General features: G+C 40.9%; 1 protein-coding gene and 1 long non-coding RNA gene across 3 annotated transcripts in view; one reads left to right on the top strand and one right to left on the bottom strand.

The window, feature by feature from the left end:
* The window catches only part of LOC115485266 (uncharacterized), a 6,513-nt gene extending 2,542 nt beyond the window's left edge, over positions 1-3,971 (bottom strand). Inside the window, exons 1-2 of the long non-coding RNA XR_003946026.2 lie at positions 3,870-3,971; positions 1,104-1,209 (exon numbers count right to left, since the gene is read on the bottom strand). This is a non-coding gene — a long non-coding RNA (uncharacterized LOC115485266). The remainder of the gene's footprint in view (positions 1-1,103; positions 1,210-3,869) is intronic.
* An 11,740-nt stretch (positions 3,972-15,711) lies between these two features.
* On the top strand, positions 15,712-36,577 carry SLC38A4 (solute carrier family 38 member 4). 2 transcript variants are annotated; one of them, XM_009095041.4, is made up of 16 exons: positions 15,712-15,828; positions 19,646-19,871; positions 20,699-20,789; positions 22,113-22,228; positions 25,166-25,239; positions 25,368-25,460; positions 27,047-27,128; positions 27,221-27,303; positions 27,408-27,466; positions 27,836-28,114; positions 28,233-28,312; positions 29,404-29,504; positions 30,471-30,595; positions 33,174-33,318; positions 33,775-33,872; positions 35,287-36,577. In XM_009095041.4, exons 2-16 carry the CDS (start codon positions 19,753-19,755, stop codon positions 35,386-35,388), a joined length of 1,647 nt encoding a protein of 548 aa, XP_009093289.1. In that variant the 5' UTR covers positions 15,712-15,828; positions 19,646-19,752; the 3' UTR covers positions 35,389-36,577. The 2 variants fall into 2 exon arrangements, with proteins under 2 accessions (XP_009093289.1, XP_030094016.1); XM_030238156.2 differs by lacking the exon at positions 15,712-15,828 and having other exon boundaries at positions 19,641-19,871.
* The last annotated feature ends 35,512 nt before the right edge of the window (positions 36,578-72,089 follow it).

The following is a 72,089-nucleotide window of genomic DNA, read 5'->3' as shown; positions in this document are numbered from 1 at the left end:
AAAACTGCAGAAACGCAGGGCAGCAGGAGTATTTCTCTGCTCTGGGGTGTCCTGACCCCCAGGGGAGCACTGACTTTGACCCTCATTCATGGAGAACGTTTCCTAGACTTCAAGGTAGACTAGAATCCACAAAAGTGTGAAATAGATTATAGAGAGTAGTGTAGGTGTATCACTTGGTGAGAAATTTAGGTTTTGGGATTTTTAGTATGTTGTGGATGGAGGCAAGATGGAGGGCACAGGGTGTTGTCCTGGGTTTATTCTTCATGCTTCTTCTTCATGGGTTTGGGTGGCACTCTGTAACTGGGCAGGAAGGTCCACACTGGGGGCTCTCTGGGATCAGTTATTGGGTTAAAAGGGAAAATAATCTAGGTGTCAGTTCTTAATTGAATAGTTTAGTCTAAAAAGACCTTCTAACAAGAGACTGTTGGCCATTTTGTACCTTTTAATGAAAAGCTCCAGAACTCATGGTTGTGAGACTGTTCCGCTGATAAGAAATAATAAACACCTGAGTCCAAACATGAACTACTGTCTCAAGTAGTTCCTTCAATCCGGACCCAGAGAAACCGACAACTGGGACCCCCACAAAAACCAAATAGTACAGCACTAAAAGATGAGAAATGTCCTTTCACTCTTCTGCTGTGAGGCCCTCATTGCAAAAACAAGCTAATATCTGACATTGCAGTATTAGAATCAAAAGCGGCAACACTAAACATTTTTGAAAATACTCTCCAATAACATAAACAAAGGAATAGCAAAACATAGTGAATTTTACTTTTCTTGTGGTATGTGCCTGTGAGTAGAACATGACTAAGGTACAAGCCAACCCACATTTCAAAAGAATTATAACTAAGAAGACTAGTAATCTTTAATTCCTTTATTGGGATGCTGTATTCATATTTTCCATACCAATTATCTTAAATTGTATTAATGTACAAAGAAACCATTCTAAGACAATAAATCAGCATGTAGTTTATTTCTTTTTCTCTTTCCTTCACTTGTGCATAAAAGAACACGGGCAAAGCAAGAGTGGAATGAATGAAATAAGTTCTACCATTTAAGGATCTTTATTGGAAAGTTTTCACAGCTCAAAGGTGAATACTCACGTGATATCAGCAGGGTAAAACGTGGTAGCTCTGTCCATCTCATGTATGATGAGGCACAAATGAGTTTTCCAGATAAACAGATCCCAGGAAACAGCATCTCAGCTCTCTGGAGAAAACCAAGGGAAAACAGCATGGTTCACCAGAGCAATGTGCTAAGAGCCACCTCCCACCAACCCTTAGCTGACACCTCTGGCTTCCTTATGGCCATTACCTTTAGAATACATTCAAAGTATAACCTTGAGATGATAGAAGTATAGAACAGAATACATGGAAGACATTTTAAAAAATCTTGTCCATGGTTAAAAAATTTGTACCAGCACAATAGCATTTGTTGTATGTATCACTTTTCTGAGTCACAATAAATTGTTTCAAGGTTATCAGTACATATTCATTACTTTTCCTTAGTGGTAAATCCATAACTTCTTAGTGACAGTCATTGGTGGCTAAAATTATTTGACGTTACCTTTTTTATTCTTATGACAGAAAATTCCGGGTAAAATTAGAAACACAAATTCCAGGCCTTGGAAGTTGTGGAACAGACACCCTTGGTGCATAATTTCACATGATTTTCATCTACTAGGTGAACTACTAGAACCAGAAAGCAAATAAAACCACCACAGTATGATGATTTTTATCATTATCCACATGTGTAAAGTATAGAGAAGGGAAAAATTCATCATCTTGTCAATATTTTGAATTTCACTTTCCTATCATGGAAAACACAACCTTGTGTAAAATAACAGATGCTATATCATATCATGCTAAAGAGTTCAGAGTTTGAAGGAGGAAATAAAAAAATATATGAGTTACGTAATTAAGAAACTTATAAAGAATGTTTAAGAATATTGCGTTAAGTTCAGCTATCTAATTAAAAGATGAAATTTCATTAAGCATGTTATTCAATCAAAAAATTCTACAAACACTAACTGATTTTCATAAAATCATTGTGAAGTATAGAAAAATATTGTCACACTTTCCTTCTCATCAAAACTGAAGATTAGGTCTTAAAACATTACTACCTCTGATGGGTCTTGAAAATAGTGGTAATAAGAGTCAAGATTACCATCTGGTCTTGATGATTCAGTTTGGATTTCATAGCCACCATGGACAGTTTCTCTATTCATGATTAAACCATCATTTTGCTTCAAGGCAAAGTTTTCTTCAAAGTAAATAGAAAATTTCAAAACATTGCAACAAAAGCTATAGCATCTTGTTTTCCTAGAAATCAAAAAATTATCTTAATTTACCAGGTACCTGTGATTCCTAATACAGCCCATTTTATCTTTTTTTTTTTTTTTTTTTAATTTAATTTAGTCAGAAATCAGATCTGAAAATTTAAAAGTAATTTTTCAGAAATTATTGTTAAAGTCATTGCAGGGGATGAGAAGAGATGAGGTAAGTTAGCCAGAACCAGAAAATTCCACTATGAAACCAGAGGATATTTAAGGAATAAACCTGTGCTCCTCAAGCTCACCACAAGTCTTGTTAGAAAGCATAGTTATACCTTTCTTCTTTTAAAGCAAATTAGTGGGTAATGTGATTATTGAAACTGAGAGAAGAAAAATTGCTGGATGCTGCAGGAATACGATTTTTTAGTATATTTCCTCTTTACAGAAAAAATTAGGGGATGACAAGGTCACTCATACAGACCTTTGCCACGCATAAGACTTTAGTCTGAATAAATATCTCAGGATTCAGCCCATGTTTCTAGTTTCTGATTTATTGCCTACAAACTCCAAAGCAAGTGAAAACACAGAGCAAATAGAAGACTAAGTGGCTGATGGACATTTTTGGTTTTGTTTGAAACAAGTATCACAGGACTTCACACACCTTAAAAGCATGACTCATCTTGTACCTTTTGGTTTCTATTTTGCTATGGAAAATATCATTCCTACTCTGAAAAAGTTTATTTTTTGTGTCACTCTGTATACCCTCAGATCAGATCTTTCTCCATGCCAGAATGAAGTTTGTCACATGCATAAATGCTGCCCATATTTATGTGGAGTAGGAGGGACATTGGGTCAAGTCCTTTCTGACAATTTACACCATTGGCCAGTGGTGGAGGAGAAGATGAGTGACACCACCTCAGCTATGGTCATTCCCAATTCCTTTGATTTTGGAGATAGAATGGTTGCAAAAACCAAGGAGAGTAGGAGCACTTTAGAAATTTCTTCTGCCAATTAAAGTTGTTCACTGGGTGAAGGGATTCTTATCCAGAAAATGGCAGAGGAAAGGCTAAAACAGAGTTCATGAAGAAAGTGTAAAGCATGACTGGCTTAGGAGGCACAAATTTTCCCCTCTAAGTGAAAGCATCAAACTTAGCACAGAACTGGGACATTTGAAAAAGTCTCTGTTATCACTGTTCCTATTCAGGATGCTGCAGGAAACTTGGTGATAGCTAGTCCAGCTGCACACACCATAAAACCCATGTTAAAAATCTCAGCTGTTTACAGCTTGACATAAATCAGAACCATATTGAAACACATTCTATAGCTTGGAGTTACAGTCTCAATACAAGAAATACGTGTTTCCTCTTGCCAAAGTGGTAAAGCTAGAGTAGCATATCTTAAACATCAAGCCAAATATGGACAAGAAGGAGCTCTATACACAAACACTTCTAGAAATAGAAGTATATTCATTTTCAAATAGAAATATCACTGAGCAGTACACACAGACATTGCATACAGAAAATGGACATTTCCCACCTTCATAATTACATAGGACTATAGAAAGTAAATTTCTCACTTACCACATAGCACTACTTACAATAACAAAACAAATTTGATCTTCTGTGTCTCCTTATTTTGCTGGAATGGAGGTGGGGAAAAATCCAGCTCAGTTCATCAGCATGTTTAAATAGTGTCTTTGAGAAAGGATTCAGAAGCAAATATGTACTGTTGCACTGGGCAGCTGCTCTTGTGGATTTCCAGCTAAACAAACATCTATTGCAAGGTATGTCTCGTAAAGAGGTTGTTTTCTCTAGGCTTTTTCTAGGGTCACGGTCATCACTTGGGAATTGTGGTTTTCAGATTTATGAAATTACTAGTTGATATTTGTGCACACTGGCAAAATAGTATAATGAACAATAGTGGTGTATGAATATGCAGCACATATAAGCAGAATATTAATTTCCTGTGAGAATTGTTGTTTTCCAGATTTTACCTCAAACTCTACTAAAGAGAGTCAAGCAGAGTAAGCAACTAAACTTATACCATGTTAAACAATTTTTAACATTTGAGGAGGGAAAAAAGAAATGGAAACCAATGATGACAAAATAAATATATAATACAGCTCTGTTTAAGCAATACCTGTATTTTAATTTCTGATTATTTTCAACAGGCAAGAGCAGAGTAAAGAGACCTTTGCAGGAATGGTGTCTGCTCATTGCACTGGGCTCACAATCTTCCCTGCCATGTTCATTCAATCTGTTGAGCCAGAAAAAAAGCTTTACTAATAGGATTTGACGAAAAGAAATATTAATTGTGTACTGGAAGTCAAGAGCCACTTTTAGTACTTTGGGGATTTAAAAAAAAAAGCTAATACACTAACAGATTTTTTCCTCATTAAGTACCATTTTAACCAGCATGGTAAATACATTTGTTTTCAATGTCAGAAAGACAAAACTCCCCAATTTAGAGAATTTTTTCTGAGTGCTTCTACAACTGCACAGAATTACAAGGTCTCAGCTGCTGCCAAGCCTCTGAACTCACGTCAGAGTTAGTGCTCAAAGTGGAGTGAAGTGTCTGGCTTCTTTTCTCTGATTTTTAGCAGCTGTGCTTGAATTGAAAGTTTGATTGACAATTATCTCACTTTGACAGAAGCTTGATTACTTGGGCTATGAAAAGATTCTTTATGCTGTTTTGTAATAAAGAGGGGTTTTTTTATCACAGTTTTTTAGCATTAGCACTTACTTGTTATTAGGTGCCTGTGCCTTAGTGTCTAGTTACTTCTTGGATTTTCTTATTTTGATGAAGTTTTAGCCCAGGTCAAATACAAAATCAAATTTTCTCCAAGAGTTCTACTGAGCAAGGACTTTGACAAATTCTGTTAATTTAGGTTTAAAGACAGAACTCAAAGCCCAGAGTAAAGGCCCTTTGATAGCAGTGGGGGATGAGTAATGGAAAATGTTCTTGCTGTGGACTAATCAGAGTATAATTGCTAAAGGAACCAATCTTTCATTAATTGCAAAGGCAGTAAACTCAATCAGTCATAATGTCAAAATACTGCAGTTCAGTTGAAGAATTTTATTGAACTAATTGATTTAATTGTTTTAAGTAATGCCATTATAAGAATCATTATTAAGAAACATTATTCTCAATATAATTTTATGAAACATAAAAACTTTTTATGACTCATGTTATTTTCATTTCAAAAAAAGGATGAGACAATGGTTTTGATTTAAAAGAGCATCTTGACTAGGCTATGTTTTGTTAGAAACTACCAGTACTTGATTTTGGATGTCATCATAGCCAGTGTGAAGCACTTTGTAAATAAGGGGTTCTTTAGGTATGTTTAGCCTAGTTTAAACAGGTCTGATGGCATTATTTGAGTGAGAAAATGTGTTTAATCTAATCCAGAGATAATGGACCAGGGATGTCTGCCTTGTGCTTTTGCACACCCTCCCTTCACTCCTGCTTAGCCATGAGGGCACATTGTGCAAGTGTTGTAATTTTCTTTCAGGTTCCAGAATTAGCAAATTCATCTAAACTGTAATAAGCAGTCCTGGCTTACCTTCCAGTACTCTGCCTGCATATTTCCATTTGCATCTCTCTCTCCCATCTGTCAGATGTTCATGCAGCCACACAGTGAAAGGGAACAGGACAACACTTCTTTTTTTTTTCCCCTCCCATATGTATATATGACTATTTACAGTCACTGGGACAGCAAAGAGAGTGAAAACACTGATTGGATCAGCGGGAAGTTGGCACTGCCTCTTTTAGCATCAGCATTTGCTTTTGTTGACTTAAGGGAGTTGTGGGACTACAGAATTAGCATTACTCCTATGAGGCTCAAACCCAGCTGGGATCTGTGGAGCAAGAAACAGGAACACAAAGACGTCAGCCACAGTTCCCTTCCTCTCCCAACAGTGCTCAGACTGAATGAAAAATCCATCTCATTGACACCAGTTCTGATGCAGCATCTCTTAAATTCAAAGCCAGAGGAAGAGTGCTGCATGGAACCCACTACAAACCGCAAGTGCAGTATTCTGGACGTATCCGTGCAATCTTCTTGGTCTGTGACAGTGACAATAAATATTGACATCATTGCAAAGCCAAGCAAAGTGTTTGGGAGGTTTTCATGCAGCCATGAACCTTTCATGTATTTCTAGCAATATCCCTCTGGTTATTGAGTCACAGCAAACCTGATGACTTAAGTTTTTGAGGGGAAGGTAATGTAACTTATTAGATCCCATGGCAGAAGGCAGGAGGAAACAATCACATATCTAGATGTCCAAAGGTAGAACTAGTTAGCCTTTCAGAAGTAGTACAAAATCAAGGAGGGAGCAACAGTGACTGAGTTCTCATAAGATGACTTTCTTTGACTGTTATTTGTGCTCAGAATGTCACTCGACAGACTTCCTGCCATCACGCTGTGGAGTCAGTGTAGCTGAGGGGTTCAAAAGCCTTAGGCCAAAATGCCTTAAAAGCCTCTTGGTCAAAATTATGTAGAAACTCACTGCAGCTGCAACATGAAAATTGGGTTGTCATTACTGTTGCTTTGTCACTGTTATTTTTAGTATTACATATATGTCTCCTGTGGCTTTACCTCTCAATCAAACACTATTATACCATAACAATATACAGGCAAGTGGTACTTTTTCTAATTCACTTTTTTTGAGGAATGAACAGAGCTTAAAACTCGGGAAATCTTAGGATTGGAAGTCATGAAGGCTCATCCCATGAAAGGCCTCTCAGGATTAGGTGTGGTACTGAGAGGGAGAGGACACTGCTGGGTCAGATACAGGCTGCCACCACACGAGGCTGCTAAACTCAGTGCATCAGTGGCTTGATCAGAGAGAGCAAAGCCTTGCAGAATTTTCACAATTTGGTCACTGCAAAAGTATGCTTTGCACAAGGTAGCAGGAGGGATATAAAAACATGACAGTGTAATAAACATGTTTCAGCTAGTATAATAAACAGAATTTGGAGCCTTCAGAGCTGAGCCAGATTTCTCTTACAAAAGAGAAAAAATGCATAGCCAGGCATTGTCTCATATGACAAATGATAATAATGAGCAATAACAATAACATGAATCACAGTTATAAGTCATCTGGTGATTTAATTATTTTTTTTTTTTACAAACTATAAAGCATTATAGAAAGCCACTAGCATGGGGTGTGGTATACTATCAAAAGAAATAAATGGAACTGATAGAGACAAAGTTTTTCTAGCTATGAAGTTTCAAAAGAAAAAATTATAGGAATAAGAATGTGTCACATAAAGTATCTTTTTAATTTATATTTTAATCTTTTTTGCATTGTCTTTTGTTTCATGTGGCTTTTTTACATCATTAAATAGCTGATAAATGGCAGACAGTTTTCCTGAGGACTTTGCATGCTCCTCTGCTGCTCAGCAGAGTGCACTTATCCCTATGATGTCCAAATGAAACAGAGAGGTACTACATTCCCAGTTTTGTAGTCTGAGGGCTGTGGAGTAGAGAGCAGATTAAATTCACCAAGGACATTGCAACACCTGATCCTGGGCTGTTGTGAGTTTATGTGAAAGGTATGTTTTGGAAAACATGCACCAGCACTGCCCATGCTCAAAGTCAGTCCAGCCCATGGAACTCTTAGTGCAACAGAGGAGAACTGAAACTTTGTCAGGCTGTCACGTGCCACACCAGCAGGTGTGTGCTTGGTGTCCTTTGAACAGATTGGATAGACTGAACAATGAAGAAGCTTTGACTTTACAGAGCCTGAGTGGCCCAGGTGCTGAGCTGCTCAGCCCTGCCCAGGTAGTGGCCATGCCAGATGAGACTCTCTCTCCTGGGGAAAATGTCAGTGCCTAGCACACTTGAGAGTGAGCACTGGCTGCCACTCTGGTGCCTAAGCCCTCCATAAATGCTGCCTTAGAAGTGTGCTCAATAAGGAAGAAAAGTCTGCAGCAGAACCAAGAATTAAGACTTTTTTCCCTGGAGGAACTGCAGAACCCCTGGGGAGTACTCTGGGAGTGCAGCACATCGCTCTCACTGCCAGAAGAGTGTAATGGGCTCAGACTCTGCTGGGCCAGAAATGTAATGGCTTCACCTCTCTGCCATTGATTTTAATAAATGAGAAATTTTTTGTATGGTGACAACACCCATATATCTCCAAAGGGGTGCTTTCACCCTTGAGTGAAGATAAAACTTTTTAAGAATCATATCTCATTGTGACTGCTTCTAAGGAGCTGACTGTTTTCGAGGTCTGAGAAATGTTGTTAAGTGGTGCAAAATGATACACTGTTCAGACAGCACAAGTAGCAATACTGGTCTCCCACAAAGTCTGCTAATGAAAGAGCAATCTGATTGTTTTTTCAGGCTGGTTTTAAATGCATCTAGTTTACATTAACATCTTGTTACTTTTATCAACAAAACCGTAGTACTACTGGTGAAACTTAGCTATCAGTAGCTTTCTTAATGTGTTTTATAAAACTTGTGCCTCTCTGCTTCCAAGGAGAACCTGTCTCTCTCTTCTCATATTCCCATTAAGTTGCTGTAGACAGCAGTAATATCCCTGCTTATCCTTTTTTCTGCAGGCTAACTCCTTCAACCTTACCTTGTATGCCTTGCACTCCCACCACCATCTTGTTGTACTCCTTCCTGGGGGAGCAAAACTCAAAATTGCCTGATGGAGGAGAATAATGTCTTCCACACCTCTGACCTGCTGGCTCTGCTCCAGCTAATAGAATCCAGATGGTTCCATGAGGTGTCTTCCAGGCCTCCACTCTGTGACCGTGGGGTTGGGAGCCATGAGGGCCGGGCCTTCCACCCCAGCCATCATTCTGGCACATGCAGAGGCATTTGAGGCCTGTAACCACTAGGTAAATATAGGCTCCTCTAGCTCACTAAACATGAACCAAAATGAATGTATATATTCCATGTGTTCCCTATTAAAAAATGGACAGTGAGCTCTTTCCAGCCTGTGTGACTGGCAGTGTGCTCATCCCACAGTGGATACCTGCAGATACGAGCTATAGTGCACACCTCTGGTTATGCACAGGGACAGGCACTGGGCCCCAGCCAGGAAGGATCCATGGCATGGAATCCTGATGGAAACCTTTCCTTACAGCTGAAGGGCCTCAGTGAGAGGTGGCAGCAGAGGTAGAAACCACCCAGATGAAATGTTCTGGCAGGTTGGATCTGAGCTGGGCCAGTTCTGATGAATCGTTCGGGATTTAGCGAGTCATTGCAGCTGCTGCAAAAATTAGCCTCCTAAAATAAGGATAGAGATCAAAATATTAAACCAAGTTTAATTCCTTTTCTTGCTGGTTCTGCATGTTCTCCAGATCTTAAATAAGCAGAGGTTCCAAAGCCATGCCTGATGTGATGTTCCTAGAGCTCCAGAGTCTCAGCAGCTCTCACTGCCCAAATCATAGGTGTCAAAGCAGTTGTGTGTTTGAGAGCCTAAATCACTTGCTCACGTTTGGGCAGAACATGGAAGCAGCTGTGAGAAAGCCCAGGCACTCTGTAGCCAGCTGAAAATGCAGTTCTCTACCCCTGGCAAAAGGCAGAGTGAAAAGAGACTGAATAAATTGCAATAAGACATCTCATGTATATCAGTACAGAAAGGGATATAATAGCTCAATATTACTCAACTATTATATTTGAAAAAACATAAAATCATAGTTTTATACTCCTTAATATGCAGAGTGCCAATTTACTGCTTTAGTGAATTCATCATTCTTTTGCCATGCAGCTTTGTTTGCTCAGCTTCATTCCATGTAGAGCATGGACAATATGCTCTTTCTAGCACACATGGACATTTTTGGAGCAAACAATAGACACAGGCTCATGGTGAAAATATTTAGGTAGCCCCTGCCTTTGCTCGTGCAATGCTTGAAGCCAGAAATAATTGCCCTGACAGTGCAAGATATTCCCAGATGTATTCTGAAAGTAATGGAGGGGGGAAACCACTGAAGTAATATTTTTAGGTGAAGATGTAGAACAACAGAAGGCATGGGGTAAAAATCTAGAGGATGTTTTTCCTCTGTCCTGACATCATTAAAATAGAAAGCAGACAAAGCAATTGTGTGGCAAATTCCTCTTTGAAATACTATGAGTAATACCTTATACCCTTCCCAAAGCCTAGACTCATACTGCAAGCCTTTAAGCAGCAATCTGAAGTGCATTAAAGAAGCTAGCTAGTGACCATAAGCCCCTTCTAGGAGGTTTGATCATTTTCAGAGATGTTCCTCTCTCCTTCTATTGCGATTATACAGACACTGAGGTAAATTGCTTCCATTCTTAGTCATTGCAGTGAATTGCTTATTGTTAGGTGTCATGAACCTCCAGTCTTCCTTTTTACTTAAAAATATTGAGCAGCAATAAATACACTCTGCAGTGGCAAGAATCATTTCAACAGGGAGAGGTACTAATGTCACAAAGGAAAAATCCTGTGTTGTCTGTAGTCAATATTATAAGCACACTAAGTCGAAAAGCACAGTAGAAAAGCAGTTAATATATAGTAAATTACAGTCAGGACTCTGTAACTTGTGTTTATTATTAGGAATCCTATTTCATAAAATTAATCACATGAACGTTATTTAATATTCTTCTTTAGCTCTTCCTCTTAGTTCACTGTAGCCAATTGCAAATGCAGCTTTTCATACTCTCCCTGTGAAGGTCATTATTGCCAGAGAGACTGAAATAAACTTGGGGATAAGAAGAAATTCTGGTTTTGGAAAGGAAACACAGGATGTTGCAATCTTTTTCAGAACATGCCAGTTATTCTGCTACACATAACTTAATACATTTACCAACTATCCTCAGTTTTGTTTTGTAAAATTTGTGAATATTAATATTTTAAAAGAGCACCTTGAGTTCTTTTGTGGGTAGTTATGTATTTACATATGTAAGTGTGAAGACAAAAAGACTCCTAAGCCAAATCTGCCCACTTTCTTCAGCAAACCTCTTCAAGAATCAGTGGACTATTGAATTCCTTAGTAAGTCCTTTTTATAACTTGTTTCTGGCACATGGAGTGTTGTTTGCCTAATGTCTGGCCATGTCTCACCTGATTGCATTCCTGCCATCAGTATTTTTGAGAGCACCTTTAATATCTTTGTGTCCTTACTATGGCACTAAGTAGTTTCACAGGCTCATCAAAACACTGCTTGTAAGAGACTTGTGGAGAGCAGCTGCTGCAGGCTCCTCCACAAGGAGCAGCTGACATGAGCACCAGGTCATCTTGGACACCACTTTGCCTAGTAAAGCCTCAAAACCTTCAAGGACAGTGGCTCAGCAGCCTCTGTTCCCACACCAACCTGTCCCAAATTTGCACTACCACTCTCCTTGTGGCCAATCTGAACCTCCCACACTCTGGTGGCTTCTGCCCCATGTCTGGGCTTCCTGGCCCAACTGAGAAGAGTCTGCCCCTCTAATCTTTGTAACTACCCTTCAAGTAGCTGTAGCTTGCCTCGTGCCTCCCTTTATCTTACCCCAGCTTAAGCAAGCATCCCTTTCCAAACTTTTCTATTTTGAAAAATTCAAATGTTTCTGTCCAGCTGAAATCATGCAGCACATTGAATTTTCAGGATCTGAGTGAGAATTCAGGTTGCTTGAGGTGTAGGAGATATCACTGTCCCTCTAGGCCTTACACTTTAAAAAACTGATAAGAAAACCCTAATCTTTAATGGCTACTTAAAAGGGTAAAACATAGCAAGAGTCAAATAATTCTGAAAAGATCCCTGCAAAAAGCTTCCTGACCTTTTTTAAGGTGGGGTTTGGACCTCTGTACACATGGGTGTGTAGGGTCAGGTGCTTTGAGTGCAGCTGGTTTATCATCACCAGGATTACTTTTACTTGTAGTGTATTAGCATAGAGCAGACAGCCACAACAAAATTGCAACATAAACTTTGGTTTGGCCTGCACACTGTCTCAGTGCCAATGACAATGAATACAGAGTGAAAACCAAACACAGAGCTGCAGCAAAATCTCCTTCAACTTCAGAAGATAGTATTTGAGCAAGAAGCAAATGCAGACAGATAAAGGCTCTTGTGTCAAGAGGAAAGTAGCATGAGTCAGAGAGCAATTACTGCAAAACAGGAAAATGTGTTAAATGAAACATTTAACATGACCTCAAGCTCCATGAAAACAAGGCCAAAATACAAGGGTGTTTATTATTTTGGTAAAAACATCTCCAGCATGTTTAGTGAATCTCATGTCATGCCGTAAAGCCTTTTTGTCAACGTGGGCTCCAGACACAGCAATGTTGTCAGCCACAAGGGCAGCACCACAGCCCTGACCTGTGTTGCCCAAGCCCAGATCCTGGAGGATGACCACCAGCTGCATGGGGGGCAAAAGCTGGGGCAGAGGCAGGCAGCAGAACATGCTGGACTTCCCCCAGCAGTGATCCTCATGTTTGGGGGGTCCCAAGTACCAAACTCTGGGCTAGCACCGCCAATTCACACAACCAGACCATCTCTGATTCCTCTTGGGCTCAAACAAGGGCTCTAAGCAATGGGATGAGAGGCTTTGTGCTCTAAAGAGCCTTATAGTCTTTAGAAAATAGAACCTATTGAGTGGCACATGTGGGAGGCTGTACCTGGGGGGCAAAGGATCACTGAGCCTTTTTTAATGGCACTGCCACCCTGCCAGCTCTAGTTTCTGCCAGAAACCTCTGCTCTGGAAACACCCTTCTAACTCTAGTAGATTCTGGAAATACACACTTATAGCTACAGAAGATTGTTTCTGCTTCCTCTGTTCAGGAAATATGGCCTCAGTCCTCAGATCTGCTGTGCCTGGACATTTCTCCTGTCAGCAGTGCCAGGTATTACTGCAGCATTTTGCTCTATAAGACATAAAATAGCCAATAGACACCAGAAGAGAAAAATATAACATCTACCAAATATCATAATTTTAACTGCAGTAAATCTGGCTTCCTCAGAGAAAGGGTAAACAAGGGGCTGGGCTGGGCAAACACTCCCTGGTGAGTTTCAGGGTGCTCCATAAGCACTGAGGTGACTATCAGAGCTTGTAGTATGATCCCACAAATTAACAAAGAAGAGCTTTATTTAGTAGCTTTTGGTGGAAAAGTAACAAAGAGTACAATTGGCCCTTTTTTTGAATGTAAGTGGAGCTACTCTGACTGCATGACTCTGTGGCAGAGACATCTCACACATGTTAGTGTGTGACAAAGCTAGGTCTACCAGAGGCAAGGGTGGACATCACAATGTTGTCCTTTATTTTGTTCACTGTTTCCAACATTTTAATGAAGAATTTAATCCTGTTCTTTGTCAGAAAACAAAAAGAAAATGTTTTGGTTTTTTTTCTTTGAACTCTTGCATGACCTCAAGCAATACTAGCAAATACAAAGTTTTCTTTACAAATAGTGAAAGCAGCCAAGCTGAAGACAAAATAGAAAGGGTCTTGAGTTAGCATGTTCCTCCCTTCAGTGGGAAGATTGGACACTGACATTTGTGCTCTGGTGAAAGAAGACTTTTCTGATTAAAATTAAACAGTGCTTTTCTAGTTGGGGATAGGCAGAAAGAACTGGCGTAGTAAAAAAACCTGTGTTAAGAAACAGTGTTATCCGGCTCTTCTCTGCAGAAAAAAAATTGCCTACAGGCATGTGAATGGTTTCTGCCAGCTCCAGCTGCCTGCACACCTTGCCTGGCATTTTTGAGGCATCAGGTGCTGGGACAGGGGCACTGCTGAGCACCATCAACCCTGACAACTCCATCCCCCCATGCACTGAGGAAAGATCCACCCAACTACCATGATGTGCCTGCAGAGAGAATTGTGCCACACTGCTTAGACTCAGTGGGAATCAGAGATAGACATGGATATTTGTGGTATTTGAAAAGGAAATTGCCTCTAATCTTGATTATTATTTATTTAATCAGGTTCAAAAAAATGCATCAGAAGTAATTTTCACAGCTGTTGCTGATTTGTTAGTACATCTATCCCCAAATCTCCCTGCTGTTTTCTTTATGGTTTGCAGTCTTATTTTTCTTTGTTTAAAGAAATGTTTTTCTCTCCCCTATTGTTACATGAAAAAACCATATGAGCAACAGAGCACCAAGGAGGCTGTCCATAGCCGCAGCCCTGTCAAGTGTGCAAAGCAAACAGGCTCAAGCAGAGCACAGCTGCCTGCCCCAGCTCCCCTGGCAGCTCTGCTCCCTTACCCTAGCAATGGCATAGGACAACCTGGTGCCAAACTTCTGCTGAGAACTGCCTTAATACGTTAAGGACACCTATTCTTGGTCATACGCCTTAGAGGGAAAGCCTGTTTCCCTCATTAGATCAACTGATGAAATTGAAAACACAGGGAGCTTTCAGACTCAAAGTCCATTCAACCAATCTAGGCCCAAAAAATTTGTTCATTTTTCCAGCTATGTTTAAATCACGATAGAACCTCTGGCTCCAAACCATGCACCTCTTAATCTTTGGATTGCACTGCTTTTGGCATCATATGGCATGACTGGACTTACAATCAGTTCTCTTTTCATGGGAATGCAGAACTGAGGGGGACAGAGCTTATTTTTGTTAAACCATTTGTCTGAGTCTATATTGGAGCTCAGATTTGGTTTTGGGAGGGAACTCTGAAACCAGCACAGCATAGCTGGTGCTGGCAGCAAGCAAGCAGAAGGCCTGGTCACACTGGAGCAGGTTGGGTTCCCACAGGTTGTCACCCAGCCTGAGCTAAAGCAGTCTGAGTGCTCCACAGGAAACTCTAAGAATTAAAAATTACATCCCCTCACTTGCCCTCCTGCCTTCACAATCAGGCCAGCCTGAGGGCTTTAATCACAAAGCCTACATGGGTGGGAAGGCTGGAGGGTTAGTTGTGGGGGTTAATCACGGTCATTATGTAATTGGATAAAATTCTACAGTAAATTCTGTAGTATTAGAGGCAAATCACAGATAATTAAATACTTATCCACAGGCCTATATTGCCATTAAGTGAATAACATTTGTCACTGGATATGTATCTCCTCAGATGACATTATACCAAATATTTCAACTGGGAAACTAAAGCACATGTCAAAGAGCCCCTTTGAAAGCACACTCTTCAGACCAAGTCCAGACAGGCAGTGCAAGATGTAGCTCTGTTGTCACAGAGATAAGAACAGTGTGGGAGCAAACAGGTATTTCTCCTAGAACTTACTTTCCAGGCCCTTTATTATTGTGCAAGATTAATGCATGCACATTATTCAAAAATCCAGACTGTCAAATGAAAGTGTGATCAAGCTTGGGTGGTGTGTTCTGGGGAGGAGCATTTTGAAATAGGGCTCAGCTCAGAGAGCAAATAGCTCCGGTAACTGAGATGTTTGCCCTCAGTGTGCTCCAATAAACTGATTTACCTTTCTTCTTTTTTTTCCCCTTTTTTTTTTAAGAGCTGACGCAAGTTTGTCAAAGGGAGTTGTTGGGTGTAGCAGCTGTTGATTGGTTCATCCCATACACTCCCATTTGTCTTTAAATCACTGTTCAACTGCTCTAGGTTGCATATGAGTAAACTTTTTCTTACAGGTGCGATTCCTAAAAGATATAACCTGTGTAGCAAGTGAGGAAAGGAACCTGCTTAACTCAGAGGTAAACTTTTCTTCTTTATAAAATTTTATCAATGTATTTTAGACACTGGCCATAACTTCAGGAATTGGGAATTATAAATTTAATTAATCTGTAAATATAAGTACAATATGAAGGATGGGCTCCTTAAGATTTACTGACATGGTAATTTGTACTGGCAAATATCTTTGGTATTTCTTAGGAATGAAATTTAGCCTTCTCTTTTGTACAGAAAATCAAAACCTAAGCAACCACAGATTGGCAAAAGTATTCAAAATTTCCCAGTCAATTAAGAAATGAATGATTGCTTTCCTCTGCAGCCCTTGGCTATCTTCTGAGAAATTTTTTCCAGGCTCTTGAGTTACTTGGCTAATATTTCTTTGAACAAATTAATTTGGGAAAGTGGGCTTTACATTTTAAATATTTATTTCACTGCTGCAACCCTCATTTCATTTTGAAACATAGATAATAACCTTATAAAGTCACTGTCATGAAGACAAAGAATCTGGCAAAATCTGCTACGTTGGATACCGTGACAGAGATTACAAATGTTGATATTGCAAAACCCATGAAAGTGTTAGTCATGTCTGTGACCCAGCATTATTTGTCCAGTGGTTGTCCATTCGCCTAATGTTCTAACTACAGACTGGACAGAAATCAATAACCTTGTGAAATCAGGGGCCAAAAATTTCATAATTTTCCAAATCATTGCTGAAAACAATTTCTTCATAAATGATGCAGAACAGTACCCTATACTTGAAGAGGAAAATTTGTTTTATAGAGATAAATAATTGCCCTCTAATAATAGGTGAATTTCTTTTGCAATGAGTATTTCCATTTTAATACTATACTTTGGGAAAAATCTTTTCTGTTCAGCCAAATGCTACAAGAGGCAGCAAAAACATCATTGTAGGGAAGGCAAGTTTGAGGAACACTAGGAATCTAAGAGATTTCTCTTGTATGTTTTGGCACCAAAATCACATCTCTGAAACAGAAAGCATTAAAACCCAGAGAAGTTAAAGCAGATGAACTTTGGTGGTTTTACTCCAATATTGCAGGCAAAGCTTCTGGCAAGGCCCAGGCCTGACAAACTTTGGTGGTTCTGCTTTCACGCCATCCCTGCCCTGGTTCCTGGCTGTCCCCCCAGGAGCAGAAATCCAGCCAGAATAAATACCTGAAAGGGTGCAACTTTGAGCCCAATGTCAGTGCATCCCCTTTATCTAAATATCTTGCAGGCTGAATAACAGCTCCAGAGGTACAAGGTCACCCCATGTCCCCCTCAGGTGAAGAAGTGACAGCTCTGCCTCTTCTCTTCTACTTGTGAGGAGAACATGCCACCAGTGCCTGTACATCTTCAAACCCCTCCATATCCACAGTGCTAGGAACATGAAGATATGGATTGCTACCAACTAAGGACCAGCCCTGCCAAGTTCTACTGAAGTTCAAAGGCACCATTGGTCATACCCACAGTTATTAGTGTGGTGTTTTCAGGATTCAATCTAACAGCAAGCCTGTTTTATGGGTCTCACTCTCCCCACATTTATGCCAGTGGCTTTCTGCTCATGGTTTGCAAACCTCTGGAGTTCTACCAACCTCTCCCTAAAAACTTACGACTGCAAGAAAGCAGATTCTCCCTAGACCTAATTTTGCCTCCTGAATCTTTGTACTTTCACCAGAAGAATTTTAGGAATTCAAGACTAAAAACAATAAAATAAATTAGAAAATCATTGCTTTATGCAGTGATTACACAGCCTCTTGTGATGACGCCCATAAATCAGACGACTTGTGTAAATGTTTGACAGGGCAATGTCCAGATGATTCTTATGCTGTAACATGTATTTTCAGTCAATTTTTCCATATTGTTTGCTGTGCTGCACAAGCTTTCATCCTCAGCCTAATCTTTGTGCAGCTTAACTCCTGGCAACTTTTTTGCTTACTTTTCCTTCATTTACCATCTCTTTGAAGATCTGTATTTTTTGGACTGCCACTTCTGGAAAAGACATTTTTCCAACAGCAGTTAGGCAGTGCACACAGATGAGGTTTTACCCTTTACCAGAACAGGGATAAGCCCAGTTAGATTTGTTTGCCTGACTTCTACACCACAGATTAAAAATAAGCATCAAGAATTGGAAAAACTCTCTTTCTCAGACAGGGCAGTGTCTGTGTTTGAAGACAGGTCTGTGAATGAAACCACAGTTGTCAGGGCTCTGTTGGGGGTGGAGGGGTGAGGAGGGTGTTACTGGTTTTTTATCTCATGGGGTTATTCATATCCTAAGCGAGTAGAATCCCCCAGGCGCTGGAATGTGAGTGCCAGCAACTCTGCCCTGATGCCTGAGTCACTCATCCCCTCACACATACAAACACTCTGTGAGGCAGCAGAAAGAATTAAAGCCAGCCACTCTCTCTGGTAGGAAATTTCCTAATTCTCTGTGATATGGCTTCTCCTTTCCAGTTGTCTGGTCTGGCTGAATGCTTTTAGCAAGAAGCAAGGAATTTGACATTAATTTCTGCCCTGGAGTCAGTTTTAACCGCCAGGATTGGTATTTAAAGTTTATATTTGCATTTTAACCACATGTCCTCCAACATCTTGCCACTACAGATATGCTTGTAGATGTTCTTAAGAACAGCATATGATCAGTATCAGAGGATAGCAAAGGTCTGGTCATTGAGTTGGACCTACACACCCATAAATGTAAACCCAGGAGAAAGGATATTAAGTAATTACAGATTTAGTGTTGCAAAGAGCCAGATTTAAAAATTATTTGTTGCAGTGTTTTCTGATATTGTTATTATGGAATGCTGAGCTGCATTTGGCATGTCGTATTTATGAAAATTGTCATGAATCTGGCCAGCCTGATTGCAAGGCAGCAGGTAAATGCCCAGGAAACTGCAGCTGTGGCCCCAAGTGTGTGCTCTCTGATCTCTGCTCACTCCCTTCACTGGTGTCCCTTCAGCTGTGGAATGGAAATACAGAGTGCATCAAAGAGTATATTTGGGAAGAGAGAAGGATTGCAGAACTGCAGCATCTCTTGAACACAGTTTTCCTCTTGAATCTGACAATAAACAAATGAATTCCCATGTGTATCTACACAAGTCTGTAGCACACAGCTGCTGAAATCCCAGAGGTGAAGTTCTCTTTGTAAATCTGGGCCATACAGATTCATTTGGCCCATACAAGAAATAAAGAGCTAAGCATTTATTCCTATGACTTTTAAAAGGCAAGAATTTTTCTTGTGGGGTAAAGATAATAAGTCTAATATCCATGTAACAATCCTGTGTGAGACAGAGTTTCCAGTGATGGGTCAAGTAAGAATTAAACACCAGTCCCCTTAAAAACAGAAACTGGCCTATCAGAATTGCACCTCCTAATTATCAAAAAATGATCATACAGATATGCTCACCTCTGTCAGATCTCAGTGGAAGGGACAAATATACAAAACATTTAAACCTGTGACAACATTAATCTTCCAACAAATGGGAAAGCCTATATACTGCTATATTCCTGTTTTTATCAGAAAACATTTCTGCATCACCCTCCTCTAGAAACTCCAAAGCAGCAGTTCAGGAAATTATTTTCTGCTGGCTTTGTTTTTTTTCCAGATGCTGGATATCCTTTCTGCATTTGTTGGCCTCTGCACCCTTTACCATTTGAAGGGAGACAGGAGAACCAAGTGCTGGCATATAAAGAGACTTTTATGTTTGCCCAGAATTTTCCCAGTCTGCAACAGTTTCCCCTCTTAATGCTATTACAAAGATCAAACACAAACCAAACAATTCACACTGGTTTATCTAATTTGAAGAAAACTCTAATGAATTCTATTGTGTTTTGTTTGCGGAACAGAGTGTTCTGGCAGACCCTGCATGACAGAGAGGACCTGCAAGCAGACGGCACAGTGCTGTTTACCCTGAAGAAGCGAGTGTGTGTGCCGGAAAGCGCTGACCGCTCTAATGGATCGCATGGAGCTGCAAAAAGTCAACATCGAACCTGATGATCAGAGCAACAGTGGGGAAAGCCTCGAAGACAACTACAGAGAGCCAGCTGATTCAGAAAAGGCTGCAATTAACAGGTAGGCATTAATCTGTTCTGTTAAGGCTAGAAAGCCTGAACAGTAATTAATTAGTAATTAATAAATAATCTTCACTAATGGCATCTGAGAAGTTTCCCCACAGCACTGAGGCTCCCTGCTCTGTGCTCTGGCAGACGGTGTGCCCAGAACAGCCCAGGCAAGGCAGCCCAGGTCCCCCCTTGCCTGCCACCACCTGGGCTGATATTTTCAGGCTCCCAACACAGACTAAGGCTTGGCAATTTCCAACTGCTCCAGTCAGATAGTACATGTGTAATTAATGCACTCTCAGAGCATTAATTAACTCTCAGTTCAGCCTGAGCACACTGAGAGGGAATGTTCCCCAGGGCAAGGTATGGAGGGTAGAAGGGACAGCCCACCCTCAGACATTCCAGCAGAACCCCTACAGCACTAGCACCTGTGTGGCTGGAAGAAGACATCTCAAAACCAGCCATCAGTCTGTTGCTCTCAGCTTGCTGCTCCCTCCAGCACATATCTCAAACAGGGCCCTTTGTTCCCCAGACATGAAGCACGTGCTCAGCTTGTATGTTACTGGCAGTACAGATCTGCTTTCCAATATCTGCAATCAAGTGAAATTCAAAGATTACTGAATCTAAAACTAAATTCCAAATCAAAGCAAAGATGTACTAAACATGCCATTGGACATGAGAACTTTACAGGAGAACCAAGTTTCTTTTTGATGGATGTTTAAATATTCAGAGCAATGTCAATGTCAGAGGAAAGTTTCCACTGATGACAAAGGGCACCACTCAAATAAAATGTGTGTCATAAGCTTTATGTAATGTTTTCTTATTTTTCTTTGTGCTCAGTCCCTTTGCTAGTGATGATGCAGAAAGTCAGAAGTTCCTTACAAATGGATATCTGGATAAAAAGAAATTGGAAGACTATAATGAAGAATGTGTAAGTTTTATTCTTTATGAATGAATGAATGAATGAATGAATGAATGAATGAATGAATGAATGAATGGTTACAAAGTAGTTCTTATTGACCTGATTTTTTTCATAAAGTATCAGTAAGTAAAATTACTCTGGAGCCTGGCCAGCATAATCTTGGCTTTCAAAGAATAAATATATTTTCTAAGAGGAAATACAGCAAACATTTTCTGTTGTTGTATAAGTAAAATGAGTCTTTCCTTCACAAGTAATCAGAAAAATTCCTTAGATCACACTTGAGCTTCAGTAACACCTCCATGTAATCTCAGCTGAGATGTGCAGCCAGGGGGTTTGCACCCATTTTGCTAACAGGACATGGGGCTCAGAAGGACTTTGTTGTTCCTACAGCCAGGTCAATCTGTGCTACAGTGCATACATGCTTGTATTTCTAGTTTCCAGCACCAGTGTAATTGAATCTACATTCAGCTGCACTGCTTTAAAGAAAGAACCTTAATGTTTTGGCTTTATGATGCTGAGCTCTACATGGTCAGCACACGTCCAACTCACTAGACAGCTCCACATGCAAGTAAAAACACAGCACCAGCTCCTGGGGTGGGCATGTAGGTACCTCTCTGCTCAGGATTTAATGTTACTCAATTTTTAGTGAATTTGATTAAATGAAAGGCATTGTTTTATCAGTGGTGTTACAGATTTTATTAATGAATGATCACATAAAATCAAAAATATTATTTGGGATTGTAAACTAAAATTAAGACCCATGTTCCCTTTTTCTTTTCCATTTGGTGTCAGTTGTAACTCATTCATGCACCATCCCCTCTCTCCTAGGTTTTGTCCTCTTCCATTCTTTTGTTTCCAGCCCTAAGCATGCAGCACTCCTTTTGTTTCCTTGCCCCTGACAACTTTTTAGTTTCCCAAAGAAAAAAGTGCATTCTACTTGGAGACAAATTCAGTATTCTGTTGTACTCAATTTTTTAGTCTGAATATTTAAAAATCAGCAATTGAGAAATCTGTTTGAAATCAGCATGTATTTCCATGGAGGCTGGCCAGCATAGCCAGTGTAACTGTGTCACCTAAGTCATCTGTCAGGAATGCAAGCCTCCTCCTGACTGAGACAATGAAAAAGTGGGAAGAGACAAACATTACCAGCACAGCTGTCTTTGGGGTAGACTCCTTATGGTGGCAAGTGCCTCTGGGCTTGGGAACCTTGAAAAAGCTCCACCTCTGGGGATCAAGGGAGCAGTACAGGGAACACCAGCAATGAGGATAATTAGCCAATCATGCTCAGTAAAATGCAAATGAATTGCCATTTTCTGTTCTTGCACCCAACAGCACAGGGGTAGAACTTCCTTTGGAATGTCCTCGTTCAATCTCAGCAATGCCATTATGGGCAGTGGCATCTTAGGGCTCTCCTATGCCATGGCCAACACAGGAATTATCCTTTTCATGTAAGTACGTAGAAAAAGAAGTATATAGAATATAAACAGGGAACTGGAACTGAAGTTTTTATGATTAGAGAGGTATGTTAAGCTTGGTTTGTTAGCTGAAGATTCTTGCAAGATCCTCTGTAATGAAAGCATTTCAGCTTCACCACAAAGAACCATCCACTGCTGAAAATCCTTTTATTTTTTTAATATTTAGACCTCCTTTGTGTTAGAAATATGACTGTGAATTGATATTGTGCAGTCAAAAATCAGAAGGAAAGAACAGCATGATGGTCCCAAAATAACAAGGCTGCTCTTGCCAGTTCAGTACAGGAATCCAACAAGGGAATTAAATCACCCATAAATATGTTTGCATCACCCCAATTATCTAATGACTATGTAGAAATGGAAGAAGAGCATTTGATATATTCTGAAATGGCAACAGGCTTTGAGTGCAAAGGCATTCACAGATCACATGTTGCCACTTCAAGTCTGTCTGTCCCTAATGTGCACAAAGGACATCATTGGTCTGTGACTGACAAACAGCATCTACACAGAATGGCTTTTGACAGACAGTAACATATAGCCATGGGAAGCTTTTTAATCAATGGCTACCATCTGGCTCCTTTTAATGAGATGAACTCCATCAAAAATAAATTTGAGGGGTTTTTTAAATAACTGATTTTAATTTTAGCTTGAAGCCTTAATTTTAGCCTTTCATGAGACTGGAATAAACCATGTTATTACTGTGTGACAATTAGCCATTTTTGACATTACTGAAATCTAGCATGTTTTTATAGAGCTCCTTGCTTGTGGGGACTGGGTAACTATGATAACAACAGCATTTAAAATGTTACATGTAGCTTACAGTTGCTAAGAAACATCTCCTGTTTTGCCAATATAATTTTTAACTGAAAATTAGTTGTAGATTCAAATGCTTTTCTGTATAAGCACTTCATAACACCTGCACTCAGCTGGTTTGGATACAGTGTTTGCAGAGCAAAAATTGGAAGCCAGTTCTAAAACTGACATTTTATCAGAGTCAGAAAAATGTAGGATTTTTTTCTCCTCCAACTTTCCCTGAGCACTAACTGTACTAACTGATGTGTTCATAAATGATCACTGGAAAGAAAACTCTGATATGTTATGTCTCACTAACAGGGAAAAAATATTACCTTTATAGTATCTGTATTTTGAAACTCTCTTCATACTGACTGGTGGCTAAAAATTATGATGCAAGCCTAATGATATCAGCTCTGTTGGCAGTGCTAAAGTAGGGAGTAATGCTAAAGCCAAAAAGAAAGGTATCTCCCCCCACAATTCACTTTCTTTACTATGCTATTTCCTGCATGAGAACATTCTCCCTTTTGGTAAAGGAAGGAATTTTATTTAAAAGTATGGACTTGTGTGTAGATACAGTTACCCACACAGCAGTTATCCACTTGCTTGAAGCTGCTCTCTTTTTACAGCACTTGATGTTAGTGTTTGTGGGACACAAAAATCCCATCTGCTAAATGGAAACTACTGGACATGAATTCTAATTGATATGATGCTGGCAGCATCATCTAAATTTTTTGTAATTTAGTCTTCTCATGTTGCCCAAGTGCTTTCATGTTGGAAGGTTTTCTACAGGGTGAAGGAAAATAGAAGGCTCTCAAAATTCCAAAAGCAATATTTCTGCTTCCCAGCATGATTTAGCAAGGGCAACCAGGAGGACTTTGGTTTATGTGCCATGTGTCAGAACAAGGAGATCATGTCTCTGAACAGCAGCTGTATGGGTGCCCCTGATCAAGGAGGATGCCACCTTAGCAGGATGCAGTGTCACCTGAGACATGACCCCCCCCTTATCATATTGCACGAGCCCACAGCAGGAGACAGCCCTGGCCACACCAAGGTGGCAGCACTGTCTGCCTCTCTTGAAGAGGGAAACTTCAGAGGAAATTGTGATGGTCTGGTGGTCATCACCCAGGCCCAGGGCCTGAGTCTGCTCCTAGATTGTAACTGATTTATGAACCTGGCTGTCAGTGTCTACACCAAACCACGTGTTCAGGGGAGTGGAAGCTGGGCACAACCTCCTGTTCAGCCATGGGATAAAGCGCATCCATATTTTCTATCTCTGTCATGTTATTCCCTTCCTCACTACCACTTGCCAGGCTGATAACAAGATGGTTAAGGTAATAAGATATGCTGTGCACAGTGCTGTGCCCTGAAAATGTCATACAAAGCTACATTTTTTACAAGCAGTTTACAAGAAGCAGATAGCTGAAATCACATAGGATGCACCTGTTGTGTGGCAAGAACATGGCAGTAATCAGAATTATTGAACTTAGGTACCAGTATCTTCAAGCAGACTAAGACTACAAGCTAAGCTACCAGTGCTCCAAGAGCAGGTTTTCCAGTGTTGTGCCATGCTTTAACATGATGGAAGATTTCTAATGTACTCACACAGCAGGCAACTATCCTCCACTGCACAGTAATATGGCAGAAGTCAAAAGCAGTGACCAACTAAGAGGTAGCATTGAAGTTGTCCCAGTCACAATTTGGTTTTGGGTTTCATTTTTGTGGGTTTTCTTGACAGCTCTGATCAAGGAGAGATTTGAAAATGAGAAGTCAGAGGACAGGTGAGAGTGCAAAGACCAGATTCTTGCATGGAAATCTGCTTACTTTAGTGTGATCTTGTTAAGATATGAGATTTGTCCTTGTGGGTTAGCACAGAACTAGCACTTACTGGACTTCACCAAGACTTCAGGGGCAATTAGAGTGTGTAAGGTGCAACTGTACTCACACATAAACTATGGCTGACACTTATCTCTGCATTTAGCACTGGGAGACCAAAGAACAAACTTGCTGAAAGCTATTTAGGGCATGTTGAACTTCATTAGAATGAGCAAGTGTATGTTCAAATCAACTGAGTGTATCTGATGTCCTGTTTAGGATTCTGATTTCTGCTTTGCCTTGCAGAGTTTTGCTGCTCAGCGTAGCAATATTGTCACTCTACTCAGTCCACCTTTTACTGAAGATATCAAAAGAAGGAGGTAGGAGGCTGTGATTGACAGAGAGTCTCTATTGCATGCATGTATTTTACATTGGAATGCAATTCATCAACTATGTCCAATGTAGTGGCCCACTTTTTTGTTTTGGTTTTTTTTGGGTTTTTTTTCAGGATCATTAATATATGAAAAACTGGGAGAAAAGGCATTTGGCTGGCCTGGGAAGTGTGGTGTCTTCATTTCAGTCACAATGCAGAATATTGGAGGTAAGAGACAAAAGTATTCTAGCCTCCAATGCTCTTCCTACAGAACAGAAGTGATTTTATTCTCTCCTTTGTCTGGCTAGATGGCATCAGAGATGAGTCAGATACAGCATACATTGTATTGTGAAAATGGAGGACACGAGGAATTCATCTCACTTTTTTCAGCTGCCTGACACTTCAGTGTATGATGAAAGACAGTTACCTGAGATCTCTCCATGGCCAGTGAAAAGGCTTCAGTGATGGCTAAAGTGGCCTGACTGACTGTCCACAAGGAACTGGCCATTCTCTTTATTGAGTATGGCTCAGTCTGACCTTAGCATCTAGTTGAAGCATCTGCTTCAACTTGGAAAAGATTAGTCTGACCGAAAAGGAACAGCACAGGGTTCTGACTTCTCCACAAAAGACTTTTCAGTGGTTCATTTTTCAGCTGAATGAATATATTTGAATTATTCCTTCAGCTAACAGTTGGGTTGTGTTATTCCTAAAATGCATGTTTAAAGTAATTTTTGAATGTACTCACCCACAGAGATACTTCCTGTCAAATATCTATCAAATAACTTCCATCCTCTCAGAACAGGAGACATACCAATATAAACAGTGGAAATAGAGTGTACATTCATTCAACGAAGCTTTTTTTCCTTTACTATCCTGGGAGAAGCCTTTTAGAAGGCTGAAGAGCACCTGGTCTGAAAGAAAAAGGGAGTTTGTAATTTTTTACAGATTCCTTAAGGAGAGATAATTGAAACTTAAATGAAATGTGCCATTAGTCAATTAAATTTATGCAGATTTTTTGGTGATTTCTCTATTGGAACTTGCTATGTTTGCAAATCTCCATCAATAGATCAATACTGTCCTGTTATAGCAACTTTGCTACACAGACAGAGGTAGTTAACATCTCTGTACTGCAAAAGACTTTTTGATTTTGTTCATGAAAGGTGTTATTCTACGGTATTCCTTTCCTTCCTCAAGCCTGGATATCAAATTTGTGGAATTCAGAAATTAAGTATGCTTCCCTATTAAAGAGGAATGGCTGTTCCTCTAGTTTTTGTCTAGATTGATCCATAGGTCTTTAGAGACCTCTCTGTGACAAACATAAAACAAATGAAAAAAACAAATGAAAAAAAGCTTTATTTCTGGCAGTACATTTTAAATGAGATGTATAGAAGTCCACTCTTACATCAGGAATCTTGACAACGAGTTGATTTGTTTATATATAGAGAAGACACTGGAAGAAAGAAGGATAAAGCAGCTGAAAAGGTCTAGAGGAAATAAATCTAAAGTTACTACGGAAGGGGGACGGACAGCATCCATTGGAGAAAAACATGTATACAAAAAAGCAAAAGGAAAAATTAATAGTGATTTAAGTATGCTACAAATTCAGTAGTAACTGCATTGTATTCTAACACAGTATGTTAGATGTCATTCAGAACAGGTTCATAAGAATATAAAGGATTTATATATTTATTTAGTCACACTGTTATTTAAACAAAATTTCTCTACTTTAGCAAAAGCTTTTGCCTTTTTTTGGAACTACAGTTTTGGAAACTCAGTTTTCTGAAGGTGTTTTTTTTGTTTGGGTTTTTTTCCAGCAATGTCAAGCTACCTCTTTATTATTAAATATGAACTTCCTGAAGTCATCAGAGCATTTATGAAACTTGAGGAGAACTCTGGGTAGGTGCCTTTTCCCAGCCTGAACCTGAGATAAAAGTTTTTTCACTTTGATGTCAGTGATGATTATTTTTATTTTTATTCTTCCTCTTTAGAGAATGGTACCTTAATGGGAACTACCTCGTCATACTTGTAACAGTTGTGATTATTCTTCCCCTCTCCCTCCTAAAAAGCTTAGGTAAGCTTAATGCCCTGCTTAAAGTCATTTCTTAGTCCTATAAGGATTGTGAATTTCAATGTAACTGAACTATTTTGTTCTGTTTTGTTTTTCTTGCTGCACAGGTTATCTTGGTTATACGAGTGGGTTTTCGCTGACCTGTATGGTTTTCTTTGTCAGTGTGGTAGGTGACTGTTTGGGTATTGCCGCCAGACAAATACAGACTCTGTAAACCTTAAACACTTTTATACTTCATACCGTGGCAATTTTATGTTAGGATAGCCACTGCAAGTTAATCAAATCAACAACCTATTGCTGAATGAAGTCAGAATAAAAAAAAATCGGTTTAAAAACCACTTGAGAATTAAAAATAAAACAGGAAAACAGCAGAGGCAGAGTAACAACAAATATTTGCAGAAGAGGCAGAATTGGTAGCACTTGGTTTCTTGTTGCCTCTCTTTCTCGGTATCTGTTTATACTTCTGTTGGAATACCACAGATGTGTAATCTCCTGTTGTGACATTCTTCTGATAACATTGCTTACTTTTTTGTAGGTGATCTTCAAGAAATCCCAAATACCCTGTCCTCTTCCCATCATGGACCACGGGGTTGAAAACTGGACCGCCACCAATAGCACAGTGCCAATGCACCTGGTCATGTTATCAAATGAGTCACTTGGTTCTGGTGTGAATTTCATGATGGACAACACAGCTGGGCACTTCCCAAGCCTTGAGGAGCCAAAAGATATCTCCCCGAAAAGCGGTGTGGAATACGAAGCACACAGCGACAACAGTGACAAGTGCCATCCCAAATACTTTGTGTTCAACTCACGGGTAAGGGAGATTCTGTAGAACTTGTCTTCCACCACTCGTGCCACAGCTAAACTGCTGCCTGCCAAAAGTCAGAGGTACAGGCGTGACCATTCTTACTAATGGGAGCTTTATTTTACAGACTGCCTATGCAATACCCATCCTGGCATTTGCATTCGTATGCCACCCTGAGGTGCTACCAATATACAGTGAACTCAAAGAGTAAGGTTCTTAAATTTTGTCCAATACTTCCAGTTAACCATAGATAGAGATAAATTTCTACATGTTGTCCATTGATTGTTGGGATATGAACACCCACGTGAGAGTGAATGATTGCTTTCCACTGTCAGCAGATTTTGGCTTTGCTTTGGTCTTGTAGTCAGATATTTGTGACAGAACCACTGCATTGATCAATATTACTTAGTAAAGGAAGAATCTGGAAAGTCCTTCAAATGATCTGAAACAAACTGGGAAACTTGGTTGCACTGAAACAGATAATTCTGGTTTCTAATAATACCTAAATGTGTTCTCTGTCTGTGTCAGTTGCTGCTTACTCTTAAAGTTTCTTGGGATGCCATTGATTTGGGTGTCGTAAATAGCTTCTTCACTCAGCCTGCTTTGCTTAACAAATATCAAAAAACAAATATACTTGCTTAAAACAGCACAGAGTTAATGGCTGGGAAGGGCTAATGAAGTCATTTGCTGAACAGCAAAAATTGCATTACAGGAGGGTGTGCTGCAAAATTCAAGAAGGCTAAGAGCCATTACCACCTATTTCAGTAGGTTTAACCTCAGAAGCCATAAAAATTCTAATATATCTTGGGAAAATGCTTGCAGGTCCTATAAGATGAAGATTTTCTTTAACCAAAGGATTTATGAGGGAAGGATATGATCTGCAAGGGGTTCTTAAGCCTGCAGAGCAGCCCTATGTAGATATAAGAGTATGTTCATATAGAGTTGGCTGAAAACTCTTGTCTATTATTGCCAACAGACCTGTAATTCTTTTCCCTCCATTTTTTTAGTCTAAAATATACCATTTGAGATTGACATTTAGTAAATTGTGATATACAAAATAATGTGGCACATTTTTATGTTGCCACAGTAAAAGCACTAGAAAGGCAGTTTTAACACATTTCATAAATCTGTGCTGCTCTGCACAGAGTTGTAAAGCATCAAGAGCTCTATGTAACTAATATATTTGCTATGAACTTTCTATCTGGTGAGGATGTGTCAGAGAGCTAAGACCCTTCAGAGCACTTCTTGTACAAATAGAGTCTTTATAGGACTGGTGTTCTCTTTCTTTTGTACTTCAGTCGCTCCCGAAAGCGGATGCAGAACGTCTCAAACATCTCCATCACTGGCATGCTTATCATGTATCTTCTGGCTGCCCTCTTTGGCTATCTTACCTTCTATGGTAGGTCAAAACACTGTTCTCTGCAGAATTTTCCCTCACTTTTTAATGCAGACGGGCTGGTTCTATCACAGAGACTCAAGTATTAATGCATTTTCTGGGGGCCTGAATCCAAGTTTAATCAACATTCAATTACAATACTTAGTGTGTAACCTTCTGAGTGAACTGTGGGACTTATCCAACTGTCAGGCCTCACCTGTGAGACTCCAAGGCACCTACTGGGGGGCCAGTTTTGTTTCCCTTGACTTTGTGAACTCAGACAAGAAGCTGCTGTAAACTTGACTCTTGGCAAAGGCCAAGAGTACTAAATATACTCCAGTGCTCAACAGTTTTACATGACACTATTAAGTGCTATCCAATCTGTCTCTGACGCCACTAGTTCAGTTTCATCTATGCTGAAAAACAGGTGCAAATCATTCTAGTGTAAAAAAAAAATCTGGATGAGCTAAACTAACTGATAGACAAACAGAGTAGTCCCTCTATTAGCACACCATTTTGTGCAAACGCCACATCTTTTACTTTGTTAGTCCCTCCATACAACAGAGAAGTGAATGATACAGCACACTCTGCTCCCTATCACTGGGGCAAGAGGGCTCTGCTTGAGAGCTGAGACATCTGGGTGGAGGTCAAAAGGAGCTGTTACCAGCTCAGTGAGTTGTTTCATGTCACAGAAATTATTTTTACCTCAGGTTCTACATCCACTTAATGACTTTCTCAAAGTCATCTCAAAGATACTAGAGTACAAAGAATCACCTCAGAGCTGTATTACCCTCATCATCTCTGAATGATGGACTAGTATCAGTCACAGTGGGAAAATTCCTTTTTCATGTCTAGCCCATAACTTGTATCTAAAGACAGCAGCTGGGCTAAAGTTAATCTTATCTCTTATCTGACTGCAGTGTAAAGATCCTTTTAAATGTGCAAGGTACTGCTTAAGTGAGTTAACTCCTTTCTGTTTCCTTTTCATAGGAGAAGTTGAAGATGAGCTTCTTCATACATACACTAAAGTGTACACATTTGACACCCTTTTGCTGTCAGTTCGCCTGGCAGTGCTGGTGGCTGTAACCCTGACCGTGCCCCTTGTCCTTTTCCCTGTAAGTAACAGAGCTGAAATCAGGGTGACCCATTTTCTGTGACTGAATGGGATCAGCACAGATTTTAACACTGAAAAAAGTAAGCCCGAGCTTTTTATTTAAAGAGGTCTCTTTTCTCATTTCACCAGAGCATGGACCTTAGGCATTTAGGGTTGCAATTTTAAAAGACTGAAATAAATCAGTCTTTATAAATATATCAGGAATTACTTCTCTGTCTCCCTGGCTCTATCTGTATTTTATTTGTCAGAGCAGTCCTAAGTACCAAGGTCTTGAAGGTATACATATATATAAATCTCACTTGTGAGATTTTCTAATACAAACAGAGGCACCTACTATAGCATTCAAATTAAGGAGAGACACACGAAGCTCAGGTCACGCATTGTGCAGGACTCCCACACTGGGCTGCTAAAGTACAGGGACGGGGGCCCTGTGCTCACCTTACAGGCTTGAGTCTGTGGACAGGTGAGGAAACTAAATGCCAGAAAAAAGAAGTATAAAAGAGCTGCACAGTCAGTTGTCTGAGCAAAGTTTGGAACTTCTGTGTGCTCTTCACTGGGAAAAACACAGTAACCACAGTGGCAGCGATAGAAAAACACATCTAAACAAATTGTTCTGCAGATGGATAGACCCTCCTCAGAGATCAATCTCCCCCAGTGGGCAGAACTCCAGGCTCCTGAATGTATAAAACTGCCTCATGTCTTCCCTGAGCTGCCAGGCAGCAGAGGAGAAAATAGCTGATCCTCACAATTTGGTTTTGGGAGGCTGGTGTGTCATTAGTACAGCACGTACAAGGCCAGCATCATGCTGCAGGAGGGCTCCCAGCAAGCTGCATCACACCACAGTGTTCCCATCTGAGTGACCCGGGGCTCCTGTTGCTCTGTTGTCCTGGATGCAATACACACTCTGAGTAGGTACTGTTTCCAGGCTTGCTGACAAATGCCTAAGAGCAGTGATCACTGCTCAATGTTGTCTACCAAATAAAATAAAAATTAAAAAAAAAACAGGTATAAAGCACCCTGAGTGGTCAGTCCTTCTAGCTTGGAGAGCTCCAGTGCTCTGCCTTAAAAATCATGGTCAAACCAGTGGCTAAATGTTTAAATTCGTCTTAACAAATTGATCAGTCTTCATGGTAAAACAAGCTAAGGGCATTGAAGAAGCCTGTCTCTCAGGTGTAATATTTTGTATTTTCAGATTTCTGTATAATCATTTTTTAATTTGAATAGTTAGCAGTTACAAACCACAACACTGATTTGTCCATTAAAATTACTCCTGAGAAATTATCTTTTGCTTGTAAACCAGAATATCAAAGAGCTTTACACATTCTATCAGGACAGCCGTCTCAGCAGATCTTACTCTTTCAAATAGGCAGTATAACTATATCAACTACTTTTTTTAAATTAATCATCCCATTTGTATTTTCTTAAAGTAGTCAGAGTCTTTTATTAAAAAAAAAAAACTCATTGTATTGCCAGAAAAATAAATTAAGTATAGATCTGTTACCATTAGTCACTGTAAAACTTCAGTTTGATAGCTTCTTTTTAAGGGCTGTGTCACAAAAGGAATAATGCACAATATGCTGACAGAAAGCTCACAGGAATGCAGGCAGAAGTTTTTTTCTGTAATAAACCTATTTTGAACCACCTCAAAAACTGGAAAAAATATTTTAAATGTGCCTCCCCTTCCTGGTATCGGTTTACATCAACCTGAAAAACATAAAACACAAAACTCATGCTGTATTTTCAAGTGATGTACTGCACTGAGAGAACCCCATATATTTGTTCAATTGCCAAACTCACCTAAAACAGTTATATGTTACTTTAAAACAACCAAACAGAAGTGCATATGGAGCTTTTTAGAGTATAAAATATTTTTTCAATTTCTAAATATCAACGTTTAAGTTAATTTTGTTACTTGAGAATAACATCTCCAGCTACCAAATGGATTTGCTTTCGGCCTTTTTTTTTGCTTACCATCTTTTATGTTGTAAAAGCAAAAAAATCCATGATGTGTGAGAAAGTCAGTGAAGCAAAAAAGGATCCTCTGCAATAGGTTTTGGGGTTATAATTTCCCAGTGGCATTGAAAAAATGCTTCTCTTTTCAGATATGTATATGTATATATTTAATCATTAAGTACAACAGATTCCTCTATCTCTCAGAAAAGTAAATGACAGAATTCTTGTGGGATTTTCATCAGGTTCAGGAATACAGCAATTCATATTTCACTCATGCTCTTTTTTTTGCCTGCTGATTAGTACTTATAGTGGGGGGGCTCTCTGAGGATTTTTTTTGCTGATATTAGCATCTTTCAGTTGAACAGATTTCATGTCCCTGATTTTACACCCTATTTACTTGACTTTCTCCTACACTGCAAATATTTGAGTTTCTGCATTAAACTGTGAACCTAGTTCTCAAAAACCTACATCAGAGTGAGATTATATTATGGGAATCAAAGACTGATAACACATTTTTTCAGTCAGAATTTCTCACAACAGATGTAAATAATATAGACTTTTTTTTAACTGAAAGCAAAGATAAATTAATTGTTGTTTTACTTTCCCTGTTGTCTTTCATCTTGCAGATCCGTTCATCTATCAGTGCATTGTTGTTTCCCAAAAGGCCATTCAGCTGGATAAGACATTTCCTGATTGCAGCAGTAATTTTGGCTTTTAATAATCTGCTTGTAATTTTTGTCCCAACTATTAAAGACATTTTTGGATTTATCGGTAGGTTTTATAAATACTTTTTGTTGACTCTATTATCCTTTCTACAACATATTTACATTCATGGACTGAAAGTCTATCTCTGTTTGGGTCTTACAGTAGAGGAATATAAACACAAATTTAATTTAAAGGGGATATAAGGATTCCCAAACAGCTGACAGACAAAGCTAAAGCTACCCAACTTGGTTGTTACTTTGCATGAGGCACATGCTGCATACAAAAACTGGTAAGGATATAAAAACTGGTAAAGAATTCCCATTTTGACCAAAAGGGAATTTAATATATGTGGAGGAAAGGGAAATCACCTTTGGTTTTCAAGCACCTATAGCATGAAAAAATGTATTGACTTCCAAACTGCTGTGCTAGAAAAAGGAAAAAGTCACACATTTCTTTTGGCCATAACAGTTCTCTCCCTAATGCTTTCTTATGGTCAGCTTTGGGCTCTGCTCTCTCTTCCAGGAGCCTCTTCTGCTACAATGTTGATTTTCATCCTTCCCGGTGCCTTCTACCTGAGAGTTGTTAAGAAGGAACCCCTGAGGTCTCCCCAGAAGATTGGGGTGAGAGAACTGGGGGCAATTGCAAAAGGAAGGGTGGGAGGGTGTGTGATTTCCACTCTTCATAAACACTCAGGCCATTGACTTGCAACATCTGGCACTTGCTCCTGAACAGTAGTGTCTCACTCAAAATACAGGTTGGGCGTGGGATTCACGTGAGGTTTCTCAAGACAAAGCCTTTAGAGGCCTACTGCTCCCAACTCTCACCTAAGTATTTAGGATAAAGTGTGTCTTAAACCACTAGAAAAAGGGACTTACTTAATCCAATCTAAACTCCAGCTAACACCTGCATTTGCATAAACAGCACCAAGACAGTCTATAAGAAGTTGTTGGTTCATGCTAGAAGACCAGCTGTGGATTAACAGGAAGATTTGAGGTCAGGGTTAAGCAGGAAGTTGCACTGCAGAGATAAGTAAATAATAGTGAGCTCTCCTCTGAGATAGATCCACAGACCTCATATGAAGGGCTATCATTTATGCACAGCATGTGTCTATATGCCATGCTGGACTGCCACTGCAATGCCTTTCATCCTGAACATCAATAACTGTCTGCAGATTTAACTATCACTGAGGAAATGTTCTTTGAAAATGTAATTAGAAAAGTTATTGATGAAATATATATGTGGGCACATAATGTAAACAGATGGGCATATATACATCTATATATGTATGTTCACAAAAGTCATGTGAGTGTAACTGATACATACTTCTAGTATAAAAGAAATTTATTATGATGAAATTATTTCTACAATGTTTTTTGCAGCTGTTATTGTATTATATTCACATTGACTGTGAATATTTTTTCATGTGTCTTTGTTCACTCTTCATGTCGCTGTGTGTTAGGCACATCTAGGATTTCACATCCTGCACTGAGATCACATACAGTATTCATCTTTGTTTTACAAAGACAGAGTATTGTTAAGTGTGGACAGATTATGGTAAACGAAAGCTCCACTACACCAAAGGGTGACTACAAGTGTCTGGATCACTTCAATATGTACAGAAACACTGTCAGATGAGAGATATGGGCTTATCTGTTTCTCTAACAAGGATTAAGCAGATTAACTCTGAAGTTGCTCCAAATGCCAGACACTGTGACCATTGACTGAATTTTTTTCAAATTTTAACGATAACAAACAAGGTTGTTTCTTTGTTATATTTTCTTATTATTGTTCACAGTACCAATGTGGGTTGTTTTCAGATCTAGCTGTGTAAAGTCCAGCTCTCTTAGACTGATATTCACAGGACTAACTCTGACTCTTGTATCCGTATACAACATTACTTGGACTTTAGTCACATAGAATAAGCCAAACTTAGTCCATGGCTATTACACTAATGCAGATCCAGTGGGGCAATCTATGAACTACCGCCTGCTAAGTCACTTGCTTTATTAATTAAATTTCATTTTCCAATTGCAGGCTCTAATTTTCCTCATAGTTGGCATAATCTTCATGCTTGTAAGTATGACTCTTATTGTAATGGACTGGATTTACAATCCCCCAAGCTCAAGACATCATTAACCTGTGAAGACAACCAAGTGCTTTTTATAACACAAATGTTTGTATTGTGTGCTCTGAAGAACATCTGAATGGGATTGCTATTCCTAGCTAGTAACTGCACTACTTTGAAGACAGTTTCTGGTAGGGTCACAAGAACCCCATGGAGTCTACATCATCCTTGTCAATAAGGATTGTTATTTATGCATTAGGAATCTGAGTTTAGCATTTCTGGCCAGGTGAAATGAAAAGTGTGGTGCGAATGCTTTCTGTTTTCAAAACCAAAATAACATTGTACATAATCCTCAAAAATAGCTTGGTGTCACCCCTTTCAAAATCTCCCATGATGATAGTAACCACAGTTCCTAGAGCCTTGGGAAGGTAATGTCCAGAAAAGCAGGCAGTGCCTCATTTTCAGTCTGAAGGTCATGGGAGTGGCTGCCCAGGTCCAAGAGAAAGGGTTTCTGGAGGGGATCTGGAGGGTGATTCCTCCTTGCCTGGCAGACTGAACTGCCTATAAGAAAGACAGTGGCTTTGACAAGCCAGTGGACAAAGCTGAGTGTTAGATTTGTTGCCCAGATTCACCACCCAGCTATTGTACAGAATAAAGCTCTCTGACACAGATTCTCTGTTGGGGCAAGTGCTGGAAGAACAGTAGAATATTCTCATTTTGTTTTTAAAGATGCCTGTGCTGGAAATATCAGCCATTTCTGCAGCATTTTTTTTTCTTTAATTTTTAATTATTGTGTGAGCTTACATCACTGAACAAGTTGTATCCTCCATAAAAACTTGTCTTCCACTCTCACAGGAATTTAAGGAGACCACAAGGTGTGGCAAAGCACCCTATCCAGTATTGTTCAGTACTTGTGTATTTGATAAATGTTCAGTGCAGGAAACTGTAATTTGCTATATATAAAAATATATGTATTTATGTACATAATTTTTTGTTTTCCTCTAGTCATAAAAATGTTATCCTGTGGTATATGATTTTTGTTTTTTTTATGTGTCACTCTGTTTTCATAGCCACACACTTAATATTATTTTGAAGGAAACATATCTAATTGGTGGGTTTGTAAAAGGTTTTTTTTTATTCACCAGTGGTTGAAATATACCTTTAGCAAGCCCTAACTGCTACCTGTGTAAAAACACATTCATATGTTTGCTACTTACGTTATAATAAATTTCGAGATGTTTTCCTCTTGAGAATTCTTAATACATGTCTTGAAGTTTTGTGTTACCATTGTACACCACAAATTTGAATTACTTGCTCAATTGCTGTACCTCATCTTGTCTGTGCATACATCAGCATTTAACAACATCCTGTATGGTTAAGTCATGAGAGGGCGACAGCATTGTTGACAATCTCAAGTGTATTGTGCTATACAGCTGTGCAAGACAAAAAAAAAAGGGTGGGGTTCTGTGCTATATTCATGTTTAATTAACAGTCAGATCATGAATTGGGCTGTGTTGTGGAGCACTCACTACATATGCTCTCTGCACACACCAGGGAAGATCAGCTAGAGAGGTCTTGCTGACTCCTCAGCAGAGGGAAGGAGTGGGGAAGTGCCACTGTTGGGTTTATCATGCTTACACAAATCCAAGCTCATGTAAAAGGAATTTTCATTTTCTGACTCAGAAATCTGTTGAGTAAACAGATTTTACTCAAAAATTCAGAAGATTCAGAGGGCTGTGAAGTACTCAAAAGTTGTCTGTGCTCCCACCTTGCCTTCACACAAAATTCTATTTGTTTGTGTGTCTGTGTGTGCATAAATTATGTACACCTACAGATTAACTGGAAGGGAATATATATATTTCATGTTAAATGCTACCTTCCTGAGCACTATTATATGCTCACTTGAGTACTGTATCCTTAATATACTGGGAAACATTTCCTTATGAATGCTAAGTCTGGCTTTGCATTTTTTAAAGAAAGTAGTGCCAATAATATTTTTAGTTTAAGCAGATTAATATAAATAATGTTGCTTTATCACTGAAGAGAACTTTAACATGGACCAGAATGAATAGTAAAACACCACCATACCTCTCTTCCTGTTACTGTTCCTAAGAGTTATATATTTGAAATTGTAACTGCATCTTTACTTCAGAGTTAAAACACTTATTGTGACTACAGCAGAGTGTAGAGGCTTAGGAATTCATGTAGTCCACCCAAAATATACAGATCACCTCAAGAAAAGTAACAGAACTATGGCATAACTCACTGCCTTTTTATGGAAAAAGAATACGGGGGAGATACAGCCCCCTTTACATCAGAGGGGCTGTAAAATGTTGAGGCTTTGAGTTAAAATACATTGGTCACAGTGGTATGCTACTGCTGCACACTCTGGGGGTAAGGGCAATATTGCTCACTAACTATTTGCACTGCTGGGAATGCTGGTTTTTGGAGTTTCTTATTGATTTTGCAATGTTGACAAGAGGCTTGGTGAGGATTTTTATTATTAGACCATCCATGAAAATATAATTAATGAATTTTTTGAAGACTGCAGATTAGTCTTCATCTGCTTTAGTCTAGTAGGAGAAGAATTTTTATTTGAAAACCAAGCAGAGTCAAGGTGGTATTGCTAAAACTTCATTCCCTTTTAAGAGAGAAATTTGTGAACATGTGTATCCATGTATTCACAGATGAGCAAGACGGCAGCTCCTTCATATAATAACCCTTTGGCATTCCCTGCTTTCTATCTATTCATGGAGCTGCACTGATGTCATTGTGTATGGTGAATGGCTGGTGTTAAAAGTGGGGTTATCTGTGAGATATTAAATGCCTCATTCTTTGGATTAGCTGGGATAAATGGTATGGCAGCTAAATATAGTATGGGAGTATATATAGCATATCACTAACTATAGTATAGGAGCCCACACCACATGGTATCACTATGTATAAATACTTCCTATCATTGCAGCTGCAGGTTTTCCCACTGTTACATACTTGTCTGATGCACACTCACAGCCCAAAATATCCTGGTCTACACACAGCTCCAGCATCAATGAGCTCATGTGAGAACCATGCCTGTGGCCAGCCAGCATTTGCAGCCTGCCTGCTAAAGAGGGAGGCACTGCAGCCCCAGACACATGCTCAACACCTATTCCACAAACACCCACCCTGACCTCTCCTTCCCTCCTAGTTAGGCAGCCTTCATTCCCTGCAGCATCAGCTCTGCTCTGCTGATGCTTGAGGTATAATTTCCTTGTGTCAGGAGGCTATTTTAATTAAACAATTACAGTTGTAGTAAATTAATGAGGGGAGTTAAAGAAAAGTAAAAGATATGTCTTCAAGGAGAAAAAAAAAATCAATGAAAATGTTAGAAATTTTTGTGGACATAGAAGTGTGTCATTAAATGGGTGTTTCAAGAATGCCAGAAGTGATATAGAAAAAAAAAAAAAAAAAAACAGAAGTAATGAGTATTTCAGCTCTGGATTTAGTAAGGGGCAGAAAGTGGAGCATTCTTTAGAGGGCAAAATCATCTCTAGTCCATAAAAAATCAAAGGCTCCATTCAATAGCATCTATCTTAAAGAAGGGCAGCAGGCCTTGGTAAGTCAGAATAGCTGGATCTGGTGTTCATTTCATTAAACCCTCCTGGTTCTCAATGACTGACATAATAGTAAACAAAGCTAGTAAGCAATTACTCACTAAGAGGTCTAGGTGGTGCTAGAGATAGAATATTTCCATTCTTTTGACTTTAAATTTCAATGGCAGTTTTACTGAAATTGTGCAATTGCAACAAAATTCTGGCAGAGCCAGAGAGTCTGTTTCCATTAACCTGCCTGGCAAAGTGCCATGGGCTCCAGGGAGGCTGACAGTTCTTGGCCTCCACTTCTCCTGGCAATGGCCAAGGGCCAGTCACACCCAGCATGGACAGTGCTTTGGCTGAGGGTCCAGGGTGAGCTCAGGGGCACAGAGTTTCCTTCTGTGGAGCTTGACCTTGGTGCTGTAGTGGCAAGACTTCCATGGCATATTGTGTTGTCTAATACCATCCTGGAAAAAAAAAAAAAAAAAAAAAGTATGGTTTTAGTTAATTAAATCATCACTTCCTGAAAACACTAAAAATCTTGTGCTGAATCCGGGTGATAAAAACTGTTTTCTTAAGAGTAGGAGATATATGAAGTTGAAAGGGATCTCAGGTAGCCTACTGTTCCACACCTGGATCAGATGGTGTTAGGCTAGTATTTGAAGCCAACAACATTGGCTTCAGCTGTTCATTTCCAACACTTAATTAAGCCAAAGAAAAATTTGGATATGCAAACTGGCTCACAACCATTACAGTGTGTTAAGAGATGTTGTTTCCAGCCATGCAGGACACATGATGGATACCTCAGTACCCTCTGGACAAAGAGGTGGTGGGGGCATTTGCAGTGCTGCAGAGCTGCTGCCTTCATTGACACAGCATTAGCACTGACAGGAGTTATGTCCTGTGGAGCCTAATGCCCTTGCCCACCAGGTGAACCAACTTCTAAACCCAATGCATCCCATAATGATAACTTTGGAAATCAAGATGTCCTAATTTTGCTACATAAAATGGGCAGGCAACCTTATGCTGTTATTAGCAGTGAAACAGAAGGTGTTTATCTCCCAGTAGAAGCAAAACTAAACATAAAAGGATGCTTGCTTGGCTGCAGCTCTCCAGGACACTTTGAAGTGGATGTTTCAAAGCTCCACACACTTGAATGGAAAGTGTCCACAGCATTCATTCAGCTTTAGATGTAGCACGCACCTCTTCTGGCTCATTTATTTTAAGGCTTGGGAAAGTTATCCCATGCTCAGTACCAGATTGTCTACACATAATTTATTACCTGTTTATTCCCAAAAGGAGGGTCTGTACCTCCTCTCAGGGGAAGCTTGCAGAGGCAGGAAGTGATGACTGCTTACCATCAGCATCACCCTCATTTTCACTCTCCGACCTAGGCGGAACTTCTGTCTTTTCTACCACAGACTGTGCCATTCTTGCCACCCTTTCCTTCCAAGATGGCTGAGCTTGGCTTTTTCACTAGCAGCTCAAGCAACTAGCAGCTGAGCTAGTTTCCAGATTCCCACAGTCAAACTAACCCAACAAACTCCACATGCAGGAGTTAATACAGGTGCTCATAATAGGATTGACATTTCTCCTTCAAATCTCCACCTTTAACTGGGTCTATCCTAAGCAAAGTTGGAGGGCTTGGCACAAAACCTTCCTGAACTTCCCCAGGAAGAAGCAGCTGCTGAGGCAGGCACCTTTTCATATACCTCACCTTATTTACTGTTTCTTATGGGTCACTTGATGGTCTCCCCTTGGCTTGTAACACCTCCTCACCATTCAGAGGCACTTCAGCATAATATATCACTAGTGGGCAGAAATAGGTGCCCTACTTACATTCTGAATGCCCCATTTCAGGGTTTAGGAGCCACCTGTTTCCCTCATTCTGTTACAGAGTGATATAACTTACATCTATCCAGAACCTGCAATGAACTGATATAAATCTTCTGATGGTGCCTGAGCTGTCTTAATTTACCCCTTTGCTTTTAATAATTATTTTGCACTCTAAATTTCTTCTAATAAACCTTCTGCAAAATGGCAAATAGCCCTTTTTACACTGCAGCCTCAAAGAAAACATATGAATTAACCCTGCTTTTAAACCTGTGAGGAACTGGGCAGATACAAGCTCAACAGAAAATTATTTCCCCATTATTTTCTCCAGGAAATCAGATGCCAAACCCTAGGCTATTGCAGGAAATGTGGTTGTTCCTGGTATTGCTCATTAGGAGTCTTCAAGACACTGAATACTCCTACTAACCTTCCCTATATCAAGCTGGGTGAATATACACACAATTTGTGGGTGAAACAGCTGGTAATTAGAGCAGCTGTGCTTTTAGAAGCTATTGGGAAATCAAAGATGAGATTACTCAGAAGACAAGTTTCCCCGAAATTGTCTCCAATGCCCAAGACCTCATAGTACTACTACATGAAATACATTGAATTGCATTCAGACTAACAAATTCCCAGTGGGGTGACTCAGGGAACCCAGTCTGGGATGACTAATTTTCCTACATATAGTCATACACCTGGCCAAAGCCATGAACATGCATTTTGGTTAAAGTGGAATATTCTACCTGGCTTCAGGTACAAAAGAAAGACATGGACAAGTTCAGTATTTCAGTAATAAAAAAAAAGTATCACAGTTACCTTCTGGATGGGACTGAAACCGTTTTGCTCCCATAGTTACTGTGCCACCAGCAGCAAAGTGATCAACCTTTAACTTCAAAAATTGGGAGCATGCAGTTCCTACCACCTCAGCCACTCTGAAGCACAGTCACCACCAGGGGCAGGTTATTTATGCAGCAGAGGGAAGTTTTGTTAAAACACTGGAATCAACTAAGTCCCACAGTCCTCAGTCGACATCTTCCAGATTCAATGCCAGATCAGAGAAAGATCTCAGAGCTGTGTGCACATGTGGAAAGGTTTTTTGTAATACTTAGTACAGCCTGATGGAATATTTTGATTGGTTATCGCTGCAAACACCACAAAGCAAATCACTCGAATGAGAATAAGAAAAGTCTCCTACAGTCAAACTGGACTACTTCCCTGACAAAGGGGATTTTTTCAATTCCATGTTTGGTTTTTCTATTAACCAGATGCTTCACCATCATTAGATAATATAAACTAAGCCAATGTATGGGTACTAGCAATAAACTGTAAATCCCAGGACCAGAGGCCCTGCTAGACCTCCTGAGCATTGTCTTCTGGAACCATGGAGCCAGGCACAGCATTTTCTATTCTTCAATCAGCAGTGAGTAATAAAGGCAACTCTTTTGCCCTGGACTCAAAAAAAAACCCCACTTCAGATTCTCCTTCAGTTGGAGGGCAGAAGGTGAGGAAGTAGGGAAATATTAACTTTTCCACAACATCTGCTAAAGTATCACCCATGTGTTTCACTTTCCTTGTTCCTGAACACAGAAATACTTTGTTCATGACAATTCTCCTGCAAGGAGATGACCTGAAAAGCACCGATGTGCAAATGAATTCATCAGAATGATTGCTGCTGCTTTGAGGAGACTTGCAAGCTGTGACAGTTAATACACATTGCTATAGCAACACTTACACAAATATATATTTGCAGAAAGGTCCAATCCCCGAGGGACCCATTCAAGTCTTCATGAAAAGTTTCAGCTTGCCAGCAAGAGAGCAGACACAATCCCATGAGATGGAGGCAGCCAATGCACCATGTACTGTATGAATTACTGGTCACTTGGGGACCACAAGTGATGGGAAATAGTTTGTGAGAAATCCAACATTCAACTGAAACCCTCCAAAACTGAAGGAAACAAAAGTTTTAATAAAAATACATCATCTTCCTATGACAATGCATATCAGTTAGGAAATATGGAGTTAACTGCTTGTCCTGAAGAGTTAGATAATCTCTGCTAAGGTATGCAGACGATGCAACGTACCTCTATCATTGGCTGGCATGAAGTTCCTCCATTAAAAGCAAGTAAAAAGATTCACATGCACCCAAAGAAAATTGGCAACCAAAACAGGAAGGAACATATTCTACATATTCCTGAAATAATTTCCCTTCTTCTGTTTTAAGTATCCCCATGTATTAACTTATATATATGGAAAACAATTACAACACTTATAATGGAAAACAATTATGGACACACTAAGCATGTGGTTTATCCATAAAGTCTGTCATCAATTACAGCATAATCTGCTGAGACTTCTTCTGGGATGTCACTGGTTTCTGATTTTCATTGAAACCATGAATACAAAATGTGATATGCCAAGCTTGTGACGTACTGAGCCAAGTGTGCAGTATTTCTAACATGGGTTGAAATCACCTTACATTTACTAGGCACACAGATACTTGAGTTGAGTTGCATATGGAATGATACATTTGGATTCAGTTTCCATTGATCTACTGATAATATTAACATGTCCTTTGAAAGCATTCTGCTTAATTACATCCAAAATTCTTATAGATTTTGAGCTCAATGAGGTAAATCCCAGTCAGAAATTAAATGTGTAAAGTACAGTCTTACATATAATAGGCAGAAATGAAGGAAGGCAGGGGTGAAACCCAACAGCAGAAAAAATAAAGAATCCAGTCCTGAGATCTATGCAATATAAGGAATTGCATTTTCTTTTACAGTGTCTGTCATCATAATGATGAGCCTCAGCCTAAAACAATGTCATTTTTAAGACCTGCTTATGTGGGTAGCTATTCTAGCTACAAAGTTGTGTATTGGAGGACACACAATTGGAGGAAGCTGTAGCCATGTGCCCTGTGTATTGTTGACACAAGGCAAGATGCCTTTGTTTACTAGACACTGATTACATCTTTTTTCGTGTTAAATGCCCTTTCCTAATTGGCACTGCTCACTGGCAGGCTTCCATGCTAGACCCAGCAACAGCCTTTAGTCAAAGGAATCAGAAACAGCCAGACACTTGCCCTGACTGGTGCCTGTGGATAATTCTGCTGACACTTCTGCCTGGAGAAAGCATGCAGCCACATATCTCTGACAGGAGTTTTCAGCATTAGCAAAATCTTATAAACTGCTAATAGTCAGACACTAAATCTTTCCAGAAGAAGGAAGAGAAGCAGACCTAGTGACAGCAGACACAGCTGCTTGCTGGCCATCAGGATCACCTTCCCCAGCCCTGCACCATGAGAGCCCAGGCATCCTCTCCATGGCTTGCCAGAGCAACTTGAACCCAGCAGGCAGATCGTGCTCTGAAACCCTGGGTGAGCACTCACACATCCCTCCCAGTGGCTCTGCCATGGGACAGCATCTCCAGCAAAGAGCAGTAATATGGCAGAAGACAAGTGTTATTTCAAGTTACTCATAACTTCCAAGTTATGAGTAAAACTGATGCTAAAACAAATCAACTGATACCTGTTCTCTGAGTTAATCTGTCTATTGTAACCAACAAAACTGCTTCTGCTTGCATTTGATGTTCTGTACAGGGAAAGAAAATTTCTCTGACATTTCTGGCAATGTTAAATAGCTCTGCACTCAATAACCCACAGTGTGCACAAGAAAAATGTGTGTTTTAGGATAATCTCTACATTGCTGTTTCCCTATTGCTCATGCTGGTGTAAAGAGTATAACAGGTTCTTGAGCTCCTGAAAAGCATGACATATTAATCCTCACAACTACCACTAACTAGCTGAGGAGGATTTTCTGCCATACCCACCCCTGTCTTTCAAAAAATCACTCTCAAAATAATTGAATAGGAGCTGAGTATGGAGACAGATCATACACAGTCACTATTTGCTCTCTGCCACCATGCAGAGTAGTGGTTTGCTGTCTGTCCAACTCTTTGACTCATGTTTTGAGGAAGCCACCACAAGCTGTTGCATGCAGAATAATATTACGTGAGGTATTAGGCTGTCAGCAGAAGTGGGGAAGCAGAAATAAATCTGACTTTAAAATGACAAATTTCCCAGAATTAGATGGGGAAAAAAAGTGTTTTCCCCAATTAAAGCTGAGGAAATGCCAGGTAAGTTCCTAGGTTAATATACTTCTGAATTGGGAGAGCGAAGGTGCATCTGTCTTGACTCTATAGAGGGAAGACAGATTTTATCTCATTGATTTCAAGAAAAAGGAAATAAGGAAGAACAACTTTAGATGGTATTTATAGGTAGGAAAAAGCCATAATTGGCATGGTCCATAAGTACAAAGTTCAGTCATTAAAGTTTTAATTACTGCTGCCATGAGTAGTAAGGAAGATAACAGAGCATGAAGCAATCATATGCAAGTGCACAAAAATCCTGTCTTTGTCTTTACTGGGAAAATGGCAGCCCTGTGTTGGCTGGAAAAAGAAATTTTGCAAATAGCATTGAACTCTAAGGAACCAAGGCCAGGTTCATCACAGGAGCTAAAATGCTGGGAGAAATTATTAACACCATAGCAGGATCATCTCATTTGTTCCACAGGAAAGCAGATTCACTCAGTCACCTCTGAGACTTTCCATGAGGTGCACCAAGGGTAAGTTTGGAGGGAATTCTAAGAGGCATGCAGATGGGGCAGCAGAAGAAGGGATCCCTGAGCAGTTCAGCCCTTGATGATTACCCAGGGCACCAGGCCAGTGCTGCAGCTCATGGTGCTGGAGCTCACACTGACACCAGCACCAGAAAAAGTAAAGCTACGAAAGGGACGGTCAGGCTGAGGAGAAGAAAGGCTCTGCAACATGATCTGTTCCATCTGCTCTCCTCACCAGCCAGCAATTTAATCCCTCTGCAGATAGCACCTCACAGGATAGAAAGAACAAAGCTGTCTCTACCCAGGCAGTGTGTCTCTATGCAATACCACATAGATCATGTCCACATGGGCAAATTTACTTTTAACACAAAGATGACTATGTCCATTCTGCCTCCAGCCCATGCTCTCTGAATTGTCCCTGTCTATCTTGGTCTGCAGGAGAGTTAATTAACACAGGGGAAAATCAACTGAGGACCGTGTCAATAATTAAGGATGCCTGCCAGAGTTTATGCTCTGGTCCCAATATTTTTAGTATGCTTGAGGCACCCAAATCAGTTTTATTTGGTTTGGGCACAGCTCTGTTCCCACTGAGCCAGCTAGAAGCATCACATCCACAGCTCCAGAGCACAGCACCAGGAGCTGGTACCCTGAGCAGGCTCCATGCCAGACTTCATCCTTCCTCCTGCTCCAGGAGCTCAGAAGCAATGACCCTGAGCCCACCTCAGCTAGTTTCCAGCACCCATGGGACAACACACAATAATTGGGAAGTTCTCCCTGAATGCTTTCACCTGGCAGCATCATGCAGAAATTCAAGCTGGCTTTTTGCAGAGCTGCCTTGGGAAGCCATGGCATTTGTATGACTCAGATATTTCATACCCACTTTCCCCTGGATAATTAGAGCTGACAGACATAACAGCAGTAAGGAAACATGCAAAAGCTTAGGCTACAGACTATCATCTAGGAAAGCACAGATAATAGAAGGGAAAAAATTAATTTGCACTTTTAGCTTCCATTGCAGGACTTTTGTTTGGTACAGTTTCTGTGTATTTCACATGAATATTAAATGATGTAGAGCCTAATCCTGCAGCTTTTATGCATTCATTTATTTTGAGTTCCTGCTTATGCAAGAAGGGGTGTACCTGCAAGATTAAGGTCTAAGTGATCATTTCCATCTCCTTTGTATATTATTGATCTCTGTACTTTTGCCTTATTTCCCCTGGCAAAGCCTTTCAAAGTCAAAGGAAATGAAACAATACTTCCCTCTACTGGGAGACCCTGGAATTCTGGAAATTAGTGTGAAGAGTTAAATTTTTCTGAGCTACTTTTTCTAGGTTGAGGGACAGGCCACAGCAGCAGAGTGCAAAGACAGAGAAGAGGTAGCATTTTTTATTGTTTTGTTCTTATCTCTGGATTAAAGCTTTGTACAGTTCTTATATAACTCACTCTTTTTCCTGCAAGTTTTAGTCAATGTGCCAGGCTTATTTTAATTATAAATGCACCTCTGAAAATCCTTGTGCCACTCGGGCAATTTGCTGAGAGTTTTTAAGTCTTGCTGCACAATTTTCTGGATCTGTTGCATAGTTGTTAGTTACATTTTCTCAGGCTGCAATTGCATGGCCTATTCTAGGACTCCAGTGTCAGTTTTGGAAAAAAAATCAATCACCATCAATGAACATCTTTTGAAACTCCCTTTGGGAGTATGATTCAACAGCAAGCTGGGGGAAGTCTCTAGGGGACATGGAAAATTTCACTTGTGGCTTATAGATCTTCTTACAGAGAAGGCTGTTCCACAGGGCTGGAAAGGGTGATTCCCACTGGAGTCATGGGAGCCCTGAGATTTCCAGCTTTTTTTATAAATCAGGATCAAGTAAAGCAAGGTCAAGCACCAGCTGTCTCATTCCTGATTTCCAGGCATCATCTACTGGCAGCTGTCCATAAGCTTTTCTATAGATAGAGAGAATTCTACTGGCTGTGGAGGCCACAGGGAAATTTGATAATAGGGGAGATTTATACCAAGTAATTCCCAGATACTTCTGTTACTAGTTGTGTCTCTGTCAGGTTGCCTTCCAGCCTCTCTCAGGGTTCTGCACAATGCTTATGTTACCTTCCATACTTTCTGATTGTTCATAACTCTGTAATCAAATGAGGGCCACGAATGTAAGTTTGTTCAACAGTCCTAACATCTACAAATCTGAAATTTCATATGAAATCCGAAGTGTCCTGGATTGCTCTTTAACTAAGTATCATTATCCAACACCTCTTTAACCGATGAGGTAACAGATGAGGTATTTCAGCTGCTAGTAAAAGTTACCATTTCTGGGCTGAAACACAGAACTACACAAGAGCAAAACTACAGGCAGGAAAACTACACAACAGCAAAACTACAAAACAAAATTTTCAGCTGAGAACAGGAAGAATTATAGGTAAGAACTCCATGGTCAGACCCTGAGACCATCTTTGGTTTGCTTCCAGCTGTTATTGAAGCAAAGCTTTTACCAGTTCTGTCCTAGTTGCTCAAGGATGGCAGCTCTAATCCGGAGTTTGCCTTTTGCCAGTCCTCTGGAACAAACACCTGATGCTTTGGAAAAATCACAGTGGCATCCCTCAGGGGCTGCAAGAGGTCAGACTGCCCTTTCCTGCCTCCTAAGACCCACATGAATCACAGGTTTAGCACGCTGGTTAAAAAAAAAAACACCGAAAGATAATAATACAACTTGATTCATGGGCTTGACATGCTCAGCTGAGGACTCTTGCCCCACTTTTTTGTTCAGTTAGTCAGTTCCTCTTTTCCACATGGAATCTTGGACACTGTGCTTCTTTCCTGTGTCCAGGAACATACTTGCCCTAAATCTGAAAAGGAAGGCAAATGTACTGTTGCTAAAAATGACCATACCATCATTGCAGGCAGGTCATGAGCTCTTTACGCCAGCAGCTAAGCAGTCATGCTCAGCTAGCTCCATTTGATGAAATCAGGTTGCATGTATGAGTAACTACTTATTCAGCCTCATATTGAATTCAAGATCTGGTCATTTTAAGTCAGAATCAGAAATCAGAAGACCATAACGGATCACAAGGCCTAAGTCACATTGTAGGAAAGGACTTTCTGTTCTTAATTATTCAGAGCAGTGGGACCTCAAGACTTGGCATCTCACATTGAGGGGAAAAAATGGTCCTTTTATTTGGTAGGAAAACAGCACAGCAACCTCCCAGAAACAACATAGCTGGAAAGAATAGAGCTGAGAGATTTCCTTTTAGGGCAAATCTCTCAACCATTCACTGATTTATTATTAACATTTGTACTGCTGCTGTGCTAAAAGGTCCTGGCTGGCTTGGGCTCCTCTAGGCTAAGTACCATGCTGATGGCTTTATCTGCAACTTGAGGCTGCAGTTCAGCCTGTAGCCCAAAGACCAAGACCAATGATGCTTCACACAGCTGAAGGGTGACCTGCTTGTCCTTTAAGCCAGAAAATTGTGGCAAAGGAGATGTTCCCAGGTGAGGGCTGTCATTGCAGGTAGAGTGGTCACTACTGTCTAAACACTTTTCATTTTGAAATTGAGACCAAATTTGAGCAAAATAAATGAAAGTTCCAGCTTCTGCAGACTTTCACATCTGATTTTTCAGACCCATATGCCTTGCTACTGAGCACAGAGGTCCATAATTCCTCATTATAAACAGGCATTTGCAAAATGGGGGGAATTTCAACCAGGTTTATGAGATATACACCTAAATGTGGCAGCAACTGCTTTTAAAAAGCCTGATAATAGCCCACTGCATTTGCAGCCCTGGTCTCACAGTGATCAAACACTACTCACATTGCTCACTGCGTGTAACAAAGGTGTAAATTCAACCATTGCAACAGGTTTGACTCAATGATCTAAGAGACCTTTTTCAGCCTTAATGATTTTGTGATGCTTTTGGGTTTTTTGGTGACTCTTGCTTCCTGCTCTTGCTCTGCATATGGCTGATTGCTGTTTGGTTTGTACTCCATTATAGCCCCCAGATCCCCATGGATTTCCTTTGTTGTGGCATAAATGCCTGCATCTTGTTTGTAATCCTACATCTGATTTCACTTCACTAGACACAGAATTTTTTACCTGATGATCTTAGAGATCTTTTAGAACCTTAACAATTCTATGATTCTGTAAATCAATCAGCTGAAGTTTAATACTGGCATTTCTCCAATGGATTTTACTTGGAATTCTCCTACTCTCCTCAGTACACCCCATTCATATTAGACTGATTAGGCCTTGCATTTCTCCACTAGCTCATGATAAAATTCATCAGTCCCTACTAAACCAACTAATTTATCAAAATGTTTGCTGTTCTAGAGCATGTACAAAGCCCCTCATGGGTTGGAACCAGAAATCTGGGAGTAAAAAACCTAACATGGATTATTTCAGACCCATCTTATTCTTTGTAGGCTGGTCAAAAGAAAGAAAACACGTGTTGTTTTGACATATGTGACATATTTCTTTCTAGGACAACAAAAAACCATCAGACACGGACAAAATATTTTATATCTGGTGATTTTAAACCTGGCTAATATGGCTACATAAATGGGGATGAACTAGGAACACAGCTTTTTTGCTGGGTCTTGTACAGTTCACCAGTGTTCCCCAGTGAGAAATTAATCAGCATGCTTCTTCCTCTACTTCAAATGTATTTCTAGAATTTTTATGTAATCTCTAAACTGTCACTCATTTTCTCCTTACTTTCTCCTTTCTCTCTTGTTTGATCCTGATTTTAAGGCTAAGGATTGCTATGTGCCCTCTCCTCATGTCAACACAGATTAAAGGGTCCCTGAATTCTTGTGGAGACAAAAAAATCAAGCCCTGAGATAAAGATTTCTGGTGCTGGAGTCTCTACTCCTGCCATAACTAAGCAATTCCAACTGCCTGCCTAGTGGCAAGTAAGTAAACAGTGTCTTAAGTGTCCCACAATCCAAAGGCAGTATCAGGAGGAGACCCCAGACACCTTGTTGGCCCAGCATCTACCTCTCTCTTCAGCACCTCTGAAAATCTGGTTCTTTCCAATGTGCTGCTTTGGCTGTACCTCTCTATTTGAAGCTGAACACAATCTACCAAACACTATTGATTGAAACATTATGTTATCATATTACTTTCAATAGCACTCTACTCCAACTCAAAATAGCATTTGCCTTTGATCCTCTGTACCAGATGTTTTCACTGAGCTATCCAAAATGACATCTGATTTCCTAAGTGACTAAAAATCCTTTCCAGCTCAAATTACTCTTCCACATGCATATACAGTATTTTAATATGATGTTGTATCATTGTGTTGGGTAGCTGAGTTTGGTCCATCTGACTAGCGAGTCACACTATTTTTATTAATGAGAATAATGTCTGATTTTCTTCACTCCATCTTCCACCAGCTTATGAAGACAAATAGTTTTAAACCATCATTCAAGACAGATCTATGTGTTATCAAGTCAGATCCCTCTGGTTTTTTAACCAGTTGCTTGATCAGGCCTGACCTTTATCCCCTTGTTTTACTAATTGTGGGAATTTTTGTCAAATCCCTATTCAGAAGAAAGCATATGCACTATCACTACATCACCTTGTTTCTCCAGGAAGGTGACACCATACTAGTAGAACAGGATGAAAACTTCCCATTTCTTCTGAGACATCAAACTCTGGTGCATCTCCTCTAGGATACAGGGGGGAAAAAAAGTGCTTGGAAAACTAAAACCATACAAGACTATTAATTTGTCTTACAAAATAACTCTTCAGAACACAAATGCAAATTTTTTAGGTAATCTGAAGCAAAACTTCAAATTAAAACTGTGGTCCATGAGTGCTACCCATGTGAGGGTGCCTCAATTCACTGAGAATCTCTCACAATTTATCCATTGGAAAGAAACTTGACAGCTTTTGAACTCTGGTCCAACAACAAAAGAATTTGGGCATATAAAAGTGGAATCTAGACTCTCCAGTCACAAAACACATTTCTTCACATCCCTATTATCTTCCACATACCCTGCCATGCACAAAGGGAGTGGGAGTGAGAGCTGGCCAGAGAACTGCTACTCTGCAGGATCATGGGGACAGCACTGCTGATGTTCATGACCAGCATTGCTGGTTGGGTGGTAAAAAGGAGTAGATGGTGGAGATGCATGAGGGCATAAAGACATGCTGAAAGTCACAGTCTGCAGTTTCACAAATCACATTATCTGTTTTATATTTTCACTACTGAGATTGGACTGATAGGATAAAAATCTTCTTAGCCTGGGTTAGCCTGGGTTCCCATGGAAATGAAGATTATGTAATTTCTCTTTCTCTCTCCATCATCTCTTCCTGCAGTTTTCTGGACCATTTTTTGGCTTGTTTTAATGCAATCTGACACGACCTCACAGTACTCAAAAAAATTAATGTTTTTAAGATTTGCACGAAAACCAGCATCTAGAGAGAGAAGAGATTCAAATCTTCACCAGAGGAAAATCACTAAATCAAGCATTCTTCCTCTGGCCCATTTGGCTATTTAGCCATGTCTCCAGCCAGACAAAAAATGCCTTGCCTCTTGCCCAGCCAGCACTTAGGTGAAAGAGCAGGAAGCTCTTTCTAGAGCTTATAGAGAGGTTTAAAGAACATGCTGGAAAAGGCAAAGATTGATAAGAACTACAAGGAACATTATTTCTGCAGACACAGAGGAGCAGCCCAGTTCAGTTAGCACAGAGGCAGATGCTCCCAGCTCCCCTGGGCTTCCATGTACAGAAGTAACTAGCAGCATCTGAATCAAAATGCCTCCAGTGGTGCCCTAAAGCAGTCTCGCTGCCTTCTCCTAGTGAGCCCTGCCTTTTCCATCCATTTCTGGGGCATAGGCAATGCAATGAGCACCATCTGAACCAGCACCAGGCTTTTAGTGACATGGGCAAAGCTGGGATTTGCCATGCTCTGTTTGAGGGATTGGAAGTGGACGTTCTTTGTAAGGGAGAAACACGGAGGGATGATGTGGTGCAGAAGGGCCAGACTGTTCACTTCCACAGACCACTGCAACAGGGAGGTGATGGAGTGATTGCTGCCACTGGCAATGATCAGACATGAACTCAGCATCTGCCCCAACCTACCCCTCAGTGGCAGAAGGCAGCAAACCTGTATTTACACAGCTGTGGCTTAGTCCAACCAGGTGATAAGACCAGAGGTGTTTTACCATCTCAGGTAAAACCATCTGTCATCCTCAGCAGATCCTCTGCCTGCCTCACCAAGATAAAGAGTCAGGTTCTGGGCTTCTCCCAGTGGACAGCAGCTGCTGATTCCCTTCTAAATGGATCCCAAGAACAGCCTTTAACTTTGAAGTCCTTAAGCCTGTTTTCCAAACAGGTTCTGCCTTGCAATGGAATTTCACTGAGACCACAGAGTGAGGATCTTCCGGGTGGCTTAGGAGGTTCTCAGCACTTCTTAAGGCTGGGACAAGGTCTGGGTTCCTGTACGACCTCCAAGAACTGCCTCTGCATTTTATCCAAACCATGCAGATTATTAAAGAAAAAAGTGTGTTGGACATGTTCAGACCAGTTTTTCTGATGCAAAACATTGTGCAAACAGAAGTAGAAATAAGGCCATTTTGCAAATCAAAGTCTTGATTTGTCCCAATACAGTGAATAAAACCAGCCAACCAGTGCCATCTGAAAAGCTTCAGACATTTTATAGAGTCTTCTTTGCCCTTCAGCGACAGAAAAAAAGGAAAGGAGGGGGAAGAAGGAGGGAGGAGAGGGGAAGAAAAAGTATTTTTTTCTGCATCTGTTTAAGGAAAATACTAGACAGTGCTCAATTTCACATTTGTGGGAGGATGATTATGACCAAAGTTTTGATATGTGGTTTTACAGCACAGAAAGATATTCTGGGGCATTTTACAGCCACTAAAAATGTTGTGTTCTGGTGTGGATAAACACTCCATTATCTGAGAAGCTGATTCATTATTCCTCAGTGGTAGTGTCATGACATATTTTTAATTGTGAGCTTGTGGTGATAACAACTAAAATGCATCATCTTTTCCAGGAAACTCGTCTAATGCAGAGATCCATTTGATCTGATTTCTCTATCGACTTGTGCTGCATGCCAAAATAACAAGTCATGCCTTCATGTCACCACTAGAAATGAGCTTAGCCAGAATCCATCTCCAGACAGAAAACATACCCAGAGTCTGGAGGGATTTGAAATCACTAAATCATAGATCGGGAAATAGCTTCCAACAACAGAGATCAGAAGAATTTGGTAGGATGGGAATAGAGGCTGGGGAAAAACAAAGAGCTAGAAATTGCAATAAAATTTTGGGGATCAATGAAAGTACTTTAAATGCAGTTTGTTATGATACTTTAAGTAATCAAAGGTTTGTGAATGTGACAAGAAGAATTTATGCCAACATGCTAAAAACATGAAGAATGAGTGTGCTATTCCCAGAGATACAGACGAGAGATTTTGGGGCCATTCTGACAGTCCCCTGAACACTGCTGCTGCTGCACCACAAAACTGGCTCCCAGCCAGTGACAGGGAAGTTGGGAGTTCCATCTCACTATTACAGCTTAGCCACTGAATCTTTCACCCAAGTGAAGCTGTAAACTCTACCTTAAGAAAGTATCTCAATCACTGTTAGTGAAGAACCCTGAAAATTTTGGAACAGTTTGTTCACCTATAACAATATCTTGAAGTATTTTACTGACAGGACTCTCCAGAAGCCCTCTTTGGCACGTCTGACTCCAAGGACAGGAGCAGATGGCAGTAACACTGTGACTTACTTGGCTAACACGTTGCCACACATTTTATCCATCCTTGAAGGACGTGTGCAGTAGACCTCTTTCCCCCAAGATATTTACTTCAAGGCCACTTCCTCCTGATTCTCCTGAAGCCAGGCAGAGGGTCCCCACGTCCCACTGCTCCCCTGCGTGTGTCGCAGGTCTGCCACTAGAGGACACTGAATCAACACGAGACCTTGCCGAGGGCTGAAGTGGGGAGTGCTGCTAGGAATGGGGGGGCTCTGTGGGCACATACCACTGCCTTCTCCCACTTACCAAAACTCTGGGAAAGCTGGAAACTGGATGGGGGTGGGTCTCAGCTACACCAGTGGTGGTTTGCCACTTGAGAGTATGACTTTCTTGGATGAGTTCCATCCCTTTGGGATCCTTTCATTTTATATTTGGGGTGCATTTTTTATATACCGCTGGGGAGGAAAACTGGGAAATCAATGTTATTTTGCATTGTGCAAAGCTCTATGTGTTTGTTTATGATGGGCTCTTTACTAGGGAGCCCATTCAAAAGGAATTGTGAAAGAAACCAAACAGGAAAGGGTGGAACAATAATCTCGATAAGAAGCATCACAGGCAATGCTCAAACACAATAGTCAGATTTACAGCCTGGAAGATGTGAGGGCTCTGCCCCAACCCAATGAAACTGTTGTTTTTCCAGGGCTGTAGATCCGGAGATCAAAGGGTAAAGATCAAGCCTGCAGAAGATGCAGGAGAGAGGGGGATGAAAAAGCTCTTTTAGCCTCCTGAGGCTGACAGATGTTCTGACTTGGCCTCCAAGAAAAAAAAGTTTCATCCACTTATAGAAGTAATTCTTCACCATGAAGAAACTCTTTAATGGTAGGAAAAACCCCATAACTGTCCATGCCTTCTCCCAGGAGAGGCTTTCTACCTCGCCACAGCTGTTGGTCTGTCATGGATATCACTCTTCGTGAACGAGGATCCAGGGAAATTCTTAGTGGGGCCTGCACCAAATGCCAGCACACCAACTGTGTATCCAGCACAGAGCTGGTTCCTGGTATAGACAGAAGAGGCAACAGATTTCTTGAGGAGATCAGAATGGAGCAGAGCTCCTTTGTCCTTGGCCTCTCTCAGGACAGCCAATGTAGCTGCTGACACCAAGGAAAGGTTACACCATCAGGTGAGTTAACAGCTCTCCCAAGGAAAGAGAGAGCTGCCACGAAAGACACTCTTGCTTCCCCCCACAACACTTCTCACAGAAGCCCGTGCAAGGAGGATCTGTGCCTTTCCAAGGTCCCCATCATGAAACCACCAGCTTCCTATATCTTTCCCAGCAGCTCTCCCTTTCCAATGCAGGCATCTTAATTCTACGAGAGATGGGTGCCATCAAGGGTGGCCTAAAGCCAGAAGCAAGCAAAACCTTGGCAAGGCACCTGAGGAGAAGCCATCACCAAAATTAAATCACTATGGAAATGACACCAAGGAACCACCACTGGAAAAGGAGAATAAATAGTTTCTCCATGAAAAGCATGGCACAGACCCTGTGCCAGGGGAAAGGGACAAGCATGTTTGTGTGTAAGAGGGAAGAGCCACTGCACCAGGGTGCGGCTACACTGCAATGCTGCCAATAGGAGAGAGGACTGGCATCTGTCACATTCCAGCATGGAAACCCATGCTAAGTTTGTGGGAGTATTCATAGCACCGTGTTGGGTACACAGTGTCTCAGAGCTGATTTTGGAAATACAAGGTCCCTTATGACACTTCTCTTCATTTTTCTTCTTTGGAGGATACATTAGGGCAGAGCCAATTCCTGTTCATCACCATTACACACAGTATAGCAGTCTTTGCACCAAATATTGCTACTGGCAAACATCTCCAGCTGCTAAATCCTGCAGTAGGGAATGGAGGGGCAGTAGGAGCATGCAAACAGTGCTGTTCTTCCCAGGCTGTTCTTCACAGAAACTACCCATACTCATGATAGGTGAGAGTTGAGGTACAATGAGAACAGAAGAATGGAAGAAAATAATTTTTTTAATTGATTACAACTATTAACCTTTATTGAGTTACTGTCTTTTCATGCCACTAGACAGCATGCTGTTACCCTAAAGTTGCAGGAAACATTCCACCCAATTTCCTATTCCCAGCAGGTAGAACAAACTCACAGAGGGGAAACAGGTCCAATTTAGAGAAGGGTTGCAAGCCACCATCTCAGGAAGAATCCCAGCCAGATTAGCAGAGGATGTTTCATGGGAGAAGGAAGAGGTTGACTTCACCAGTTACCCCCTAAGCCTTTGGCTTCTTTTTTTAATTGTTCTATGTAGCAAATCTGGTTTCGTTCTGAAACATCAAAGCAAACCATTCATAACATTATGAGACATTCTTCTCTGTTCTTTTAATCCATACTGTTGCCAAGTTTATCCCCAGTCCACAAGCAGCCCATGATAAGCTAAAGTTGCTTTTGGAGCAAGCTATTTGATGAGAGAAAATAAAAATCTGGCTGTTTTAATATCCAAATCAGTTTTAAGACAAGCAAGAGAGATTTACTTTTTCAGAAACAAAGAGGAAATATTTTATAATTAAGTATCTGGAAAATTTGTCCATGTCAAAATCCTCACAGCCACCAAGAGGCAAGAATGCAGCTCTAAATCACAGCATGAGACAGGAGGGGCTGCACATCCTTGTTGTGCACAGCCAAAATCAAGAGCCTAAAAGGAATCTAGATAAATCCCATATTGACATAACTCATGTTTTCTTTCACCTCTCTGGCCCCATCCCTTAGGATTATATCAAGATAGACTGTCCCTGAGTTATCCAAACTCTGCATTACTCAACTCTACGTGGGTGCAACCCCCATATCTCACCTACCCCTCACCTCTGCTCTCTGGCCCTGACCTCCGTGGGAGCTCAAGGTGGAGTCTCTCACATACCTCCAGTCTCACTCCAGAGAGTCTAATGACAACATCCAGTGCTTGTTTAACTTCTGGGATTGCCAGAAAGAACTATATATAAGAAAAAATCTGAAAAGCTGCCCCTTTGTCTTGTGCTTTATGGAAGTTCCTGGCTCCTGCAAGTCTCCCTGTACCAAAGCTAAGTATTAAGCTCTTGTTATTGCAGCTCATTTCAGTAACAGCAGTTGCCCAGCAAGCACTACATTCAAACTGCAAAATCTTCTGGAATTCACATTAACATATAAAGGACATTTTCTTGTATCAAAACATCAAAATATTTTCACTTTTTAATTCTCTGCTGTTATTCACGTACATGAAATGGGGATAATTAGCAGCCAAAAATGTTTTACAACTTTTAAAAGGTAACAGTTTTATCAAGTGTGTCAAATGTCTTCCTAGCAGCATATGTGTACGTATTTTTTAGTATTCATTTCTGATTTATTTTTAAAAAAATGAATTGAAATCAAGACACCTGCTGGTATTCAACTTCTACCTAATTTCAATTACCACAAGCACATAATAGAAGAGCAAATACAGGCAATTTCAGATAGCTCTATCATTTGCCATCATATTCCATCCCTTGTTTAAAAGAGCTGTTATGGCCTATTTTGATGGAAAAAAGTTAATTTCATGTTCTGATTTCCTTTTTTTGCTGCAGAAGATAGAGATGTACAAAATTCCAAAGACTCACAAATTGAACAGTTTTACAACGCTGCAGCACAATTACAATCTCCATTCCATGCATATTCAGAAGCAACAAACAGAAGATTTTGAGAGATATTCAGAAACACAGAGTTATGGGATGAGCTTTTGTAATCAAAACCATCAGCTTGAAATTTTGAGTATTATTCATTCACTGCTTGTCCCAGTATTCATGTTAATGAAAAGAGCTGTGAAAATCCCTGTCCCAGCTGATTTATGATAAAGCTTTCAGACAGGAACATCATCATGCATTACATGTTAAAGATAGTACAAAAGTCTCAAATATTTTTTAAATCAGTTTTTGTGGAAGTATGTTGTGAAGAATATACTTCAGCTGTGGTGCTGGCTGTAAATAAGTAATCCAACCTGTTATGCACAAACTCCTCACAGTGGACCACCTTTCTATCTGGGTTGCTCCATCTGGAAACACCACTGGGCTGGAGCATAACAGGCTCTTACTGGTGCTGCTTTTCATAGCTCCAAAAACAAAGAACTGGAGAGCAAGTTGTAAGAGGTTAGGTCTAGGTGTTTAATACCTTCTCAAACATTTAAGTTTACAAAATAAACATGTTGTTGTTGTTGCTGCTGTTGTTGCTGTTGTCGGTTTTATTATTATTATTACTATTACTACTGCTACTGCTAGTAGTAGTACTTTCCAACTCAGGTATGGAAAATAAAGCTATGTGCCATTGTACCATGAATTCAGCTGGCAGCCATGGTTTTTTTCACCCTTTTCAAATCACTTTGCAATTTTTTTCTAACAGATCAATAGCTCAAATACAGCTCTTCTGATGCTCAAGGTAGCCACTTTCATCTGGAGTCAGGCTCAATCCTAGTGGTACCTGTTCAGGAGGTCCACAAATATTTATTAACTTACAGCTGAGTTCAGGTTTTGAGAATAAAATACACAAGTCCTACTATGGAAGAGCAGAGTATGCCTGGTCTGACACCTACAAACATGTGAGCAGATTGCATACCTCCTTTTCTTGTGCCAAGCACAAAATGCAATGTAATATGGTACAGGCCATGTACACCCAAAATCCTGCCTTTGCAGCCCCTGCCACAGCCCTCTCTCTTTAGCAAAGTAGGAGTGGAGGCAGAAAGCAGGCCCTCCTGGTGCCCTCCACAGACCATCTCCAGCAGGAGACAAGCCCCAGGTCCAGCACTGTTGTGGGATCAACCACAGCTGTCCAGGGATGCCCTGGAGCAAAGAGAACTGGTCTGGCTGCAGGAGATCAGCAGCAGCAAGGTTCTGAGCTGGAGAAGGGGAGGACAGTGGTTCATTAGCTGACAAGCTAACAACAAAGGGACACAGAGGCAGCCCGTGCTGGGACTGCTCAGTGTATGGTTTGAACCAAAGGTCTCTGCAGAAAAAAATATCCAGAAGTAGATGGGTCTGGCTTTGAAATTCCAAGGTACATCCATGCCCAACACTGTGCCTCACTAGCCTCACTTCTTTGTAAAGTCTCTTCACAATGAATGTAAAATTCAATTGAGGTTTTTTCAAACCCATGCATTTATTTTCTCATTTAAGAGCTATTTTTTTCCTTTTTGTGGCATGGCTGTTTAAAAGGTAAGCTAAATAAGTATAGTTTTAAGGGATTCTAACTTTTCTACTTACAGATATCTCCTATTCTCCATCTTCTGTGAAATGCTATTTTTTACCATTAAAATGTTCTTTATGTCAATTTTTTGTGATGTGAGCAGGACTTCCATTCTCACACTGGCACATCTACAGACATGACTACACCGAAGAATCTCTTCAAGATTTATTGCAGCCTCAGTGGGGTATTGGGTTTGAAAAGGCTTAAGGCCTCTGCAACAAACAGAAATAATAATTCAGGGGCAGGCAAAAACTTTTACAAATAGAGACTTTCTATATTTTCCCCAAACCAGCAAATCTAAATTTTATAAGAAGCAGTAGGTAGAGTCAGCTGCAGATGCACATTGGGAGATTACAGGGTATAGGTATGTAGCGCCTCTCCAAACAAAACTCTTTCAAAGTACATCTGCACTGAGACAGGCAATCTATCAAAAAATACCTGGGCCTCAAGCCTAAAAAGACAAGATGGGTAATGAAATCCCTAAGGCCTTTTAAACTATTTTGGAAAATTACAGATTAAGCAGAGGAAAGTATTTGAAGCAGAATTTTAAACCATTTATTAAAACAGCATAAAACTTCTAGATATAAACATCATCTAAACACAGGTCTGCCTGCAACTCTAAAGGTTATGGGGGAGGGAATTACTGTGGACTTTTTACCAGAAGAAGAATAAAAACTCCCACTTGTGTCCTTTTAAGAATGGAAGGAAATAGAAATTGAGTTCTCAGCTCCTGGTTCACAGGGGCTCTGCTAAACAGCAGCAAGACAGGATTGCCCTTTGCATCTGTCTGCCTCTGCAGCACTTTTTTGCTGCTCTTTGCTGGAAGTTGCCATCTCACAGTTCACAAACTGTCACAACCTGCTGCATAACCATATAGAGGGAAGGAGACAGGTGTTTTAATATTTTCTCTCTTGCTTGTTGATGTTGTCACAAGCTAGGCATCTGGGAGACCATCCAAAGATGACCTTTGTTTCTCATCATCTTAAAGGCATAACTCCATTTTTTTTTACTCAATTCCCATGCCATCTAGCTTGCACTGTTCAGTTTAGTTTCTCTAATCCTGGAAAGGGCTCAGCATCCACACAAGCTCTCAGATGTCTCATCCCTCACTCTTGGTAAACAACCAAGAACATGCTACATTTAATCTCCCCATTTTGAACCACCACAAAAGAAACCCTAGTACTACTTGCTTGGGTCAAATGGATAATTTAGGACAGCAGCATGTCTGGCTGTCTGAGACAAATGCCACACAAATTCCATGCCTTCTTAAAAAGTATATGGAAGTTTTCCATGCTCCAAATGCCATCATTGCACCTCTTCTTGTTGCTACACCAATAGGGTGGTTGTTATTTTGAACACTTTAAGCACAGAGGAGCTGGCAGAAATCCTTGTTCTCTGAAGAAAACTCTCCCCTTCCACATGTTCACAAGTTAATAGCACTTCCAGAAGCACCATGATGAATTTGAGGAAGGCAGAAGAACATTCAGTTTTGAAATGAGGAGACACTCAACTCCTCTGCATTCAGTTGCTCAGTGGGAGAGTCAGGGGGATTATTTGATACCCTCACTAAGTCTCTTTTTTTGGTGAAAGTCTTGAAGTCTCCATTTGTTTTGTTTTATTTATGACACCACATTGGTCTAATTATGGAATCCCCTTCAGCAATGACCAGATACTTTCCAATGACCCTGTACCACATTTCACCTTGCCAAGCTCAAGGCAAGGGAGCTCCTCACGGCCAAAAGCTCTGGGTTTATCAACAGCTTTATAATAATTTACAAAATAGCTCTTGAAGTTCCTGCTAAAGAGCCTGGATACCACTGGCTTCCCTCACATCTGCACACCTTCAGAGCCAGTTCTGAGAAAGCCAACAAGTTCTGCTCAAGGCTTTGTGTCCTCCACTGAAGTTAACCCCTTGCCCGTGATTTCTGCATCTTCTTCTTCCTTTCCAACACCTGTTAGTGTGCAATAATTGCATCATTGCTTTGTGTGCCATGAACTAAAATTTTATGCTGGTCTTATAATCTAAAATACTTTTTGAGCCCTAAATTGTCCACTAGACGTGTTACATTTCTTTAGCCATCTTTTATCATTAAGGTTTTTCACAAAGATAATCCACCAAACAATAGTCAAGGAAATAATTTCTACCCTGTGTCTCAGGGCTCAGTTACCTGAAAAGAGCACACATCACAACAGCATCACAGCCTTGCACAGGCTCAAACAGGACTGCCACCAAAAATGGCCTCTTTGTCAATGCTCCAGTAGTTATACATGGCAGAATAAAAGCCACATAATTCAGGACTCAGCAGATATTCTCAGCCATTCAAATGAATTATTCTAAGGTATCCATCCCACAACATTTAATTTCCTAGAGCTGAGCATGCCTCTTATAAGCATATACTCTCCTAAGAGCAGATTCCAAGTCCATGTCACTGAGGCTGCCCTAATACAGTTGGCCTTTCTCTGGTCAAGAAACACTGTCATTTCTTTGAGACATATTCCATCCTAGTTAGGAAGTCTTCAGGCATTTTTTCACTGGGCTCTGCAAAAGCCAGCTGATTGACCAGCTCTCACCCATACCATTGGATCCCTGCATTCAAAAGGGGTTTCTCTGTTTTTCAAGAATGACAATAAACAAGTCATTATTGAATGACAATAAACTAAGTAGCACTAATTTTGCTCACAACTACTTCAGTCTCCCACATTTAACGCAGCATAAAATTCTAATTTTTTAATCACTACATAATTTTTGCCAAAATTCCCTTAAATAGAGGTCTTATCAGGTTCTGGTGACAGCCCTGTCCAGCTGTGTCAAAGCCTTTGGAAGGACTTCTCTCCCTAAACTGAAATCCAGACCAGTTCTGACTCGATATCAAACATCACCTAAATTTCATGAAGAGCTGAAGTCTGACCAAAAGATTATGAGATTTGCTTGTTGATTTGTTTTTTTTTACCAGACAGAACCTGGGAGCAATGAAGCCTGGCAAGTCAGTGATGGACAATCAGAATGTACTCCTGTTATTATGTAGTATAATTGCAGCAATTATTAATTACCTGCCATTCTGCCATGCCAGAGAATTTCCTTTTCCTGACAGTCTCTTCCCCTTAGAGCTTATTAATGACTTCTGACAACAAACCTCTCCTGTTTTATCCTTGCTACATGAGATTCCCTTCATATCAAAAATTTTTAATAAATCATATAAATGCTTTGGACAAAGGCTTTAGAACATATAAAACTTCCAAAAAACATGCTTCAATTTATAAATCCACAGAGACCAAAATTACAGTTATAAAATCCCTGCTGATCCTAACCCACAGACATCCTCTTTCTCTCCTCAGCACAGTGGGGAAACCTCTGTCTTACTTTGTGTGCCTGCATCTCTGCATTCCATGGGTACCAAGTCCTACACCCTGCAGGAGAAGGAGGCAAGCAGAGCAGGGCAGGGGGGGTCTCTCAGCCCCAGTGTTCTGCTCCCCACAGCACTCATGCCCCTCATGCAGGCAGGATCAGGACCCCCACCACACAGGTCTGTAGGATGCTCCCCCTCTGCACCTCCCACACCAGGTCCTCTATTCTCAGGCAGATAGATTTGGGCAGTTGGAAAAATGGAGAAACGTCTACAGACATTGGAAAAACTCTTCACATCATGAAGTTGTATCTACAGTACACACACACATTTTACTCACACTCATGGACTTGACTTCTGACATGAAGGTAAAAAACCCAGCATTTTAAAATACATCAGTGTAGTCAACACAAGGAGACACAATTTCCAAGGTTGACTTTAAAAAAAAATCTCTGTCATGTGATGAAGACATGCTAGAATGTGACTTTTTCTTATTTTCACCCACTCATACTTAAAGGTTTTGGCTTAACTAACAATAATAGCAGCAGTAATGAGCATTACTTCCCTACCACCAAGTTTGCTATGCTTACCTAAACAAAAACAGACATGTTTTAAAATAAAACTCTGTCTCTGTATTAAACAAATGAGTGCTTAAAATGAAATTTTTGGCAAGGACCAGTGAGCTTTCCCATCCTAGTTGATGTATCACCCTCCAACAGAAAAACTGAGCCCTTTTTTGAAAACATCCTGAAAGCAAACAAACAAGAAAGTAAACAAAAAGAAATCCAACCAACCAGAAAAAAGCAAGGTATGTACATAGAAATGGAGTCATTAAAGAAGAACACATATATTTTGTAGCCCATTAACAGTTCTAGTCAGCATACTGTCCGACAGAAATTCAAAGGGCAGCTTTAATGCCAGTAGCTGTTTCAGGAAGAAGCATTCAGTCAAGTCTCACTGTTATGGGCACATTTTGAACATCTCTGAATTACCTGACACACTACTGATAGGAAAAAAGTATGCACTCAGCCCTTTCTATACACAACTTCTCATATATGAATTAAAGGGCTTATTTTAAAAAGTGAGCTTTTAATTTTTAGTATTTTGATGGAAGAGAGCACTCATAAGATTTGTTACAGAGCCATATGATGGGCCTTCCCATGCTTCCAGCTGGCCCTCCTTCCCAGGGTCTCAGGCCCTGGACCACACAGACTCACTTCAGTGTCTGAATTCCAGACATGAAAATATTTCTTCTGTTGTTAAAATACACTGAAGTGGACAGATACCGCCTATATCACCATAGCAATCACCACTTTAAAAAAACCAAGACACTTTACACAATGGAGTTTGGGGTTTTTTTCCATGGCACATTTTTACTGATTTTTAAGATTTGATTGGCACTATACTCTCCAAAACTTGCCAACTTGGAGTCAGATATTCTTTATGCAAGTTGTTTTTTCCTACTGTAGAGTAAGCAAGAGCTGCATTTGTCACCATGGGCATATTTACAGCCTCCCTGAAGTAAGGAAGGGCTCTTCAGTGCCTCCCAGTCATGGCAGATAAATTAGTGCCTGCCAGGTCAGGTTCAAGGAGTCCAGAGGCAGCACATTGTTCCCAGCCACGTGGCAGAGAAGCTTTTATCTAGTTTTTGTTTAAAGCGCAAGAGACTCCTTGGCTTTGACCAGCCTACTTAGTTGAGCTGTGTAGTTTCTTTATATAAAGTCGAAAGGCTTTGAATGGTATTAGACACTTTGGCAGGCACTTCAGCTCCTTTGCTCCATAACAACCATCTTTTCTTCCATACACAATAGTAGATCTCCTTCAAACTTGATTTAACAGATCCATAAAGGGCACCTCTCTCCCTTCAATCACCCTCTTTCTTTAGGTTCATGAAACCTTGAAAGAGTGCCGCTACTTGTCACAAGCAACCAGCCCTGGCTGAAGTTTTATTTGCTGTCACAGGGACAGACTGTTCCCATGCTTTCCATGGGGACCAACATCACTGCAGCACAGCAGAGCTGTTGCTGGTGAGCCCATGCAGGGACCACCATAACTCCAGTCCTTCCTTCGGAATCCTGCAGGAACCATGATTCATGTTCCCATGGCCTTCCCGGGTTCTCATACCAGCACTGTGTTTGCAGAAAATGTCCAAGTAAGAAAAGGGCAAACTCACCAAAGGAATGCATTTATCATGCTTCCAACTCCCTTTTTAATTCCTGTAATGAAGCAGCAGCCAACTCTGCTGTGGGTGGAAGCAGGGAATTTGGACATCTTTTTCCCAGCTGCACAGCAAAGTGGTCTGCAGAACCAAGAAAAATGAGTACCTACGGTGGAAAAAAACATAATTTCTTCTCTGGTGAGAATGTCCAAGCCTACTGCTGGCTGATGGAGGTAGACTGCAGCCACCTCCATCCAGGGAGCTCACTCCCTGGCTTTACCAGACCACGCCTCATATTTGAGGTAGAGACCATCCTCTGTAATCTACCAAGGAAAAGCATAATAAAGGTAATTGAAGGGTGAATATTTTCTTGGTAACATGGCACCACATGTTACCACTCTGACAGTTGACCCAGGTGGGCCTGGGAAGGCTGGTCCCCGAGCCAAACAGGTGAGCACTGCACTGGCACCTCATCCCACCTCGGCACAGCCCTACCAGCAGCATGGCTAGGTGTGACCAGCCGCAGACAATTCACATGGGGATGAGAAATGGGGAAGGTCCAACTACTGCCAACCCCTCTTTCAGTCCTAGTTACAGCCAGGATGAGCTGTAAGAGTTAGTCCCTCTCAAGGTGGAGTCCATATGTAGCTCTGGGCAACAGCTGTAGGAGAACCCACATGGGCTGAGCGCTGTCTCAGGGGGTTCCACCACAAACAGGGTGCCCAGCCCCATCAGAGAGGTGCCCTATAGATGCAGGACAGGCATTTGGGGTACAGGAGGCACAGAGCACAAAGGCTGGCCTAGAGCATATGTCTGAACCTGTAGCCTTTTGAAAAAGCCTATGCCTACTGCAAGGCAAAAAACCATTGTTTTGAAACCTCTCCTGCAGCTGAGAGTTTTTTCCTCAAAAGAGAGCTAAGCAGGCCCCCATGCCTATCAGTCCTTGGCAGATAAAAATAAAAATATTAAAATATTCAGTTGGTACTGGGCAGATCACTTCTCCTGTTGCAGTGGAGGCAGAGCAGTGCTTCAGCCCCTGTGGCAGTCCCCAGGCTTGCAGTGCCAAAAGGCCCTAGGCCCTACAGATGCTGCTGGTGCTTCTGGGGACATGTTCAGCTGCCCATCATGAGCTGCCAGTCAAGGCACTGCCTCAATGGCCAGGGGATGTGCCAACCACTCCTGTGTTGCATCCAAAATTTGGTTTTGCATATTCATCCCTGCCTGTCCCAGCTCTCAGAGGCTCAGCTGTGCTCACCACAGATGTTCTCTTCCAGTTGCCTCTCCTGGCACATGAAAGAACCTCAGAGCCTGGGTTTCACTCAGCTACTCAGGCTGTCTCTCAATTAAAACACAGGTGGAGAACAGAGCAAAATAGCCCAGTACAGCACTGCCCTCCTCAAATGGTGGGAAACTCCTGCTTGAGGCCACACCTTTCAGCTATAAACATTTTTTGTGAGAGATATGCACTGGCAGACTGGCACACCACTCCTCCCATTGCTGCTTTTCAGTCTTGCTCAAGTTTTGTAAAGGCAGTGGCCTTCTCCTCCACCAAGGCTCTTGGGCACAGGGAAGGATGATGTTTCTCCCCCTCAGTCCTGCCCCAACAGAATGGTTTGTAGCACAGTGATTTGGGACCAACAGAAAGGAGTAGGCTTGAGAATCCTCTCAGACAGAGAAGAGACCCAAATCCCTGCATTATACCCCAAAATAAGGCATCTAGGCGTGGAGCAACTGTATACTGATGGCAATCAGCCATTTTATTATAAGACAAACCTCTTTCCATAAGCACTCAATTCTCTTCCTGGAATAGGAAGTTAGCCCAGGATGACTAGCCAACATGTTGGCCCCACAGCTGGGGAGTTAAGTCTCCAGATTTGATGCTGAGCCCTTTGTACAAGGTCTTGGCTGGGAAAAGCCCCTTGCAGCCTGTCACTTAAGCCAGCAGGGCATTGATGGCATGTGCTGTGCTGCCACCAAACTGAGAGCACCCCTAGAAAATTGCTAGTAAAACTAAAGCACCTCCAGGCCAATGGATATTGTGGAAGTTTTCAATTAAAAGTGCCTTCAGGTAGGATGGAGTTGTCTTTGTGGCTGTAGTCATTGTCCAGGATTATAGACTCCAAGTGCAGAAGGTGAGAGCTGCATTAGCATGATGCTCTGTGTGTGCTTATGACAATTGCTATGCAATAGAATGCACCTGCCCCAGCATGGTACCACCTAAAGCAGCCCCAGCAGGAAGCTGGCTCACAGCCAGCCATCCCTGGGAGCAGCACCTGTCTCAGCTGCCTGGCTGCTTGCCCCTCCACTGGTAGTACAGCAGCTACCCCTTACATTCTCTCCTGTCGCTCAGAAGATCTATGCAATGCTCAGGAGATTTACCAGCCTCCAATAATTTTCACATCCCACAGAAATATGATTCTGGAAGGAGAACAGACCAGAGCATATGGACAGACACAATAATTGATGTTTTCTCCTCTTTATTTCAGATAATTCCCAAAGATGTGTCCAAGTCCAGTGTTTGTGAAATGGTTATGCCATGACCAACATTGACTGTGCACACAAGAGGTGAAACAGTGCTTTAATCTAGGGAGGCTGAGCCTCACTGCAACCCCAGCTACTCCAAGCAACCACCAGCTCACAGCAGTTCCTCCCTTCCCTGTCCAAGCATGGGCCATTTCATTGCATGAGAACACAAACTCCAAACACAAACTCTCACTATAATTGGCCATTCTTTCTCCCATAACTGTGTCAGCATGGCCCTCCCTATTCTGCCATTGACAGAGGCAGCCAGACCACTACAGAAGGATCTACAGCAGTGAAAACAAGACCAAACTTCAAGGAACACATGAATGGCTACCACCTACCCCTGGTCGTGCTCCCATTTTCATTGGCTTGGCAAACTCTTTAATGCCACGTAAAGCTGTGTTAACTGAGGCACAAGGCTGCCTATATTATTCTGGCTGCTGTTGCAAGGGTACAAGCCAGGAGAGCAAGCTTCCTGGAGAAGAGCATCAGGGTTATCATGCTTCTGATTAAACAAAATTATGCTTCTGAACCACAAAACTGCTGAAAGGCTCAAACCAGTATGATCCTGTTGTCATCGTATTGCAAAAGTTCCACTCCTTCTTGGCGATTTCTCATGGGCAGCTCCTCCCAGCACTGACTCCTTCGTCTTCACAGCACAGCCAACAAACCCCAACACTCTCCTCAACCAGCTAACCTGCTCTTTTTTAGCACTGGTCATCTTATTGGACACAGCTGTGGCCTATTAAGGGCAGGCCTGTTGTTAATCTTTGGTGATTAGTACAGCTGCAACTCCTCAGGTGTGAGACTACCTTCTGCACTATCCTTATTTTCTTACATTCTATCCCTACACATGATCCAGCCACTGGGCAGCAGCAGCACTTGCGCCTGCTATCTTAGACACCCTAGGTATCTGTGGTCTGTAAGCACCGAGGTTTTTTGCTTTAGCCAGGAATGTTTGCTGAATGGCACACCCAGCAACTCCATCCCTCCATTGCCAGTTCAAGTGCAGGTCTCACGCTCAGCCTCAGTCTCTCAGCACCCTCATGCTCATTGCCCTGCTGCTGACAGACCCAAACAGCCAGCACGTGCTCCCAGGCTGTAGAGCCGAGCAGGAAGGCAGCAAAGCTTTGCCAGGTGGCTCCATAAAAAAAGGACACAGGTGCTTGTGTAAATGCTCCATCATAAACAGAGCTGTACGAGCAAGCCAGATCAGCTGCTGCAGCAACCAAATACCCTGGGAGGGGCTGCTCTGCTCTGGTTATGCTGACACTGTCAGAGCAACAAACCCTGCCTGAACCAAGGGCTTATCTAGGAAAGGTGCTTACAGGGATTAGGACTTCATTCCTGTTTCACAGTCAGACAAGCTCTGCCCTTGACTTCAGAGGCTTGGGAGGTTGTGCTGGGCCAAGGGCAGGTTGGGAGGGTTTGGACTGTGACCCTCGTGACAAAATCAATAATGCTCACGTGGCTAGTGCCCCCGTGTAAATCAGTGGCTTGTCAGTCGTGGGAACTGGTCTTCTAAAACAAAAAACACCACAACAAGAGCTATAGATGCCCTCTTCCAGCAAGTCTTAAATAATTCTGAAAAGTTAATGTATGTTAAAAGAGTTAGAGAATTTGCAGATTTGTAAGTACCTGTTAAAAGAGTACTAAGAATCATATGTAAATACAGTAAATACTTTAGAGAAATATGATTGAGTCGAAGGTATCAAGGGGATTCAAAGATTTTAAACTCCTCCTCAGGCTGCTAAATTTGTCGTTTGGGACTCTTTTGGTTTTAAAAACAGATAACTTTACAGAGAAATTCATTCAGGAAAGCAGCTTCACTAAGCACTTTTTGGGGAGAATTTATGCAAAGAGCTGACTAAATGTGCAACCAGACAATATAGTCAGTGACAGGTGAATTACCTGGCAGTGTTTTTCACTCTGACATGTGGAAATCAGATCTGTCAGCAGTTATTTTTAGTAGACATGGGGCCATGAAGGATTCACTACAAAGTTTTTGTATGATTTCACTTACCAATTCTTAATAATATCTGTATCAAATTTTGAGGAGATGCAAACTTCTGCAATTTGTGCAAATGAGGAACATGAGTATACAATTCCTGCAAGTGGGAGTTGGTTGTTACAGCAAAGCTAGAGGTCCCAATTAATGTGTTTAGTGTAAAACGAGGAAGCAGCTGGCTTGGGTTTCATAAAAGTTACCACAACAAAGTTGCAATGGAAGAGGCAAGCAGAGACACACATCCAGACTGAGCACGCTTTATCACAGCACACACTGTTCCCAAGACAGGCCTGTCCAGAAACCAACTTTGGCAGCTGCTGTGTCAAGTGTCAAGAAAGGGATTGTGCACACAACATAACCTAATCAGAAGCTGAAATAAGGTACATAATATACAAGAACTCATATCTGTTGCGGTTGATCTATCTGAAGTACAAAAATCAACTTGAAAAATTGCTAGTTAGACTTATATTATTCCTGCCCTTTTTGTTTAATAAGGGTTCACATTCCCCAGGAGTCATGCAGGTGTGACTGCAGTGAGGAGGAGGCCCTAAACAGGTGGATGTTCATCCCCCTTCATGAGTCTTCCTCATTGTGATGGCAGAGAAACTGTGCAGAACTGAGATGCCTGGACCAAATTCTGCCTTTTCCCCTTTTCACTTAGTCAACAGTGCCACTGGAGTGGAGTTCCCTTTCCAGACCAACTGAGGAATTTCATTATTGAGGTACAGGTGACCAGTCTGCAGGGATGTGCATTAGTGACTTTTGTGCCACCCTTCCCTTTGAGCTTTGGGTGCTAGGATCTGGATGGAAGCCAGAAGGACGGAAGAAGATGTGGTCCTTCATCACAGCAGGTTTTAATTGGTGTTCCCAACGTCCAAATGCTGCAAGTAGGGACAGTACACAGAATATTGTGCTATACTGAGTTATAACCAGCTCTCCAAGCATCTGTCACCCAACAGACCTTGTTTACAGAAAAGAATTTGACCCACTAGAATGCTCATGGACTTGCAGAAGATGAGATTAGATTACAACTTTAACTAATAAAAATATTAGTCAAGGAGTCCTTAAAAGATTAAAAAAAATAACCCAAGAGATAGCTACATCTAATTATGCTTATTGTCAGAAGTGGGGTACATCCAGAACAGACTTGGATACAAGGGCCAGTAAAGAACCAGCAGTACAAACACTACTGCTTTCTCATCTCTGCAACTTGAATAATTGTTCTTTTTTCCCACTTAACTTTAAAAAGTCTCCCTCTCATTGCCTAGAATTTCAAGTGGTTTTCTGGGAATACAGAGAGAGGAATTGTCCTCATGGTATTAGCTCATAGGCAATCTTTTTGTCTAGAAAACTCATCAGAAGGGATAATTTACACTAATCCTACAGTGGAACCTATGAATTGCTCAGTGTGGAGAAGGAAATGTGTATCTGTACTCTGTGGAGTAGACAACAGACTTAGAAAAGCAGAAGTCTCAGTACCTCAGCAAATTGTAAGGTAAGATTGAATCCCCAATTATCTGTGGAGCTGTTTGGGCCTCCCCAGTTTGCTTTAGGGGAGAGCCAAGGAGCATTCCATTGGCTCTCCCATCTACTCAGCTTACAATAGGTAAAAAAGTATTTCCCTGTGCTGGAGAACAGCTCTCTGGTCCCTGGAAGGTTTCACACTCATTTCCAGCTATGCACAGAGACACAGCTATGGAAGGGCCCTTCCTGGAAGAGCTCAGCTGACGCTGAAAGTGTCACCCAAAAAAATCCTGAATGCACTGACTTTTAGCAGTGAGGACCTGATTCAAATCAACCCATTAAAAAAAAAAAAAAAAGAAGAAGAAAGATTCAATTCTATCTAAACAGAGAAGCAGGTAGATGTCTGCAGGCCAAAAGACAGCAGGAAATGGTGCCTTAGAGAGCTGTGAGCAAGATCCAGGTTCCAGAGGTCCTTGAGCCTGTGTTTCCCTGGGCTCTCTCCCTGGGGTGGCAGTGGGAGGATGCAGAGAGCTCATACTGCTTGCTACTGAACTATTAGTCTGGTAATGGCTTTTGAAAACATCAATTTGGCAGAATGATAGGGTTTTATTTCCATTTTCACAGTAACCGGGGGTACTGATCTTACAGATTTCATGGTTGTTTTGGGGTTTTTTTTCCTTCAGCAACAGCTTATCCTTCAAAAAATCAAAGAAAAGAAAATAATCCATAGTTTTGAACACAGAAGAAAACTTCCAGTTGACAGAAAAAAGACATAAGTTCCCAAGCTTTTCTTTACTACAACCTTCTTCCCCCTCTTTCCCATCACCTCTCCCACCGGCAATGGACACTCTGATTTGAACAGCTTGTGAAAATCACACAGGCTGTGACAACAAGCACATCCTGCAGCACTGCCTTCACAAGGCTGATGTGACTGGATCAGGTTTTCAGGAGACAGGGTCACAGCCAGTCGTGCAGCCTTGGAGGAAGCATAGCCCCAAGCCTGCTCTTGCCACTTCCCCAGGCAGGTTTGGTAGCAGTCTTCATGATGTCTCCCAGCTTCCTCCAGGGCATCCAGAAGCCCCTGGAAGAGTCCTTTCAAGCACAGGAGACAGAGAATGACTGAATTCTTTTATGTTGGGTGAATTATTCCAGACCTGGTCCCTGCATTGCAGTGATGCTCCAGGTGCTTTTTTCTGGCAAAGGGGCAGATTCTTCATGCAGCTCTACCTTGTTCACTTGCAGAATAAGAAGAAACATAAATTTTTAAGAGCAGAGGAATGGGA

Source organism: Serinus canaria, chromosome 1A, assembly GCF_022539315.1.
Source record: "Serinus canaria isolate serCan28SL12 chromosome 1A, serCan2020, whole genome shotgun sequence".
Taxonomy (NCBI): domain Eukaryota; kingdom Metazoa; phylum Chordata; class Aves; order Passeriformes; family Fringillidae; genus Serinus; species Serinus canaria.
The sequence above is the reverse complement of the archived record's forward strand: the minus strand, read 5'-3'. Positions and strand labels throughout refer to the sequence as shown.

Excerpts from the sequence above, each read along its gene's own strand:
- SLC38A4 (XM_009095041.4), top strand. The coding sequence starts at position 19,753 with ATGGATCGCATGGAGCTGCAAAAAGTCAACATCGAACCTGATGATCAG. Across the intron at positions 28,115-28,232 it reads ACTTTGTGTTCAACTCACGG|ACTGCCTATGCAATACCCAT; the intron begins GTAAGGGAGATT and ends TTTATTTTACAG. Across the intron at positions 33,319-33,774 it reads AGACATTTTTGGATTTATCG|GAGCCTCTTCTGCTACAATG; the intron begins GTAGGTTTTATA and ends TCTCTCTTCCAG.